General features: G+C 40.0%; 1 protein-coding gene across 1 annotated transcript; it reads left to right on the top strand.

The window, feature by feature from the left end:
- Positions 1–3,521: 3,521 nt before the first annotated feature.
- rnf152 (ring finger protein 152) lies at positions 3,522–57,876 on the top strand. Its single transcript, XM_042510383.1, has 3 exons — positions 3,522–3,794; positions 26,308–26,415; positions 55,582–57,876. The coding sequence occupies exon 3, from the start codon at positions 55,772–55,774 to the stop codon at positions 56,408–56,410; it is 639 nt and encodes a 212-aa protein (XP_042366317.1). The 5' UTR covers positions 3,522–3,794; positions 26,308–26,415; positions 55,582–55,771; the 3' UTR covers positions 56,411–57,876.
- Positions 57,877–72,089: the final 14,213 nt, after the last annotated feature.

Below are 72,089 nucleotides of genomic sequence, written 5' to 3' on the forward strand. Positions count from 1 at the left end.
TACTGTCAGCGAACTCCGGAGGGAGCGAGGCTCAGGCCTGCAGCCCAGGTGGCTTAGAACACACACACACACACACACACACACACACACACACACACACACACATATATAAATATAGCATCTCGTTAAATGCATCCTCAGGGTTCCCTTTAATAATTTAAACCCAAAACTGTGAGCCATCCTCGTGCTCTTCGCTCATCTGGTTCCTGCAAAACGTAATTGGATCTACTTTTAATTACACTCTGGCCAACACATTTAATTATAACAGGGAGACTCAACCTGCCCCGCTCGGGGGCCACTTTTGCAGAATGACAGGAGGTCAGGGGCCAGTAGCAGAAGCCTCATACATGTTTCCAGCATTTCAGGACACTTTCAGGTAATCTTGGACATCTGTAGGATTTTAGGACATTTCTCAGATTTGTAGACATTTTTAGGATTTGGGAAACATTTCTACAATTAAGGGCATTTTTAGCATTTTAGGACATTTTTTGAATTTTTGGACGTTTCTGGGATTTTAGGACATTTGTAGGATTTGAACACTTTTCTCTGATTTTATGACTTTTGTTTTTAGCATTTTAGGACATTTCTATGATTTTGGGATGCTCCTCAGATTTTAGGCCATTTGTAGGATTTTAGGACATTTCTAGGATTATAAGACATTTCTAGGATTTTAGGACATTTCTAGGACTGTGGGACATTTCTTGGATTTTAGGACATTTGCAGGATTTGAGCAATTTTATCTGACTTTATGATTTTTTTTCTAGGATTTAAGACCTTTCTTTGATTTTGGGATGTTCCTCAGATTTCAGGTCTTTTCTAGGATTTTGGGATGTTTTTTTGGATTTTAGGACATTCCTCAGATTTTAGAACATTTCTCAGATTTTAGGACATTTCTAGGATATGGGACTTTTCTCTGATTTTAGGACATTTGCAGAATTTGTACACTTTTCTTTGAGTTTATGACTTTTTGGGGACTTTAGGACGGTTTTCAGATTGTAGGACATTTCTAGGATTTTAGGAAATTTGAAATTTTGCTAGGACCTCTGTCAGGGGGTACGGGAGATAGACCACTGGCACTGTTTTTTTAGAAATGAGCTCTATTATGATGCTGTTTTATGCACTCTGGTACCTGATGTCTACTTAAACTACAAGGGCACCAAATTGATTATTGATTTAACCTCAAAACTGTGAGCCATTTCTGCGCTCTTCCCTCGTCTGTTCCCTGCAGAACGTAAGTGCTGCTGCTTTTAATTATACTCTGGCCACCACATTTAATTATAGTGTTCTCATTCTGACGGCGGTGAAATAATTTTTAGGGCAAATCAGCGACACAAAATCCTGAAATACTCTCTGAGGAACAGTGAGAGTCTGCGGTGCTCCGTGGAGAATTCATCCTGACATTATCATAATTTATGGCATTTTTCATCTCCTTAGAGCAATACAGCAACATACTACTCCTCTAGTCGATTATATTAAATAGCATCCTTTTATTTCACAAGTGCTTTATGCTTTAATGTGTTTATACACCTCGAGACTATAAAGCACAAAGCCTTTCTCCTTCAACGGTTGAGTGATAATCAGTCCAAATAAGGCAAATCTGTCCTCACTTGACTTTTCACAGAGGAAACTCTTTCACATTTCTTCAGAGAGCTGTCTGAGCAGCCACACACTGCAAGAAATATCAACTGTGAAAGGCCATTCAAGCTAAAATTTGACTTTTAGATTTGCCAAGGTGATGGTCCAAGGCACTGGGGTGTCATTTACTCTGATTTTTCTTTGGAGGAAGTTTAAAGTTTTCGGCTTTGAGTTTGAATTTTAGCTCCTTATTCTGCTTGTGATATTTATTCTAAAATGCATTACATCCTGTATATGAGGGGTAGGAAAATAGACTAAATCAACTTATTTCTTGTGTGTATCCTGATAAAGCAATCTCTTAAAGGGACAGTTCACCCTGAAATTGATGTACATATGTTTCCTGTAGTGCTGTTTTTCAGTGTAAAGTGTTGTGAGTTGCTGATTGTTGGTGATATCAGCCGTAGAGATGTCTGATTTCTCTCCAGTATCATTCAACTAGATGGCACTTGGCTTGTGGTGCTCAAAAGGGGAAAAAAAAAAAAAGAAAAAAAACAAACAATAAAAAATAAAAATAAATAAAATAAAATAAAAAACTCAACAGCTATCTCTCCAGAAATCATGACGTGGTTGCTCAAAATAATCTGCAGACTTTATTGTGAGCAGTTTCATGTAGGAAATGTTTCACATTGACTGTTATTCTTTATATATATCACAGTGACACACAAGCCTCCTTATGTACATGTATGCTATAAAAACACAGAGGAAGTAAAGCAGAAGGCTTCCTTTATATTGGTTTGGCCTTTAAAGGTGGATATTGAATTAAAAAGAGGTTCTCGCTGTGGTGAGGATTTGTGAAATGCTTGTGATAGACTTTGCCCTTTGCCCCTCTGTGAGGGCAGGGGGCGGTTTTTTATGATTCAGTAAAGGTTGTGTGTTAAGGTCACAGCAAAGCTAACGGGGGCATTTGGTTTGAGGTCGAGGGGTACTTGGGCAACAGGTTGGGGGACTTTGGCTGCCCCCCCCATGACACAGGTATTTCTCCAAACTCAAGGACAGTGATTTGGTTTCAGTTTTACTGCAATTTAAACCAGCTATAGAGTGACCATCACAAGCTGCTATGACCAGCTAAACCATCAAAAATGATGCAAAAACATACCTTAAACTGGTCAAACAAGCTGGTCGACCAGCTTAACCATTTTAAGGCTGGAGATATAGTTGCTGTCAATGACACATACGTGTATGATGGCTGTCATGCATCCCGTCAGTTTGGTGCATTGGTTTGGTGCATCAGCTGTGCACGTCCTAAAAAACTAAGTACATATATAGCCAGCAGGGGCAGTGTTGAGGCAGAGTGGATGTGACGGAGTAAACATGGCAGCTGGGATTACAAATGGCGAAAAGCACACAAGAAACGTAATCGACATTGTCCAACTGGCTTCATTTAGAGGCCTTATGTACCACCAATATTGTCACCGCTGTTGCCTTTTCTGCCGAGATAGCAACTTAGGGCAGAGATAGCAACAAAAAAAAGTACCAATATGAGCATTTGGGTCTAAAAACTGGACACTGGGCGATAGGAAGGTACTTTGGTAATCAGAGGGGCATTTTGGGCCACCACAGAGGAAACTGGGTAAACTCCAGGGGTAAATTAGGACATCTGGGCCTCCCGCGTGCAGCACAGACTGTGCCCCTGTGCGCGCGCCTCTGCCGCCACTTTAAAAAACTGTGTCACAGACTACAAAGCCATGTCAGGATGGACATTTTTTGCAGTGCAGTCAGAGCCACCAAAAAGGCAGCGGAGCGCAGCGGTGCAGCAGGACTCCCGGCTGCCGGCTCGGCTCTGCTCACCGCCGGACACACTCGCGTCACATCACGCCTCCGGCCCGCTGCGGTGACACGGTTTCCTCCTCAGCGTGTCACCTGAAGCCCGTTAACGTTCGTGTTTTTGCTGCTTCAGTGAGAGGGCGGATCCGCTCTCACAGAGAGGCAGTACAGCGGGAGTGGGAGGGCTCTTCAGTGTTTTCGCTGGTTTGAAACAGAGGAAGAAAACAGCGAGCAGCCACGCCGCCCACCAAACAAGGCGAAGCGCGCAACAACAATTTCGCAACCGCCGCCGCCGCTGCTGCCCCGATTAAACCCACAGAGGAGCGGAGGAGAGCAGACACACGCACAGGGGAGCTCTGCTGCAGCTGCTGTCCTGCACAGGAACTAACAAAAAGGTAAGATCTACGTTTCTCTCTAAAAATGATCATTTCTTGCGTGCATGGAGTCTGTCTGGCGGAGCACTGAGGAACTTGTGAGGTTTTTTTTTGCTTTGTTTGGTGCTGTAAGGTGGCAGCTGCATCCCTCCGGTTTGGCTTTGTCTGCACACTTCTGCATGAGCATTGTGTTCAGTCAGTCATGCAACGCGACAGGCATGATTGTGGCGTTGATTGATGAGAATAAGAAATCTTTCTTTTTTTTGAGTGTGGACTTTGTTAACCCCTTGAAACCAGAGCAAATTGGCTGGATTTCTTTCAAAAATACGTAGGGAGATGGCAGTGAGTAAAGAAAGAGAAAAATGACACAAAAAGTTCAAGAAAATTGCCTGAAAAAATTTGTTAAAAAATAAATAAAAAAAACGACAACAAAGAAATGGCCTTCGAAAAAGTGCTTAAAAATTCTATAACATAATTTTAAATACATAACTATGATAGTTATATCTATTTAAATCTAAAGCCACTAAGTTGTTATTGTAGGACGTTTCCTAACGAATTGCTCATTGCTTTTTTCTCCATGTTTTTGAAAGGAATCACATCAATACGCTCAGGTTTCAAAGGGTTAAATGCAGCTTTTAATGATGTTTAAAAGGCATTTTATTTAGATTATTCCCTCTTTTTCTTCATTTCTTCACAAAGCTCCGCCGTTTTTTAGTGCCTTTTTGGAATCAGTGAGTCCCTTTTGTTGTTTCTCAGTCAGGCTTTGTGTTGTTATGGGGGTTCCTGTACCTTCATCAGACTGCGTGCAGCAGGGGTCTAATGGCATTGTCACCCATTGTTATGCTGATTGGTTAAAGACAAATAAACGTGTAGATATACCCTACTTCTGCATACATATAAACAGGAATAACGGCTTTTATTTTATATTTTTATTTATTTTTAGACATTTAACTCTTTGAAACCTGGAGTGACATCACTTTGCATAGGTTGCTTTCAGTTGCCTCTCACCATTATTTCATAAATATGGAAAAAAAGTCAAAGAGCAACCTGGTATGACATGCTTGGCATTTTTGAATTGCAAGAAATTAGTAGATTTAGAAAATTATTGGAAAAGAAAAAGCTAAAAATGCCTTGGGGTAAAAACTATATTTATAATGAATTATAAAATGATTATATTTTATTCTCTTTATTTGTCTTAAATTTCATTTTATTTTTAATATAATTATAATAAATAAAATATTTACAGAATTATTGTATTTTATTTATTAATATTTTTAAATTTTATTTTATTTTTTGTTTCTTTTTTGTTTTGTCTTTTTAAAAAAAAAATTTTATTACAAATTTCTAGCTAATTTAGGGTAATTTTTCCTTGCTCATGGCCTTTCTCTCATGTTTTTGAGAGGAGTCAAGCCAATTGCCTCAGGTGTCAAAGGGTTTAAGAGCACCATCCGTGCAGCCTCTTCCTTCAATTATCATTTTTGTGCAAAAATTTGAAGTTTTAATTATCTGTCAGCCACCTCCTGGAGTTAAAAGTGTGAGGAAGTAATGAAATGTAAGTGGCTAGTTTCCTCTCGGTGTGTTTTCAGATGCAGAATTAGAGTTGATAAGCAGCAGAGCCACAGGCCATCTGTGTCTTACCTGCAGAGAAGAGCTTGTTGTTTCAGTTTTGTGGGAAAAAACTCATTTCCAGTTATCTGAATTTAAAGTTGGTCGTCATTATGTTTGTGTATTCTTCCTCCATGAATGTTAAAAAAGCTTGTAATCCCCCTGCTTTCTTTTTTATTTTATTTTTTAAAAGCCTCATTTGCTGCTGCTGGACTTCATCCAACATTTAGGATGTGTCAACTCTCTCACTTAATTCTTTGCTAACTTAATTGCCTGCAGGATTACTGTGTGAGAACGGGAGTTTACGTCTGTTGGATTTCTTCTTCTGCAACCTTGAGCTGTTTCCTCCTCTTTTAAACCATTTCCTGCTGTTTTGTGTGTGTGTGTGTGTGTGTGTGTGTGTGTGTGTGTGTGTGTGTGTGTGTGTGTGTGTGGTACACTGATGATGGCATGCAGTTATTTATGGGCGCTGCATGTGTGCCTACAGCTGTATAATTTGGGTTTGACGTGCGAGTTGTTTGGACAAAATATGGAATTTAAAGATTGTTATCAAGGCACAGGGGCATAAAGTCGCCTATTTCCCCCCCAATTTCTTTATCCTGCACAGCACGTTCTGTCTTTCTACACTTCCTGAGATGTGTTCAAAGACAATTATTTTCAACACATATTCAAGGTTATGCAACATGTGGGCAAAAAATGAAGGTTTAAGAGCAGATTTTGACACATTTTTAAGATTAAATTGAAAGTTCAGGACCCAATTTAACCCCTTTGAGTCCTGAATCGACATCAGTTTTCTTGTGCAGCATTCAGATGCTTTTCACAAGCATTGAAATCTTTGAAACATTGAGCAAACTGGTTTGATGTCTTTCAGAAACATGGAGGACAAAAAGGCAATCAGCAATTTTGCAACAAAATTCCCTGCAAATTGCAAAAAAAAAACAAAAACAAAGCAAAAGGTGACAAAAAATTACTAAAAAAATCTAAAAAAAAAAAGAAAGAGAGAATCATTATAAAAAAGAAAAGAAAGAAAAAAGAAAGAAAACCATATTTATAATTTTTCTGATGCTCACTAATTATTATTTATTTGTATATTTTTTTTGTTTTTAGCATTTCTTTCAAGTCACTTCCTGTTTTTGTCCTTTTACTTGTTTTTTGCTAATTTCAGATAATTTACTTGTAATTTATTTATTTATTTTTTTACTATTATTTTCTTATTTTTTGGGAGGCAATTTTTGAAAAAAAAAAAAAAAATCTCATTGTTTGCTTTCTGTGTTTTTGAGAGAAATTTGCTCAGGTTTGAAAGGGTTAAAGGCACCCTCCAGTTTAAACATACAGCCTTAATGTACTCATCACGTGCAGCTCTGCCCTCTGTGTGTATGTATCTTGGCTTCGGCTCGGAAACTTTTTAATGAAAGCCAGAGGGCGTTGAGTTTGAAGGGCGTGGACGTTCGCCAAACATGGAGGAGTCTAAGGAAGGATTCTGGTCAGTTGCATGATGGGAACTGTAGGATAAAGGGTTGTTATAGCTTGGCATGTACTCCTGATTAGAACTTAGTATGTTATTTTTTTCTTTAAACCTTTATTTTAGGATTTTCACTATAGATCAAACGCTCAGCACGACACTTAAACATCACAGCTGTGAAATTCTTTGAAAAGAGAAAACGTGGCTCTATATCCGCAGAGTGTCCTGCCGGCTGATACTGCAGACCTGCTGAGATTGTGCCTATTTTTTTTTTTTTTCCTTAATTTTGTGGAATCTTTTCTTGATTTTTGGGTGAATAGGATACATATATAGAGTTTATAAAAACTTTTCTTGTCTGTTTGAATAATGTTTATTAATGTAAAGGATAGACATGGATTGAAACTGGAGCTTGATCGGTGAGCAGAGGCATACAAGCATGAGCAAACTATTTTTTTTTCAATGATTAGATAATTATCCATATTACCTGATATGGATTGACCACGCCCAAATCAACCCACCTTCAATAAACGGCGAAAACATACAATGATAATATTTCAAATTTGGATTGAGGCTAATGTCTGATCATTTAAAAAAAAAAAAAAAATAATAATTAATTATTATATAAATTATTATTAACTTTTATTTTTTTATTTAACATATAAAATAAATGAACATTTGCATATGTAAAACACAAATGTTTCAAATAATCAACAAACAAACAACAAGAATATCGTCTCTGGCCACACAAAAAAGTGTAAATTCAAATTATTTATTGATTATTATAATAATGAATATTATTGAATAATAATAAATAATAATATCACAGGTAAGACAGTGCAGTAGAATAATTAAAAATGTGTCGACAGCAGAAAAGACTATAACAAAAACATATATAAAACGTGTAAATAAAAACAAATATATATCTAAAAGGATACTTATACTTACAATGATAAATATCTAATAGTTTTTGATGCTTTTTTATTATGCATGTGAGACTCTAAATGATACATTAAGTTAAGTTTTTGGTGATTTTGGTTCCCAGAGGCTTAAAGTTCAGTGTGCTTGGCTGTTACATTCCAGTCGAGTAACTGGACAGAGATCAGCGTTGGTGACTCACGAGGAAACAATGTAGTAACAAGCATTAACAGGCCCACATGTTGCAACAACAACAACAACAAGCATGCAGGAGGACAAATACTTCAGTCTGTGTACTTATTTCATTCAGTACTTGCATTACTGAGAGAACCAAACCGCAGCGCACACATATACTGTTTATATTTTTTGGATCAAACTGTTGCAGGGATGTTTACATTCCTGCATTTCTGCTTTGTTAAAGTTCACACCAGCTGATTTATATCCTGCAAACACCAGTCACATGAATTCATAAGTTGCTTGTTTATTGTACAGAGTTGCCAGGTTTGAGAATTTGGCAGCGGGAGACGGGCAGTCGAAACAAATCTGATCACACTCTGCGTTTTTAAGGGAAACGTGATGGATTTGACGGCTTGTTTATACACTTTGCGCACAAAGAAGAATTTCACCCGTAAAACCTGTTGTGTCTGTTGTCAATCCTGTTTCTTGGACTCATATTTGGCACCTCTCACAGATTTTGGGGCTCTCAGTAATTTAAAAGCTGCTGAGGCATTTCACCAAAAAAAAGCCCATTGTGCTCTTTGTTTAGAGACAAAATGTGGAACAATGTGAGAAAGAGCAAAGGTCCGGAGCTGCAAAGAAAACGGTTATCTCAGTTATTTAAAATGCATCAGTTAGTTCAATTTGCGCAAGTCAGAACAAGATAAGGAACTTGAGTTATGTAAAATTCTGAGCATTTTCGCTGGGGAATATAGAGCTGTGGTCGAAAAATCAGGAACACCTGTATGAGGTAATGCAAACAGTGACGGCCCTGCAGCAGATCAAACTTTTTCAATGTGAAAATGTTCCATTTTGTTCAAACTTTCATGTTTAAGAGTTATAACTGTGCTAGGATAAGCTCCAACAACCTCTTAACCCTCAGACAGAATGAGGAAAGATGGCCAAAAGTATGTGGACAGGGTTTGTTTCAGATCTAGGGCTGGTTTTCCCAGATAGTGTGCTTCCAACTTTTTGTGTTTGTGTTTGTCCCTTTCTGTTTGTACTTTTGAAATCAGAGTCGATTTGCCGATTTGCCTTTCCATTGTCAGTTAAGACACGCTGAGACGTGCTGAGCTGCACTCAGGATGTTTAGTCACGGGTTCTGGATTCTTGTGAACGTGATATCTCAAGAACATCTTGAGGGAATTTCCTCAAATTTAGCACGATTGTCCACTTAGATTCAACGATGAGCTGATTACAGTTTGGTGTTCAAAGGTCGAGGTAACCTTGGATTTGTCTCATTATGCAGGTTTCTATTAAGCCTCAAATTATATACATTAAAGTTGCTAATAGAAAATTTGTCTAATGGAAAAATGTCGATTTTGAAAAAAACTCCCATTTATTGCAAAATAGTTTTTACGCTTGCATGAAGTGGCCTTCCAGGAGATTCAAAAAAGCCATATTTTGCAAAACTGCAATAGAAACTCTTTACATTTTTGGCTTTTCTAGGTCACATGATGCTATGGCTATGTACTTGACAGCAGGAACTGGCTCCCTCATGATGCAGCAGGAGCTACAAGAGCTGTTGTTGCATCGCATAACTCCCTTTAAAAGTGGAGTGCATCATCCGAAGTTTTGAATTTCTCAGAGAAATTGTGGACGATCACCTCCCAGAAATTTAGAAGTATAAATTAAGAGTAAATATTAGCCACTTTTTCTTCCAGTTTAAGTCCAAAAGTGTTAAATTGCAATATATTTTATCCTCTCGGTACATTAAATCAACCTTTTCATTCACTACGTTTTTGTGAAAGTTACTTTTCTTTTCGCCCAGCAGAAGCAGAATTAATATGATTTCAAAGTCGTGAAATGTCCCTCTAGAAGAACTTGAGATTATGCAAATAAATCGGACTCAGCCGCTGCAGCCGGTGCGACTAAATGTCTGGGGAAATATGTCACCTTATATCACTTACCAATATTTACTTGGCTTTATCTAACAGCTACCTGATCGGCTGTGCGAGCAGTCAGAGGGAATGAAGGTAAACATCGCCTGTGAGTTTGTCGAGGCGGCGAGCTTCAGACACGTTCACAGCTTTGAATTTGTCCTTTAAGAGCTTAACTTGTCCTGGCATCTTATTCCAGATGCTTTTTTATTGTCCTTCTCTTACTTTGGAGGGGTGTGAGATGTTTGAAATGTGACTCTGGGAGTTTGGCATCAGAAAAAAAGGTCGCAGCTTTATTTTGTGTCAAATTGAAACAGGAACCATAGTTTTTAAGCCTCTTTCAGGTTGCAGATCATTCTTTGGAATCTTTGCATTAATTTTCCAGAGAAACATAGTAAAAGTTCCTCCCATGCTGACACTTTCTTTGCACTTTTTAAGTAATTAATTGTATCCGCGATCATTAAAATAAAGCGCATATACAGATAATCGGCAAAATGCCAAATATTGGCCCCGATAATCAGCCATGCTAATAATCTGTAGACCCCTGCTGTATACTAAGTATGACATAAAACTGAGTGTGTTGAGGTCAAACTGCATAGTTTGTTTCGGTAGTACTTTTACGTAAGTACAAGATCTGAGTACTTCCTCCAGCGCTGGCTCAGTGTTTTGGAGAGTGCTGCAGACTGTATTCTGACTGATTTTGTGGCGCACAGCCGAGTTAACCAGATTCTTCCTCTAAAATAGAGATTTAAAGTGTTGATGTTGTGCAGCGTTAGCAGCCTGTGGCCTCGTCGCTGCATCACTTAAATAAATATGACAAGATGTTCATTAACTAGATCAATGATTTCATGTGAGCCTCAGACTGAACGCGTCGAGCTGACGCCGATGTGGGCTGATGGAGGATCCACCGCCCGCAGGATGAGACCGTGTTCTCCGTCAGCAGATATTTCTGCCCTCGGCTCGTTGTTTCTGTAACCTCTCCGGGGCCCTTCGCTCCGGCTCTGCGGCCCCTCCATACATCATTTCCCACTTTATTCTACTCTCCATTTTCCAAAAACTGCAGCTCCTTCGTCTCCTCCATTAATTTCTCCTCTCCCAGGACAGTTGGCAGGTTGGCTCCCACCTTTCCCTCGGCTTCATTTGCATCTTGGCTCCACACGGCTGCCCAAGTGTTTTCTGGGAGTCAGGTGGCTAATTGGTTCCCATCTGTTGGGAGAAAGCGGCCTTTATGGGATCGTGGGTAATTTGTGTCAGGAGTTTTTACCATATTGATTCAGTTTTTTTCCCTCCCTGCCCAGAGTTCACACCCTGTTATCTCTTTGTTTTCTTCATATTGCTGCAGCAGGTGAGCTCTGGGAGTCCAGAGTTTGGGTAGTTTTGGGTTTCGAGTGCTGTTGGAATATATGTCAGCACAAAATGCATGATTTAGTTTTTTCTGTTAATCTGTCAGTTGTGAAGTTTTCTGATGCAAGAGGCAGAGCAGAGATGTTAAAATCTGTTTTATTTTGCACTGCTGGTGGAAGAAGTATTCAGGTCCTTCACTTCAGTAAAGTACCAATATTACAATATAGAAGTACTCCACTACAAGTGAAAGTCCTGCATTGAGGACCTTAAAAGATACTTTCTACGTAGAGTTGGTGTTTGGTTTGTCTGTTCTGGGCTACTGTAGAAACATGGCGGTGTAACATGGCGTTCTATGTAGACGAACCTGCTTCCTATGTAGATATAAACGCCTCATTCTAAGCTTAAAAAAACGCAATTGTCCTTATTTTCAGGTGATAGTACACTAAAGATATACTCATTATTTTGTATTGTCCCAAAAAAATCTCCCAAAATCCAAACTATTTCACCCTTTGAAACATCAGCAGATTTGTTGGATTTCTTTCAAAAAACATGGAGAAAAAAAGAAATCGCCATCTTTGCAAAAAATGGCCCTCAAATCGCAAAAAAAAGTAAAAGCTGACAAGCTAATTTTTTGGTAATTTAGCTTTACTAGAAAATACCCCCCCCCCCCCCAATTATAATTAAATTTTATAATAATTTTATATTTTAAAAATGATATACATATATATATAGATATATATATATATATATATATAAACATGTAATATAATTAAATTTAATTATTTATATTTATTTAGGTCATTTTCTTGTTTTTTTCCCTCTTATTTTCAGGTAATATTCATGGAACTGTTTACCAAATTTTTGGTTGCTCAGTGCCTTCTCCTTATGTTTCTGAAAGAAATCAAGTCGAATTGTTCATGTTTCAAAGGGTTAAAGTAAAAGACGTTATAGTGCACTGCTCTCAGCTTCTCTGCTCTGCTGTTTTGATCAGATTAAGTGAACTTCCTGCAGTGCATCCGAGGCTTTAATTTCACATCACTTATCTGCAGCGTGAGTTTGTGTGTGTGTGTACAGATATAAGTTCAGAGGAGGAAGCGGCCAGGTCCAACGACCCAAAAACAGGAAGTTACAGGAAACAGCGAGACGCTTGTTTCAGACAGTTTGTTGACTCGTGTGCTACCTGGAGAAAACAAATAATTTGAGTCAGCAGAGTGCCGAGCCAGCAGAGACTGTTGGCTCTCGTCCACACTGAACTTTTCTGCTCCTCTTTAACATTCAGCAGCGACAGAGAAAAACTGTGTTTGGTCTCTGAGGGCGAGCGTTTATAAAAAGTCTAGACTGCAAGATGAACCAAATCCAGCTTGTTGATGATATCTGAGTCTGCAGGGATTTTCTCATGCATCAGTGTGACCACTTTAATACACATTTTTTACAATCGACTTGACCTGATACTGAAGTTCTCATGATGTTTTGCAATAAATCTTGATTGTAAAACTTTCTCATTTTCTGCCTTTGGAGGTTTTATGCTCATGCTTTTCCTGGAAGTATTTATTTAATTTCATGCATTTGCTATTTTGGTAAAATTGTGCAGCAGAATGAATCTTTCATCCTTATTGAAAAGTATTTCAAAGTCATTAATTTCATTGCATAAGTTTCTGTTGTTTTTGCTATTTTGGTAACGGTTCTTGTGCCTGTGAAACAGTTAAGTGTCACTTAATCCTTTAAAAATCTCAGTTTTCAGTTTGTAACCATTTATTTTGAGCAAATTGGTTTAATCTTTTTTTTTTTTAAACCAAGAAAAAAAGAAATAACCAACTTGTTAAAAACGTCACCAAAAATTGCAAGAAATTTAAAAAAAAAAAAACTAAAAATTTGTTTTAAAATAGAGTAAAGGATTATTAGATTTTTTTTTTTTTAAGTTTTATAAATATCAAAACTTAGCAGTGATGTAACGATATAACGGTATGTCATTGTTTGTCAGAGAAGATGACTGATTAAAATTATGTAATAATTAATGATAAAATGTATATTATTTTGGGGTAAATTAGTTGTTTTATTAATCCAGTAATAAAAAATAATCTTTGGAATTGAATACTTTAATTAATCCAGAAAAATGAATCAATAGGTGCAGCTCTAATAAACGGCTCATTTTAAGGTCGCGAAAACACAACAATTCTTATTTTCAGGTGATTATACATAAAAAAACATGCTTATATTATATTATATTTCTGGAAATATATCCCCTGAAATCCTACACACGTAGCTTTTTAACTGTTCAGATATGTCCAGAAAATGTTGCTTTCAACACCAAGAACAAATAATGTTGTTTTCCATATAAAAAATAGATTGTCCTCTTCTGAAAGTTTCTTTCAGGAAGACGTGACAGTAAACTGTATTCCAAAAATGATTTGCATTAGTGTCATTATCATGATTTATATTGATGTATATTTTCTGAGTGTTTATATCCGAAGAAAAGCTCTCCTCTGTGACCTTCACCTCTCCTCCTCCTCCTCTTCATCACTGTGCATTTTTATTCATTATGTTTTGCCACACGCTTCCCTCCTGAGAGCGAGATGTCGCTGATGAATCAATTTCAAGCTCTTTCTGAGAGCTTCCTGACAATTGACGGGGTGCCGGCGTTGACCTTCTGTAATGAGGTAAGGTCTCGATATCTGCCGGCGGGGGGTTCCTCCTCTGCTGAAGGAGAGACTGAAAAACAGGGCTGCAGACTGGAGCTAAATTTAATTTGCCATAACAATAAAAAAAAAAACAGAAGAGAAGAGGAGGAGATGAGAAGCGGATGAGTTTTAAAGTGGCAATTGAGTGGAGATGATAGAAGTAACTGGCGGCGTCAGACCTCCAAGGTTATCCCACAAACTGAGACGCTGTGAGAGAATTGCACACATCCGTTTAATGCACTTATTGTGCTTTTAGTTTCCTGATATTTTGATGGTCTGCAGCCGGCTTGCGAGCTGATACCGCCGTGTTTCTCTGGCACTCCATTTGTTTAGCTGCTCTATCTAGAATGAGGCTTTCGTGAATACAAACAGGTGCATTGATACACCTGCTGACTCCTCCATCTATCCTTAATGACAGTATTTAATGCCGTTTTTTGGGGAAGCCGTGAACCTGTGGCTCCGCTCGCTTCCTCTCCCGCCCAGGATTCCTGAAAAGGATCCAATTGGAATCAATCACCGTCTGCCCGGCGTTCCTGTTGTTTTGTGGGTGTCTCCTGCGATGATAGATGCCGTTATTTCTGTTTGCAGGATGGATTGTAAACGGTGACGGATGGTGAAGGCTAATGCATCGTCTATTGTCAGAGGAAAATCATTTACCTTGCTTTCACAATCCATTAAGTCAATGAGAAGAAGAAAAGTTGGATCTGCAGAGGTGCTTTGAGTCCGCACATGACGCTGACGGATTATATCTGTGGATACTGCAGCTTAGACATCATACATGCAACTTTATGGACAATAATTCATGTTTCAGTGTGGGAAATCGCAACCGCTCAAGTCACAGAGAGTAATCACCCTCCAGGTGCCATTTTGGGTGCAGATTGTTTATTGTTGAGAAGCCAGTGAACTTCCAAATATTCCAGCCTCTGGTTTTTAATGCACTGGTTAACCTTTTGAAACCTGGATCGATATCAGGTTTCTTGGGCTGCATTCACTTTCTGAAGTTATTTGAATTTATGAGCGTTATTTGAATTTTTGAGCGAATAGGTTTGATTTCTTGGCAATGGCCAACATGGCAAGAAATGTCCCAAAAATTCCAAGAAATTACTAAAAGGTGACAAGAAAGTAATCAAAAAATTAGTTTAAAAAAAAGGGGAGGATGATGAGAAAATATTAAAAAATTCTAAAAAAAAAAGTACAAAAAGTGACAAATATATAATGCAATATAATTCAATTTACAACGATACCAAATAAAAGTGGGGAAAAAAATAAATTATTAAATATATGAAAACTTGAAAACCAGAGAATTTGGCATTTTCTTTCAGAAGAAAAAATGACAAAAAAAATGAATTGACAACAATTAAAAAACTAACTGACCAGTTTTTAAGCCTGCAAAATCTCAAGAAAAGTAGAAAAAAAAATAGGGCCATTAATATCTATCACTACCTATCCAAAGTGTGAAGTGAAAATGCTCTTTTGCTTAAAAAAATGAAAAAAAAAAAAATTTGGTTGTCAAAATATTTGCCATTTTCATGATATGATGGCTGAGTTTCCCACTGAAGTGAACAGTAAGTCATGCCAGGCTGCATGCACTACGGCCCTGAAACTAATTGGAATGCAGCTGTTATTAGTCTCAGTAGTTGCACTGGTTGCTGTCTTACTTTGACATGTCCAAATATCTGCTTTGTCTGCTTCAGTTTGTTCTTTAGTGCATTAGACTCTAATAGAAGTAGCTGGACCCGTAATCGTGAGAAAAGATATTGAGTAAAGGCCCCAGCATTGTTGCATGAGTGCGCAATTACATAAAAGACCTTGCTGCAGGCCTCTGGAAATCAGTACGATCTGTGGACGTGCCAGCTGTGTGTAGCACGTTATAGTGATGACATCATTGTGTGTTATTCCTTCAAAACACAGCTGCAGGAGGAAACTAGACCACAGACCAACAGCTGGGCGAGTTTTTCTTTATCATGAAATGTCCACGCATATCCCACAGATTCACGGTGGGAATTGTTTTTCCTAAAATCCCCAAAAAGTCCTAAAATCCTAGAAATGTCCTTAAATCCTAGAAATGGCCTAAAGTCCAGAACTGTCCCTAAAATCCTAGAAACATCCTAAAATCCTGGAAATGTCCCAACATCCCAGAAACTTCTTAAAATCCCAGAAAAGTGCTAAAATCTCAGAAATTACCTAAAATCACCCAAAAATCCTAACATCCCAGAAAAGTCCTAAAATCCCTGAAATGACCTAAAATCACCCAAAACAATCCTAAAATCCCAGAAACATCTTAAATCCCAGAAAAGTCCTAAAATCCCAGAATGTCCTAAAATCCCAGAAACTTCTTAAAAATGTCCTAAAATCCTTAAAAAGACCTAAAGTCTGATAAATATCCTTAAATTCTACAGTTGTCTTAAAGTCCTAGAAACATCCGAAGGTCTTAGAAATGTCCTAAAATCCCAGAAGCATGTATGGGTCTGCTGCGACTGGCCCCTGGCCTCCTGTCATTTTGCAAAATTGGCCCCCAAGCAAAGTAAGCTGAATATTCCTGCTGTAGATGATGGCAGCTCTCCATCTGCAGTAAATAAGTTCCTCAGTGGACGTCTTTGTGCACGTGTGCACGTGTGCAGGCGAGTGTGCACGGAGGTTGTTCAGCCCTCTGAGTCACCTGCGGTCTGGTGTCAGACATGCGTCATTGGGTCATACATCCTCCCCCCGAGGACGGACCTGCGAGGTGCCATCACACCTCAGAGTTTTTATTGTGTTTTTTATGTTACTGCAACACACCCGAAAATCCATCGACCTCGGTGAGAATGACTTCTGCTCCAGGGACGCAGAGGGATCAGAGCAGCGCACTGAGCTCTGCTTTATTGTTCAGTTTCAGTTCAGAGCTCACTCTGTGAGCAGCTGATGGATCCGTGTCGAAAAGTGATTTACAAGAACTATTAACACAAAATTCAGTCTGATTTAGACCTTCATTCTCTCCCATAGTTTATTCATGAAAGTTATCACTGATATCAAAGACAAAAATTTGTCTGATCAGAGCTACTTTCATTTCTTGAGTAGAATAAGCAACATTATGAATACAGCCTCCTCATTCATTTTAGTGGCGACTTTCAGATGCACTAAATTTTCTGTTTTTTTTTTTTACCCTTTATCCTGAAAAAGGATGAAGGATTATTCTTGCTGATTACATGGATAATAAAATTAAAAATTTTTTTAATTTTCCTGTTAATATGAGCCGTGCACACTTCAGTTATCGTGCGCTATCATGTTGTTTTTCATGTCAAAATATGGAAAATTAGAACAACTGGCGCCACTTTCTCCATGGTGCTTATTTGCTTAAAAACAGCAGTTTTTCCACCGGTGGTGGACTTTTTGGATCGAGTGACCACAGGTTTCCAGTCGCCAGAAAAAAATGCTGGCTGTATACTTTTCTGCAAAACATAGACAGTAGATATAAAATATTTGCACATTATTATGTAGCGCACATACTCTACTGCAGGAAATGGCACTTCAGAATAAAAGCTCTGTGCTGGTGATTCACTGTTTTTCAAAATTAGGTGTTTTTATCCATTTTGAATGGACCTTGGACCCACTTTATGACAGCGACCCACCAACTGGGAACCTACTTTACACTGCAGCAATGCTGTGGTTGATGTGTTGTTTTTATACACATAAATTACTTGGTTAAGGATGGTAAAAAGTCATATTTTTTCTAAAAATACCCCATTTGGGAAGTAATATCCCAGCAGAAAAAAGCAGTCTCTGTAAAAAAAAAAAAAAAAAAACAACCACTCATGCTTTTATGCCTAAAAAGCTGCTGAAAACGTCAGAATGGGTCCCTGCAAAACGCCCACATCTGGCACCTAAAAAGCCTCAAAAAAGCAGCAATGACTCTCAAAATCACAACTATTTTTGTTTTTTGTTTATCTTAAATAATGGTCTATAGTGATCTGCAGCTTGGAAAGCAGGTCGTCATAGTAACACGCCAACCAGCGATTGATGTGATAGGTATAAAACATACGAATGAAATTCATTTGTGGTTTGAAGAAACGCCATGGGTGCATATCCATATTTCCACCTTTCATGACGTTAAAATTAGGTGTGTTTCTACGTCTGACTTATTTGTGCATGCATCTCTACCCCAAATCCTTGCAGCCAAATCATACATGTCTTAATTGGAAAATGCTAAACTTGTAATATCAAAAAAGAATTTGCTGATTGCATGACCTGTATCTATTGAAATATTGTCATATTTGGAAGAATAGTTGAATAATAATGTGCATTTAAATGATATTTTTTATTCAAACTCGACCTCCTGGATCCTGTTTTTATCTACTTGTTGGGTTGTCTAAAGTAACTTGTAAAAATATCCTCCAGAATTTTGCATGTTTGTGTCATTTTTTTAGTCTGAATATGATTCCTGAAAAGAGCAAAGAAATTTGCCAGTGCAGGAAAAAACAGAAATATCCCCAAATAATTTATTGTAGTTTTTTTAAAAACATACAGTAAAGTTAAAGAATGCTTTAAGTACAAATCAAAGACACTAAACGTGTCAGGGTCACTGTGGCTGGAATACTAAACCTGAAGCCACAGACATGACGTCTTTGTCTTTCAGAGGCGTTAATAAATGTTTTTTTACTTCATAAACTTTGTGTGTAATTTGCTTTTATGAGAGAGCAAAGAGCAGAGGAGACTCTTTAACTTTGTCATTGTTGCCCAGAATAAGGAGCTTTTAATTTGACAGGGGCGTGGCGCCTGATTCGTTCAAACGACCCAGATATGATTGACGAGCCGGATTGTTTATGGTCGATTTACGACGCAAGTCATGAGCGGCGGGATTTGCATGATGATCCAGTGTTGACTGGCTGGAGGAGAGTTTCTGTCTTTTTTTTTTTCTTTTGAGGTGAATGTGTCACTTTTGATCAGATGGCAGCGGGATGCAGGACCTGAGGGGGGGTGCGCATCAGAAGCAGATATGCAGGGTGATGGATGTGTGGTATTTTAGATGGATGAGCTTGTGTAACATCATTGAGCTGTGAAGGTCCACAGTACATAACCCTCCCAGCAGCGAGCAGTGGGTGATGTATCGACAGAGCGACATACGACTCCAGGGAGTCATTTACAGGTGACGCCGCTCTGCACCTGACCTCCTGACCTTTAATGAAACAGACGATGAGCTACATTCAACACACACGGATTTATACTCCGCTCGCCTCAGGCTGAAGTGACACCTGTCGTGTGACCTCTTGTGCACATAAATTACTCTTGAAAAGTTTGTAATCTCCTGCCACAAAAGTACTCCTCTGCATGTTTGAACGGTCTTGGCTTGTAGAAAGTCGTCTTTACAAATAGATTTTGTTCCAGAGTTTGTTTTTGCACTTGGAGAACAAACTGCTGCAGCCAGACTGACAAATAAAAAAGCAGACAGAGACAAAGATCCCTCTGAGCAACATTTGAATAGGAATAGAAGATATCAGCAGTCAGTGGTAAAGAATGTGGAAGCAGAGCAGAGGAGATGTTTTGCAGTTTCACAGTAGAAACAGAAGGTAAGTCTGGGGTTAGCACTGTTGTACCCTTTTGCACACCAAAATTAGAGTGTGCATGCAAGTTTTTGAAACACAGACAAGCCTGCTACATATGGGCGATAGGCTGTATTCCCACTGCTAGTGAACTCAACGCTGGAGCATGAGTCGGCCTTTCTGTCAGCAGGCATTTGCGTGTATGTGTTTTTTTGTTGGTGTGTCCGTGTCACGGACAGGCAGGAGGACAGGTAAACAGCAGACAGCAGCATGGGTCTGTGAAAACTTTGCAGTGGTTGCTTCTCTTTATATATCTTTTACTTATGCTTTTTTTCCCCCAAACGCAGAGCAGACTAACGAGGAATAATGTTTTAGCGCTGTTTAGGAGGAGATGGACAGTAATTATTGATGGCCCATCATTGCATTTCGCCGGTTAAGTGGCTGAAATTAGCATTTTCACCTGGGTGTTGTAATGCTTGTCAAACTCAGGTGTTAGCAGGTTTTTTGTGCATTGGGTATGAGGCTCTCGAGTATCATTTTTGGCTAATAAATCTGTGCCAATGGGACATTTTACAAACTGTCAATATAACAGTGGAACTCTCCTCCAATAGTAGCTGATGGCTGCGCATCCTCCACCAGTCATGTGATAACGTAACTCACATCACAGACCAGAGCTGACGAGGGGAGTGCTAAATGATCTGTAGGTGCAGCTCCGGAGAAAGTAGTTCTGTGAGCTTTTTGCAATCTTCCACTCTGTGACATGGATCTGAATAAACTTCGGTGCGACGGCAAGTTTGATGCATGCAGACTATACGATGACATCACGTACTGAATCGTCAATATGTACATCCGTTGATGTCAATATGCAAGAGCAAAACGTCTTTTGGTAAACAGCATCAAACTACGCTGCTGTAGTGATGAGAGAAAAATGTAAACAAACAAATCGAGCCCTCGCTATAGTGGCATTTATGTGTGTCTTAACAAAGTCAGAAGAAGAGGAGGAGGAGAATGTGGATGTGGTGGGAATCATTTTCACCAGACTTTATGATTATAGAGATTTAAAAGTTGGGACTTAATCCATTTTTTTTGGTCAAAACTGGTCACTATGGGATAACAGGAACCCTGATTTAGATCCCTGTTGTATGTTATGGTCCAGTCATGATTGAGAGAGAGTCAAATCAAAATACAAGTTCACACAATATTCTCCATTGATGCAACAGTAAATGCACGTTTGAATCATTTTACTCATCTTCTTCTTTTGGGAAAAAAAATGTAAAAACATTTGGTGAATTATCCTTTTTTAATCTCTGTTAAGGGAGACATTACCAAAGAAAAGACGTAAAACATTAATATAACAGCCTATTCATAACTTTTGGATGGCAGTGTTGATTAAATCATGATGGATTACAACCATCCGTTTTCTGACTGCTGCTTTCCTGATTCGTCCGAATATTCAGCGCCCGTCTGCTCGCTCGTCATGTATCCGTGTGTGGTTAGCATCATCCAGACACCTGACCCACTTTTTCTTTTATTCCAACATCTGGGGCTGTCTGCCTCCGCCTGCTGGCACATGCCTTCATTATTTATCACCGGGACATGACGCGATCTGCGACAGCCGCTCTTCATGCGAGCATCATGAGAGAAGCAGCAGCATATGGCGACTCAGTGATTGTTCGGAGGCTGTGAAAGATATTAATATTAGTTATTTGTTTCCATCCCAGCCACAGGCATCTAATTTTACTTTCAGATTTGACTTGGGGATTGAATTTGCTTTAAAATGGTGTTGCAGTGGTCAAGCAGTATTGCGGGTGTATTTTTTTAAATTTCAGGATGTGGCAGGCTGGAAGCCCTCGAGAGGAGTGTTGTTAATATCCCAGGAGGGGAAGGTCTTTGTTAAAATGTATTTTTTCCAGGGTGACCTCCCCTCTTGAACCTGGCGGAGCTTGTTTGGGGACACTGTGTGGAAAAAGGCCGCCTGCTGTGTTGTGTCTGTAGGGTGGAGGAGTCACAACACATGCCTGCCTGCCGTGATTGAGATTGTTTTTTCTGCCTCGCCTTTTTTTCCTCTCTGATACACAAGGACACAGCCCCTAAAGGGATGTGGTTTTGATGGAACCTTGGCAACGAGCTGCGATGAGGAGGGAGAAGATAAAGGAGAGAAGAAAGATGAGTGATCAAGAAAGGAGGGCAGATAAAAGAGAGACAGCGTGGGGCTCTGAGGCAGATGAGCAGCAGGGGAGTTTATCTGATTTTTAACCATGCTGGAGGCACAGCGGTGCGTCTGACACTTTCTCCGGAGTAAAATATCTCAACAACTCTGGCTGCATTGAATTTTGGTTTTGTGGATCTCAGTAAAAAAAAACCCAATGACTTTATTTATCCTCTGAATGTATATTTAGTGCTTTAAACAGATAAACTTCACACTACAGGAAGCTGATCGTCTTTAATTTCCATGTCCTCCTGCACACACGTCCGCATCTGATAAGCAAAGTCAGGTAATAAAGAGAAACTGGTTTCCAGCTCTTTATTGGCTAAACACATTAAATCCAGCTAATGAGCAGAAGGTACAGCAGGGCATCCAGTCTATACTTCACACTGTAAACTTTTGCACATCTGTTGGTCAATATTTTGCACATTCATGCAAAAAACTGTTCAGCTCTTTCACTTAAAAATCTCTATTCTTATCTTTTATTGGCTTGTTGCAATGCTGATTCCTGCTGGAAATACTGAGTCAGGATTGTGCGAGTACTCAGGTGTATGCGCTGCTTCAATTCCACAAAGTACACATGCGAGTGAATGACAAAGAACAAAGCGAGCTGGCGTTCAACATCTTGCTATGCAGAAAAAGTCGAGGTAGCTGCAGCCACAGTCAGTCGCCGAGGACACATTCACGCTCTGCCAGTTAAACACTAGATTGGTTTTCATTAATACACAAATTGCTCAAATTGGAATCGCGGATATAAAATATGCCTAATCGAAACATCAATCTTGAAAAAAACGCAAAAAAAGTTTTTACGCTCGCATGAGGTGGTATTTCTGCAATCTGGAAAAGCCATATTTCGCAAAACTGCAATGGAAACACTTTTTTTTGGCTTTTCTAAGTCTGATTATGCTTTGGCTATGGGCTTATCGGCAGTAACTGGATTTCACAGGCGTGATGCAACTACATGAGGTGCTATTGCATCACGTAACTCTTCAAAAGTTGAGCGGATCACCTGGAAGTTTTGAATCTACAATTCCTCTGTGAAATTGTATCAGCTCCCAGAAATCCCTCATACGGGGTCACTCCGTTGATAAGGGGCTTGCCTTTCTGTTATCGCTCATATAACATGTCTACGTCGACTTCAGTTAGAAATAATGATGGCTAGTGTGGCGGCTGCAATAGAGATAAACCTGCTGATGTTAATGACAGTTAATGAAATATTTATAACAACTGCACATGGATAATTGCACGTTATGATAAAAAACAGGCTGTGGACAAAACAAGACACCTGAGCGCGTTATTTTGGGCTTTTGGAAACACTGACATTTTTTCCCCATTTTCTGACACTTAATAAACCCAACAATTATTGATTACTCAAGAAAATAAGCAACAGATGAATCAAAACTTCAAATAAACATTGGTTGCAGCTGTATTTTGTGACAGTTTGACATCCTTTCCTCTCTTTTTTATCACTCTTCTTTTTGTCCATTACTCCACATTAGGAATCAGATCTGTGTGTGTGTCGCTCCATCCATTCACGGCGTAATAAAGACGCACTGCCTCCAGGATTTACCACAGCTCGCTCTGTTTCAGCGCTGCCAATGAGCCCGTCCTCGTGGCCAAATTTATATGCTTGGCAGCCGCTGCTCAGATCATTGTTGGACGTAAAACAAGTCATGGGTGGCAGTGATAGAGGGGACAGAGAGAGAGGGGGGGGAGATCATTTTTATTTTCATCCAGAAAGGACACAGTTTGGAGTCGGCTTGCCGAAATTAGTTGTCATGTGTGATTTGCCTTTGATTGGGATGTCGTCGTCTGTCACACGTAACTCATTTCTTATGCAACCCACATCCTGGGAATGGTTTTCTGTATTATGTAGTAAAAGAGAATTTCACACATGCTCCTCAGAAGATAACTATACAAATCCTTGTATCATCGCGGCCACCAGGGAGTCTGCAGCAGCATCTCGTTTACTCCATCCACCACAAATCCTCCAACCGCTGCTCTGATGTGTCTTTACTGCCACAAAAAAAGCGCTCCACTGATTCCTTCCTCTTTTTATTTTAGCTTTACCTGTTTTTAAAGTCTGAATCAGCAGCACACGAACAGAAAGACAAACTGGGCCAGCCAGCCTTTTCCCTTCTGCTACATTAGGCGTCTCAGTGTCTCCATGGCAGCCGGCGAGGCTTCGCCCAGCACCTTGCCAGCGGGGAGGTTGATGGTCACATGTGGTGCAGCTGACCCCTTTTGACACACACAGTAACACACGAACACAAAGACACACACACAAACACAGAGGGCGGAGAGCAGTGATGGTAGTAAAGATTTCATATTTTTCTTTGATTTTTTAAAAATTATTTAACAGGCAGAAAGTCAGTTTATTCAATTTTATATGACACATAAATACATTTAAAATATAAGCAGTTAAGGTGGAAATACAGGTTATATTATATATATAGATAGATATTTAGGAAAATGAATAAAACCCTAAATTTAATTATTTAAGATTAAATACAAGCACAATTTTTCCTTAGCTTGCCCGTAGATTAATGGCTGACTTTCTCATTTGTTTTCAGAGAGACGTGCAGTTTTGTAGATAAAATGTGACTAAAACAAGGGATTGTGCTGCAACATTTGATGTTAATTTTTGATAAACACCGGGCATTATCAGGCTCTTTAAATATAACAAATACTCGGTGTAATGCATTTAAGTAGGGGAGGGTTTTAATCCCCTTAACAGCCTCCTGTATGGCTGTATTGACTGTGTACTGAAGCATCAAAAGAGGCATGTCAAACACATCAGGTAACCCCCCTCCCCTTTCTGCTCTAGACCCCCATTACGGGACAGCCGATTGTTTTCCTACTTGTGAGCATGTTTCCAAACAATTTGAATTAATTGGATTGTAAATTGATCCTACTTTGGAGCTGAAACCCTGGAAGCCGGAGCTTTGGCTGCATACAACAGTTTAATCTGAATACTAAATGTTATTAAAAGCCTCCCCTGCTTCGCCCGTGTAGGACAGTGTGTACCTGGTAATGAGAAAAAAGCCCCAAGGGCCTATTGCATTCATTGTGCACCAGCATGGTATAATTCAGTAATTAATTGCCTTAGTGCCTGGATGGCGCTGTAATGGTTTGAAGATAAACAGTATGACTTCATGGGGCGGCTGTAGTTGTCTTTCCATCTGAAAAGGTAAGCAGGAGAACGCTGAGTTCCAGCAGTAATGTTTTTATAATGAATTGATAAGCGCCTCGGGGTTATGCGGTCGCACATGTTCCTGTTCCATATATTCATTTTGGATTAAATCCTGAATGAAACGTGAACACTGCAGAAAAGAGAGAATTCACGGGGCTTTCAACTAATCATTATTTTTTATTGTCTGTGAATGTGTTGCTTTTCTGAGTATTAATCATTGAGTGTATAAAATATCGGAACATTGTGCTTATTGCAAGATGCACCAAATCGGCCTCAAAGAACTAGTGGAGATGAAGGTCGACTGTCGCGTGGCCTTATGTCTTCTGTGTGTCTGCAAAAAAGGTGAACACACAGCGAGGACTACAGATAATGGCCAGATGGATTGTATGTTCTGTGCCTGTGTGAGACGAAATAACTCCGATGCAACAGGCGGTGGTAAATCTGTTTTCGTCATCCAACAAGGGAAATAGATTTAAGGTGCCAGTTTGTAGGTTTAGGTGGTATAGCAGTATTTTGATATACCAGGGTACACAGAAATCATGAAGGTATGTTTTCCAATCCCTCCAAAAATACAGGTGCTCTTATCGAAGTCATTGTATGTAGTGCACAGCATGCACCACCAGAGCTCTGCAGTCTCTACTGATGGAACCACTGACATATATATATATATTATATTTACAGTAGAGCTCAAACAGATAATCTGATAATCAAAATTCTGATTCCAACTTCCTCAATATGAATATTTTCTCTTAATTTTATGACGGTTAACTGAATATTTTTGGGTTGTAGACAAAATGTGATATTTGAGGATGTCCTCTTGGGCTTTGGGATCGAGAAAATAATCAGGAGATTAATCGAGGATAAAAATAAGTATATGTTGCAACCCCAAAGGCAGCACATTTCGTCATTAAAGAAGTGGGAACCAGTATATGATTGCCATTTTTGGCTCAAATGATTAATGATTAATTACGAAATCATAATTATCAACATTTTATCTTACAGCCCTTTTAACCTAAGTAGTTCAAGAACTATTTAACTCACAAACTAAACAAACTTTCTTTTTATGCTCTTATTTGTGTTTCGACTGCATCTGGCAAATTAAACTGGTGACTGATGTTTGAGTTATCTTGTTTGTTTTTATTTTTTTGACTCGGGTGTTTGAATGGACGTAATGAATGAACAAGACGGAGACATGCAGAGATTGAAAAGTAGACCGGGAACTGCAGAAGGCATGGCTCCAACAATCCTCTGAGTGTTTGATGATTATTTGTTTCTTCTGCGATGAAGCAAATAACAAATTAAATTTTGTTTCTCGTGTTCACTCGCTTTGTTCTCTCATCTCGCTCGCCAACACTCTGTTTCTTTTTTCTCTCTTAACTAGCTGAGAAGAAAACAACATCATTTTGTTTTTAACACCAATAGCAATTAAAAGAAATGTCCACCGCCTGTTTGAATACTGATGTCACTGCCACACTAATATTTTTCTGTTTGACCCATGTTTTTTTTTATTTTTATATAGTTCCTGGGCCTTCAGAAAGTACTGCATCAAGACCAAGTACCTGTTTGACACCTGGAGTTATGGCATAGGAACTGAATTATGTCTCTGCATCTATCGTTCAAGACTCAGGTAAAGTTTCTAAATTCTTTAAAATGTTTTCTGGGCCTCTGGAGTAGTATCAAGGGTGGTTGTAGTAGTAGCTTCAGGGGTAGAAGAAGTAGAAGTTTCAAGGATAGTAGTAGTAGTGGTAGTAGTAGTAGTAGTAGTAGTAGTAGTAGTAGTAGTAGTAGTAGTAGTAGTAGTAGTAGTAGTAGTAGTAGTAGGGGTGATGGGAGTTTTATAGGAAGTTGTGGTTTTAGGGGTAATAGTAGTAATATGAACTAGTATTTTTAGCGGTAGTAGTAGTAGTTTTTGTTTTAGCTGTAGTAGAAGCTAAGGGGAAATAGTAGACTTAGGGGTATTAGTAATATTTTTGGGGTGATTGTACTAGTAGTTTTAGTAGTAAGCAGTTGAAGTGGTAGCAGTTGCAGTTTGGGGAAGTAGTTGTTTTAGAGGTAATAGTACTATTAGTTTCAGGCCTAGTAGTAGTTTTCAGGAAGCTTGTAGCCTATAAGGGGTCATAGTAAAAGAAGTAGTAGATTTAAGGGATTTAGTATGAGTTTCAGGGGTGGTAGTAGATCAGGAGTGGTAGTATTAGTAGTAATCGTAGGTTAAGAAGTCAAATGATTCAGTATTTTATAATAAAAGCAGAGATTAAAGAAAGGCAGAAAAATAATAATGAAACTTTCCTGCTAGAAATCATTTATCTTTCTCAGTTTTGTTGATCATCTTGTGACCTCTTGTTCGTGACACCTTGTGTAACCGACCTTCGTGTTAATTTACTTTGCTTTGATGCCGACAACCAGTTTTAGAGCGATATCTCATTTTGCTTCACCGGTGGCAGAATTTAAAATCACATCCAGCTTCACTATTCTGCGCGCAGCACCTCTGCTTCTCATCTCGCCCGCTCTGCTTACACAGCGAGGCTCGGAGGAAACCCGCAGACGCTCCTCACAATGTAGATGACAGGATAAAAAGAGAAAGAGACCGAGTGGCGGAGAATGAATGAGGAGCGGGGAGCGGGGAAGCAAAAAAAAGAATGGAGGGAGTGATAGAACGAGAAGCGAAAAGGCCAGGGAGGGAGGATAAGCCATGTCTCCCTTGTCTTGACATTTCTCTCTGTCTCTCCTGGGAATGAATATCCCGATATAAATGTTCCAGCTGATGATGGAGTGGGACAGGAGGAAGAGGAGGAGGAGGAGATGGAGGCGGGGAGTGTTTGATGTGCATTAGTTATTACGCGCAGCAGAGTCGGCCTATAATTCGGTTTCAGGTTGATGTAATTAAAGGGTCCGGGCCTCAGCAGTTTTCTCTGGGCTAATTTGTTTAGGAAGCGCTGATTTCCCCCCCGCCGCCGGCTGCTGGTGACGATAGCGCTACAGTGACTCTGCTGACTGCTGTTGCTGGTGGTCATGGCAACAGGAGGGCCCACAGGTGTCCATACTGGTATCTGTGTCGAGCTGGCTGCTCCCTCAGTGGGCTGGATTTACAATTCGGCACTCGGCACCAGGTGCTGCTCGCTGGAAAAGAAGCTCACCTGAGTTTTGAGCCAGATGAGACATCTTGCTCGGATAAAGAGGCACTGTAATCACATTTAGACCTTATGTTAACATGTGAGCTGTGTCTGGGTGAAGAAGTAAAATTTGATTGATGGATACCACTACAAAGCCAGGGGCCATTTGGTGTAGCTGTTCACAGATTAGTCAAGATGTGGTGTTAGGTGTATTTTTAAACTTGAACAGGCCAGCTGTTTCCTCATGCTTTTAGATGTTGGTGGTTAATATGAGTTATTCTTATTGCGCTTATGCTGAAATCATTCATGTTTTTATCCAAAGCTTTCTGATAAAGAAACTCAATTTTGCACCTTTTTATACACTATTGCAGTGATACTCATAGGGTGCCAGGTGGCACTCCAGTCCTTTGGGCCCTAATTTGACACATGTTGAAAAATAACAAATATACTTTCAACACCATCTGTAAATGATCATTTAACATATGTGTGAAAGATGCATTTTAATACCAAAAGAAAATATCTGGCTGCACAAAATACAATTCACTTTTACAACTGCGCAAGTCAATGGTTTAATGTGAAAATAGAGCCACTTTATCAGCTTAAATCACAAAATGAGGCTCCGCAGTGAGTGTCTCATTCATTCCCGCTAAATGAGTCAACATGGATTCCCTCCAAATGAAATCCTGGCATGTGTTACGAACACATCTGTGCTCACAGGAAAGGGCGAGTTGGAATTAAAGCAGTTGTGATCGTCTCCGTCCAGAGAAATCTGGACTCGCCAGCGTCAGATGTGTCGCCTGTGTGCTTCGCGGGGTTTTCTTTTTGCTTTAAAGCTTCACAGATTGGACATGAACATGCTGTGTTGATTTTGATGTCACCTTGCAGGATTTCTTCGTATTGATGTTTCTTTATGAAAGTTGCCTCTCGCCGGAGTTGGAGCTGGCAGTTTGTGAAGTTCGGGTTTAAAGGCGATGATGAGATGATGAACATTTTTTAAGGCCTAAATTCTTTTACTTTTTGGAAAATGAACCTGATTTCTTTTCTAAAGCTCTGCCAAAAGTCTGGGATTATACCAACACAATTTCCCAGTTCTTACCAAGGCATTTTTTTTTCCCGAAGAAAATCATCAGTTTTCTAAGGTGCCCTTTGAAATTGCTGCCATTACCTGTCTGATAATTTAACCACTTTGTAGCATTAAGTCTGACAGTTGTGCCATGCCACACTGCAGCTTTTTGGGATTGGTTTTCTCCCCGAGGCGTTTGATAAAAAGCAAACGCTTTATCTGCATCCAGAGGCCTAACCTCGGCGGGTCGGGGACTGATCCTGCAGCTCTGCTTCCTCCCAGACAGCCGATGATAATCTGTCCACTCCTCGGGTGGCCCGAGTGAAAGCACGAGCTGGCTGTCGCATCAAACAAACCTCTCTCCCTGCCTTTCCTCCCCCTCTTTTCTTGGAAAGGAAATAATTTTTCAGCTTTGTTGCCAAGAAATTGGCGGGTGGTGAACAGTGGGCGGCTGAGGTTTGCGAGCTGCAGGTTTTGGTGATCATGGAAATCAGTGAGTGGCATCGCTGGTTTTTTCTTGATCTCTAAGAGGAAATAATCTTTTTCAGTGAGTTTGGTTTTGGTTTTTTTAAATCCCACAGGCAGAAATTTAAGGAATGACATCTACAGTTTGTCCACACTTGGCCTCAAAAATGAGTGTTTGCATCTCCTGTGGCGGTGTTTACTTAATACCGGACTAGGCGGGCTTTTCATGAATAATTATGCCCATTAGATCAAACTAAATCCCACTCTAGGAAGCAAAGACGGTTCCAGCATTTTCTGATTGAGATGGATTTGTAATTTTCTGGAATGAAATTCAGGTGTCTGTTTGGACATCACTACAGGAAGTGGTGTTAATGGGTGAGCTGGACGTTAAACCATCAGTGATGCTTGGCAGTTATAGACTCTGCATTTGGCAAACAGGAGTTCGCTTATTGCAGTTTACTGATGTTTTTTTGTGATTTCATTTGCATGTTATTTCATGGCGGATATACTGAAGGTTAAAGTGATAGTTGTGGATTGTTGAAGTGGGGCTGCGTGAGATATTTATGTGTAGTCAGAATATTACACACAATAGCTGTCACAGTATTTTCACCACTTCATCTCGCCATAAAACAGCCTTTTCCTTTGGTACCACATTTCTCATCTGCTGACAGTCAGAAAAAAACATCGTTTGGTGCCTAAACACCATGACAACACGTTTGTTTAGAGCTAAAAAGCTGCTTAAAACACAGCTATGGGTTGCTACAAAACACCCACATTTGGTGCCTAAAACGTCCCAGTGAGCCAGTTGAAAGCTGCAGAACATCTGAGGTCTGTTTTCAAGGTCAAGAAGGATCTTCCATCTTCACTGATGTCTGTCTTTTTCTGTCTATCCTTTTTTTTTTGACTATCTTACGACAATGGCAATGAAATCTCCTTTTTTTCCCCCCTTTGATCAGATGAGACCACATGATAAAAGTTGCTTTGTTGCAGAGTTCAGATGTGAGCGGCAAAGGTTTTTTTTGAGGGGGATGGATGAGCTAAAGAGAAAGATGAAGGCACTGCATGAGAGAATAATCGTGTCCATGTGCCTCTGAACTGCATGTGTGACGTCGGCATAATAAAGCTGCCATCATTATCAGCCCTGCAGATATGTGACCCATATCCAGCATGACTTGATCTGCATAACGTTGCTTCTCAGAAGTTCATTCATGCTCTCTTTCTTTCTTGTATTTTTTAGCACGCTGGGAATAGCCGAGGCAGTTTGTTTTCTGGTTGTACGTCTTTCCATCCGCCCGTTCTTGCTTCGAATTTGGCACAAATATTCACTTAGACTCAAGGATGGACCTATTAGTTTTTGGTTATCAACAGTCAAAGGTCAAGGTCACTGCAACCTCGTCTGTCTTATTCTTGTGAATCAGAAATCTCAAGAACACCTTGAGGGAATCTCTTTAAATTTGGCATAAACATTCACTTTAACTCATGGATGAACTGATTAGATTTTGTTCAATGTTCAATGGTCAAAGGTCAAGGTCACTGCGACCATGTCTCTCTGAGTTTAAGGTCATGGTGACCTTGCATCCATCTCATTGTTGTGAATGCATTATCTGAAGATGGCTTTGAGGAAATTTACTTGAATTTGGCACAAAAGTCCATTTGGACTTATTGATTAGACTTTGGTGGTTGAAGATCAAAGGTCAGGGTAACGTTGACCTCATAAAACATGTTTTTGGCCATAACTCAAGATGTCTCATAGGATGTAATGATAAAGTTCTGAAATTTAATGACCAAAAGATCAATAATGTTATGGCCATAACACAATGTCATATCTCGGGAGCAGAAATGGAGACATTTGGTCACATCCTGAGTTGGTGACACTAAACGGTGCTGATTGTAGAGATCTTCTGTGCATTTGTTTTTATTTTTAAAGCTCGATATATGTCGCTCTTTTAGGGTCATATTTTTCGTGGAGCTGGTCATAGTCCTTGGGCGCTCTGAGTTTTGTGCGTCTCGTGCTGTCAGCTTGTCTGTTGGCTTGTTGATTGAAACATGCCCTGAGTCTGACTCTTGTTGCCCGACTGATGACACACGATGCCAAGCGGCAGATTTATGACCTCTGTAGCACACCGACGCTCCTGCTGTGAAACTCCTCTCCCATCTGCTTCCTTTTTTATTTAATCCACTGGGGAGTCTGTGTATTTCGTTCGACATTGACCCTGTAAAACAGGATTTTTTCTCCCCCTCTGATGCTGGAGGCTGTTCATCTTTCACTTGCTGAGTTTGCATTGTGCACTTCATTGACTGCCTCCCATTGACTCTGTCTTTGTGTGTTTGTCTGGCCTTTTTTTTTTTTTTTTTTTTTTTACGACCATCACATCCGATGTCACTGGCATTGATTAACTCGGCGGGCCTCATCAGAGCTTGTTATCCTGTCAATTTTCTCACCAACTGCTCGAGTCATTAACATTTAGGTTACCATGCAAAATGCGACGCCAGGTGTTACTGTAGCTCATCTTGCTCACCGGAGTCCATCCACACCTGTGCTGCTGTCAGAGAACAGAGAGTGATGTGGAAATTTGATGGAAACCAAAACACTGTCAAAGCTTGCGTTATTTCTTTGGCAGCTGTGAGAGAGAATTTATTCAAAATGAGATTGCAAGTATGTAAATAATTCTTAGACATTACATACCTTTCCACAAATATGGATGCAGTATCTGTGACGTGCCTCAGAGGACGAACACTTTTTGAAGCCTGCAGTTTGAGTTTACGCTCAATAACATAACATAACATTTTGTCAGCCGCTCCAGGCAGAAAAACTCAAAATTTGGCTTCTGTGTGGAGCTAAACAAGGCTGAGTAAGTGGCAAAGCACCGCGGCTGAGACTGATGGACAGAGACAGCTGTCAGTCAAGCCGACACAGCACCGAACATAACACTCTTTAATCTTTAATGTAATTCATGATGCTGTAATCGTCAAAGTCAATGCCAAGATGCTCATTAAAAAATGTAAATGTCACTTGATGTGTAAGCTGCGTAATCTTTAAACATATTTGATTAGCAGTGCACGGCATTTCTGTGTTCTTGCACAAGTAGAAACAGGTTAAATGTTTTCCTTGCAGTTGCAAGTAACAATAATTTCTACTATTGATGATTCTGATAATTATTTTCTTGAGGAATTAATTGACTTCACAGACCAACGTGCTGCATTAATGCTAAGCATGTAATATTGGTGGCATCCTAACATAAATATCTTAAGATTGCTAATATTTGCCATGTAGCATGAAGTACCCTGTGCTTTTGTATACAGCATAAATTACCAAGAAAATTAGTTAAAAAAAAAAAAAGTACAAAAAAATTAACCTGAGAGAAATAAAACTAAAAATAAATAAAAAATATAAAATAAAGGGTTTAAGTAATTGTAAAAAACACATGAAGGCAGCACCAGAAAGGTGATGTCAATCCAGGTTTCAAAGAGTTAATGCCATCAGTCCTGTTGGGGTTGAATTTGGCTATACAGACCAAAAATCTTGCAGAAATCTGACAAAGTAAATCTGCCTTTACTGGCTTTAACACTAATTGCGACTGCTGTTTGGTCTGTAATGAAATTTTTCTGACAGCCTCTGCAGTGAATTTATCTTAAACACAATGCCTCTGTGTCACAGTGTGTGGGAGGAAGTGCTGGATTAAAACTGTTTGCATAATATCAACATGTTTCCTAACTCCTGCAGAGGGAAAGACAGCGTGTCCTTTGTCTGGACTCAGGTTTGGATGTTTGGGGCTACATGTTGTTGACCACCACAACAACAGCTTTCACTGTCAGCTGCGAGTCTGACGGCTTTGTGGAAACCAATTGCTTTCTGTTTTTACCTCGGGGCTCTCCGTGCTCGGCAGCAGAATCGGCTCAGAAGGGAATACTTTGAGGCTTTTCATTAGAGGTGAGGTTTGCAAGCATGTGCAGAAGGCCGTTGGGGATCTTTGCTTGAACACAGGTAGCCTTTCACATGTCTGGCCTCAGGAGACGCTGCTGAAGGTCAGGCGTGCCCGATGTGTGTGTACAGTGTGTGCGTCTGTGTGTTTTATGTTTGACATTTGTCTGTTTTTTTTTCGTGTTCTCGTGGCCGCAGGGCTCTTGAATCAGGAGTCATGTGAGTGCGGAGGTTCAAAGAGAGAGAGAGATGATGCTACGAGAGGAGAGAGCAGTGTTGGAGATGAAGAGGGAGGTAATCGCAGGTTCGTCAGCGATGGTGCGCGGTTCAAGGGCATCATTCAGCTCATGTGGATATGGAGACAATCATGCGAGGCTCTCTGGGTCTGTTCTCATTATCTGTCTTTCCACCCACTACAATCCTGTTCGCACCAGAAACTGCAAAAGATATCCATAGTAACATCGTAAAATGGCCTTTTTTATGTGTAAAAAAGAAGGGAAAACGCCAAGAAAATGTCCCCACATGTCCAACAGACAGCTTTTCAATCTGAGAGCAATTTTCTTCTGGTCTATTTCACTCTGAAATTGGAAGAAGGGGCCCTAACAAAGGAGCAGAAAGTGACATATCTGTTCAACTGACGTCTTTTTTGGCGGAGATGTGGCGCTGGAGCTTTTGCTCGAAGGAGTTCAGCTTCACGTTTGTCATGTTGATCAAAGAAATATGTCAAGATAAAAGTTGTTATTCCTGTAAGTGAGCACAAACGAGCACAACACTGGAGCCGTTTGGGTTTCTGAATGGTCTGTGATTTATTCAGTAACCGGGATTTACACTCTAAGAAGAAAGCTACTGTTTAAATGTCTTTTTATTAAATGTTGTTTTTAATTGTCCATGCTGATGATAGTTTTGGTTGATTATGTTTTGGGGTTGTCCATGAGTCCCATTTTTGGCACAAATGTCCACTTGGACACATGAACTTAGATTTTGGTGGTCAAAGGTCAAAGTCACTGTGACCATGTCTGTTTCATTTGTGTAAAGGTGAAATCGCAAAAACACCTTGAAAGGATTTCCTTAACTTTGGCACAAATGTTCACCTGGACTCAACGATGATGATGACAGCGTCCTAATCGAGGCATGCGCTTCTGCAACAGGAATAATGGTGGAATATTAATTTTCATTCACCGTGTAAACAGCTTAGCCGGGATATTTCCTTTTTCACAATAAGGGCAAAAAACGGAATAATTTGATGTGCACGTGAATGTTGTCGCTGGTATCAACATGAGCTCATTTCACTACATGAGACTAAAGGACTTTCTAAAAATGTTATTGTCAGATCGAGTATAGAAACAATTAGGCAATTATTGAGTAAGTGTTTTGACAGAATATTAATCAATCACAACTTTTATATCTTTATAAATTGAGTATCTTTGGCTTTATTGTGGATATTGGACCTTTTTCTGTCACTTTTACAAAACCAACTGCATCTAATTGAAATTAATAACTGATAAAACAATGCAGTCAGATCTGTCCATGAGGATGTGCAGGGGAGTTAAAGCGCAGCCTCAGCTGACCTCAGCGCGCTTGCAGATCACCGCTCCGACTCCCCGACAACCTCGAGGTAATGAACAACACCTGACGCTGCGACAAACACACACCCACCCACCCACACACACACGCACACAAAATGACAGACACCATCCGGCTTTAATCCTGACAAATTGCCACCACGGTTACTGCAGAGTCTCTTTCTAAAGCCCTTTATCTGCCTCGTCCGCCCATTCACCGGCGCACACAGGCTCCGAGATTCATTCTCCAATCTATATCCTCCCCAACAGGGCCCATTATCTTAAGTGAGTGTCGATAGGATGCTGAGAGGCGCTCTTTTTTTTTCTTCATGTACAAATGAGCTGCGGGAGTTATTTCAGAGCTTCCCTGTGTGTGTATATGTGTTCTGGCGTGAAACCCAGCTCGTGTAAGTGCTGATGAATAAGTGGCCTCGGTAATCTGCTGCACATTTTCCTCCGTATGTGCATATGTGTGTCAGTGCCGCGGGGCTTTGATGTCGCAGCTTCTGTTGTCATCTCTCATGTCGTTACCGGCGTCGCAAGGTCCCGCTCAGCTGTCAGACGCACCAACGCCGCGCTCCCTTTAAAGACTGCGAGCTTGCCAGCCGTGGATAAGGCATGTAGGAATATCAAAGCCTATTTATTTTGGCAACATGTGGGGACATTTTCTGGAGGATGATTGGAAGAGAAACTATAGAAAGCTGTCCTTTAAAGTGAGAATTAGTCAGCCAAGCTTCTTTCGAAGGGAGTTTTTTTTTTCTTCATAAAGAGCTAAAAACTGATTTGCAGCCTCCTATACATCACTGAGGACTGGGTCCTCATTTCAAAACCACCTCAGTGTTTCCACTTTGCTTTCCTCTGGAGAAAGAGCAGAGGTTTTAAGGCTGTTTGTGTGTACAGAGACTATGGTGAGAATAATCATGTGTTCACATGCAGGGGACGCACCCAAACACAGCTGGGACACGCCTGTTGTCCCCCCAGAGCTGCTGATGTACCGCTGTCTTAATCAGTTTGTTTGTGTTGTTGTGTGGTTTGATGAATCTGAACTAACTCTTTAAAACACAAAAGTCCCACAAAAATGCAGACTAACTGATTGAGGAAGTGGGAGACCAGTAGATGCATTTTTAGCACGGTTGAGTTACTGTTTTAGTCAGTACAGTCTGACTTTGAAGATAAGTTTCAATTTTAGTTCAGTTCCCCACCAGAAAGGCCGGTACGGGAAGTTTTAAGCCTGCGAATGGATAATTGAGACTAGGATGATGCTGCTCGAGTTGTGTGAGAGTTTAAATGTTTTTTATATGACTGATGACTTCAGTTTACAGAGATTGTTGATTTTCCTCACAAATTCAAAGCAACTTTGGTTGAGTAACATATGCAAATGGTCATTTGAGGAGTGAGATTTTCCCTTTTTTCCTGTTTTGTCTATTTGCATTTGTTAAGTTGCAGTTATGGGTTCGCAATATATCGAATATACTCGATGTATAGCAGCTAGTTCCACGAGCAATATATAAAATGACTATACTGCGAGCATCAAGTATAAATTGTCATATCATTTTTATACGGCACTGGCATTTCAGTTTCCTTCCTGCTCTTCTGCTCTTCTGCAGCTCTCTGCCTCTCACAGACACACACAAAAAGCAGGGCTTTTGCAGAGCTTCAGACCGTAACTATTTAGTCTCATTTAGTGACCATGGAGCACTACAGCGATTTGCAAATATTATTGACGTGAACTGGAGAGCGGTTAATTTGTTTCCAGCCTACAGAGAAGAAATCAATATGTTTAATTGCACTGCTGTAACAGTCTAACTTAATGAGTGGCAGTGTGAGCAGGTGAGGCGTGTGTTGGTATCTGCAGAGCTCCGATTTCGACTATTTAGTCAAATTTTGCGAGCACACAGTATCAGAGCGACTTGCAATTATTAGTGATTTATGAATTAGAAAGCTGTTAGATGTCTGCTCACCACGCCAATTTTGTATTTTAGTAGTTAACATTAGTTTAGAGGTGATTTAAAAATACTGAGATATCGTGTATCATGGTATAGCCTTAAAATATTGTGATATTATTTTAAAGCCATATTGTCTAGCCCTAGTTGCAGTGCATTGAGCTCTTGGGGCCGCTATACTTGGCAAATGGCAGTCCACTGCCTGTGAGGTCACCGCTGTAGAAAAGTAAATTAGCACGAGGCTGACAGCCAGCGCCTATAGTATCAGTTTGTGGTCCGTCCTGATGGATTTGTCTCAGTCAGTCAGAAGAGGACCCGACCCGTGACTCGGGAGCTACGTGCCAATCAGAGTATCGACCCATTTGTGTTTTCACCGGCCGGAGGTGTCCACGCTGACATCAGTCTCTATGAAATATTCCTCTCCTTGGCTGAGCGTCAAACGTGTCCTCAGCCTCGCCGCTGTCCGTCTCACTAAAAGAGATGAGGAGGGAGGGAGGGTGTGAAAATAGCCGGTGGAAGACATCACGGCCATTTCTCAAACTCAAAAGTGTAGTAGCAGGTGGCCCGGCAGCTGTCAACCTCACTCCTCGCTCCTGAAACACATACAGAAAGTACTTTACAGGCTTTTAACATTAATGTCGTCAGTTAGTTCTTAATTGTTCCTATATAATGTGTATATTTACATATGTATTTTACAACACAGCGAGCTTTTCTGTCCTTCCTCTGAAACTACAGCTGTTCCTTGGTGATGTCTGCTATCTACTTTCCTCAGTTTTCCTTCTTTAAAAAATTCAATTAAATAGAGGGATTAAATATTCTTAATTAGTTTATATACTCAAATGATTTGGGATTATAATAAAGTATTTTATCTTGTTTAAAAGATGGAATTAATAGAAAAAAATGAAGCTTTCTTATAAGGACACAAACACAAGACGAACTCCTCTCGCTGCTAAGAAGCACCAAAGATTGAAAATTATGGTGCAGTCTGAGGAGCAAAGTCGCTAGTTGATTATTAGGGACTGAAAATAATCATTCTTAGATAATATTGTAATTCTCTCTTGAACAAATCAGCATTAATGTTCGAAACTGTGTAATCTGAAGTGAGAGGGACATTTTATAGGCTACATTTGGAGTCAAACAAGGTAACAAGATTATTGGCTGATCTTAACTCGACTGTAATCCACCTGAGCCCTTTTGCAGCTTGATCTTTACTTAACCGAGTTAATTAACAGTTAACAAGTGTGCTATATGCTCCACCTAAAAGTCTGCTGAAAGTTTTATTCTGTGCACCATCAAGGCAGGTCGACAGAGTATTTTCCAAATTTTCTTTTTGACTTAAAAGATGTTACTTTCACTGCTGAAATGTCTCAGGGTAGCTAGTGCAATGCTATATATTTTGTTGCATAGTTGCATTATCGCAGCGTTTCCAACAACGCTCAAACTCGGAGACGAATTTCAGAGACAAACCAAATTTTTACAGAAAATCTTTTAGATTTTGTTTGAATTTTAGCTGTATACGTGATTGTAGGTAATCAGACAACAGGAAATTAAGTAATCTGAAAAACAAGCTGAGCAAATGTTAGCTCATCTTGGAGGAGACCTCTGTGGATAATTCGGCTCCGGGTAAAGACCTCCTGAACATCTGGATCTCAAGTAATCAGAGGAACAAGCCGAGTAAACATTAGCTGCAACTCAACTCCAGCCCAGTGCCAAACAGCACAGGAGATTTTTAAAGTGAAACTTCTTTATTCAGGATTTTACTGGTTTAAATCATCTGGTTTGTGTGTTTTTGAAAGGAAGCGATCCCCGTGGATAATTCTGCTCCCGCTAAAACCCTGCTGAACAATGAGTACTGAAGGAATCCTTTCCAGGAGAAAACGGACTTGACTGCATTTCTTATCTTTTTTCTTATTGTTTTGGTTGAGAGACCCATAGCATCATAATATTACATATTATTAAATGTCAGTGTCAGTTTCTCCCCCGATAGATGGCCAATATGGTCAAAAATCATCTATGACAATACATGTGATTTGATGTTGCAGTATTGATAATATATGAGATATAGCACATATTCTGAAAAATTAATTGAGAGTGGATTAAATAACCGAACAGGATTGCCTGTGTGGTTAATCCAGCAAAATAATTAACTGGAAAATCAAAGTTCTTCATGTCGGTGATGCAAAAAATAGAAAAACATTTTTCATTGACCCAAAGAGGTAAATGTTTTATGTTTGGTTGTAAAATCTGAAATTTTCTGTCTGTAGTCATATCGCCCAACCATAAAATGAATCAAAGCAGAGTCCAGAGCACATGTTTTTTTTTTTTCTCTCTTTCTGACTGAGACCGAGCTGTCTCTTTTTTGGATTTTCCATCCGTCCAAATTGACAGATTTTGGATTTTGCAGAATGGAGCAAAAAAAAAAGGAGATGAGCCAGAAATCACATTACATGTTTCTGTGAGGAGCTGAAGGACAAAAACAAACCTGTTGTTGTTGTTGTTGTTGTTGTTGTTATCGATGCCAAACAGAGAGCGTCAAAGCAGCAGGCATGTCCTCTGTGGGAAGACATCCCAAGTTGTCAACTCAAATTACCAGTTATGTGAATAAAAAGAAAGTGGAAGTAAGTTCACTTCTTTTTTCATGACGCGACAGAAAAAGCATGGAAATCAACAGAGATTAATTAGGAATCAGTTTTTGAGCGAATTATAGCACCGTAAACCAAAATCTAATTGAATTATGAGGCGATAAGGTATTTACAGCCTTGAAAGACGTCTTTCGCATCCTCAGATTGAGCGTCTGCTCTACATACTAATCATGTATTGTGTGAGTGTGCTCAGATAAAGACTGCTTACATCCTCTTACTGCGGCTGATCTCTGATGGAAAAGTAAGCGGGCTAATTGTTTATTCTCTCTGCTGATTCCTGTGTCCTTTTAATGACTGCAGGCAGACTGTTGACACAGTATGGATTACTGGACACACAGCCTGTCATTGATAGAGGATACTGCAGCTTGTTGCGGCCGTGCATTTCGAAAATCTCATTTTAAATGTGACTATTATTTGGAGGTGAGACTTTCCATCAGCCTCCAGCTCTGTTGGACCACTTGAACCTCCTCAGTCCTTTTCATGTTGCTCTGAATGATATTCCTGTGTGTAATTGGCCTTTTAAACATAATTGTATTCAGTGAAAAGTAGCTGTAATGCATCGGGCTTAGCGGGGTTTCAACATGATCGGAGCTAATGGCAATAACATCAGTCCTAAATTAAAATAATCCACCGTTTAAATATGACTTATGAAAGGGAGGAAATGAATGCATGAAGGTTAAACCCGCTATTGCATCATATGTGCCTCTTATGTGAAAGCTCTGGGACATTTTATACTGTATAATTTTTGAGTGTGAGGCATTTAAGAGTGTATAACAACGTGTCATTCTTGATTTAAAGATAACTTCACAGTTAGCAAAGTATTTTATAGAAAAATTACAAGTTTCCATTTTTTATGGGGGCCCAACTAACATTTTTCTCAGAATTGATTACTCTCTCAGTCTAAAAAAAATCACAAAATTGTGGAAAATACGTCTTTAAGCTGTCTAACCAACAGAAGGTGAGGTTAGGGTTAACCAATTATAGAAACGCTTCTGTAATTTAAAATAAAAATAAATAAAACAAAATAATTATTGACATATTGTTTCAGCTCTAGACTAAATACTTTATAAATGAATGTTGGTGGCATTATGTTTTGGGGTTGTCCGTCTGTCTCATTTTCAAGAACATCATGAGGACATTTCCTCAAATTTGGCACAAACGTCCACTTACTTAACGGTAATGCAGTCTTTTAAAACCAGGAAAAATTCAATTAGAAAATCCAAAATCTAGGAAGATATTGATATATTGATGTATTGCCAAACCCAAACCACAGTATGTTTTCAACTAATTTGACCTGTTTTCGCTGGGGAAATGCACTTTGCAGCAGGATGTGAAACATTGACAGAGTCTTAAGTCGTGTAAACAGGTGAAGAGACTGATGTCACAGGAGGAGTGACAGCCTGAGATGACCCACATTCACCCGGCGCAGACCTCGAGCTGCTGTGTGAAGACTGTCTGTTAAGAACAAAGGCTGAAGTACTAAAGTAGCACGTTGTTGCAATGGAGCCGCGGGGTGGAGGTCGGCTGGGCGGACGGATGAGTCAACAAAGACTGTGACTTTGATACGTTGGACCATTGGACTTCCTTTGTTTCCGACAGACAGAAAACATTTTGTTTTCACCATAAACTCAATCCTCTCATAACCTTAATCAAGTTGTTTTTGTGCCTAAACACAACGTTTGGATTTTAGACAGAGTCGTTCTGATACAGATGTCAGTATCCACTAAATGGTCATTGATGTCATGTTGTGAAACAGTGAATATAATGTCTAATAATGTCTTTAATATAATGTCTATAATGCCTTTAGGTAACTATATATATATATATATATATTATATATAATATATATATATATATATATATATATATATATATATATATATATATATATATTACCATCCAGCCAGTGGGAGCATTAAATCCGAAAATGGATAATTATTTGTATATTTTTTTAAATTGATATATATTAGCACTTTCTTAAATTAATTTTTTTTTTTTTTTACTTTTTTTGTGCTTTTTTCTGGTAATTTTGTTTTTACTTATTTCTCACTAATATTGGGGCCATTTATTGTTCAGTTTGCTCATCACCTTCTTCCCATGTTTTTGAAAGAAATGAAGTCAGTTCACACTGGTTTCAAAGGGTTAAACAGTAGCTTGAGTTTAACTGTGACCCACACACCAACAACAGTGGTGAGTTTTGTAACCTGCACTAAGACAACAGACTGTAGGTGTGTCTGACCCCGAGAGACGCTTCAGGTTGAGTGAATTATCAGTGTGACCCAGAGAAAACAGGTCTGAACACTTTTTCACCGCCTCCGGCCGCCGATATAAACAGAGAGGAGGACAGCTGTGCGTGTTTGCAGTGGACGCTGACGTGTTGTTGCCAGAGCTTGTCATGTTTTCTATCTAAAAGCAGGAATCTGTTGTTAACACATTGTTGGAAAAGAAAGCGTGTTTATGATTTTGGCGTCACAGCGAGTTTGTTCCAGTCTGGGTGAGTTGGTTTCAACCGTAAAAAAATCATAGTTTGTGGTCCAAAGCTTAGCAAAGTGTCAGTAATTATCATCGAACTACTGGAATTTGTGCAGTTTGTTGCAGCCTTTAAAACAGCCTTTAAAACACATTGAGATGTATTTTATTTTTTAAAAAAAAAAAAAAAAAAAGTCTGATTTGTGTTCAAATGTACAGTAAAGATTAAAGAGGTACACTGTAAAATCTGACAAGTTGATTTAACAGAACGCACAGATGAAGTTTAGTCAGACTAACTTGGTTTACTGAAGTTGCTAATACTTAAAAAGAACAAGGTGATTTCACTCATTTTTAAGTTGCAACAACTTAACAAAATCAAGTAAATACGGATAATCTTTAAGTCATTGTAACAATTAGATATAAAGTAAACATAAATTAAGATAATAGTTATGTTTACTTTCTTTTCCAAGATTATTTTCTTTTCAGCTGACGAAGGTATGAAATGGGGTTTTAAAACTTCGACAAACTGAAATACAGATATGTAATTAGCCTTCAAACTTTAAACTGTTTCTTGTCACTGTTTTCAGTATTTACTGCTGTCTGCATTTGTGAGGCAGTTTATTGCAGCAATAAATGTTTAGACCTCATTTGGATGGTATTCCAAGTAGCTCTGCGGTACACGCTCGAACGCAAATTGCTCCATAATTAAGACTTTAAATAAAATCAAGTTGTCAGAAAGCGTTAAAAGACACCAAAATAGGCAGTTTATTAAAAAAAAAAAAAAACTTCCTTGAGGGAGGCTTATCCTCGCTTTCCTCCAGCTTGTTACTGATTCTCTTCGCCTGACAACTTAGTTTTCCTCCTGGAAACACAGATGTGTGTGTGTGTGTGTGTGTGTGTGTGTGCGTGTGTGTGTGTGTGTGTGTGTGTGACAGAGATTGCTTTGTGGAGTCGCTGATGTCGCCCGCCTCATTTGTTTGGGTTCGCCCGTAATTAACGTGTCAAAGCGCCGCAGAAAGACACGGAGGTGTTAAGGGTGACGAGGTGACATGAAACGGTTTGAGGGCAACTCTAAAAACGCGCCGCGCCGTCACCGCGTCACTCCTACCACCTCTGGTCTCTTTCCCCGAGTACCTCGGAGCGAGGGTTTGACAAAACAGCGGAGATATGACAACGTCTGTCTCCTAGCAACATGCCAGATCTCCTGTCTGTGGTTCAAATTGACTGAGAGACTCTTGAAAGCGTTAGCTCGCAGCGTTGCCACCAGTGCGATAGATAGTCGAGGTTGAACAGAAGACGTGTGATGATGAATCTCTAATCGGGCTGTTTCTCAGCATCCAGGGAAAGTGTTTTTTATTTCTTTTTCCCACAACGTTTACCTGCTGAGCTTCTTCAAAACTCAAGCTGGGTCTTTGTCTCTGCGTAGCACGGTACCTGAACATGCACACAGACATCCGTGCACGCCCACACACACACACACACACACACACACACACACACACACACACACACACACCATGCTGCTCGCTGATGTGCGTATGATCTCATACTCAGTCGGGGGAGTACGGGTCGGGGTGCGTTCGCCGCCTGCTGAGTCACTTCGTGCCGAATAGACTCGAGCAGCTGCAAAAAGATGCACAATGTTAAAACCTGTCTTCTCCAGGAGTGATTCTTATTTACCGCCTCCCATCGGACTTAAAAAACACAAACGCAGACGCCGAGGCAGGCGAGCCTCGAGAAAACACATTTCACTGCTCCCGCTCTTTTCCAGAAAAGTCTGCGATTTTCAGACGTCTCTTTAGAGCAGAAATACTCCACATGCTTCGCCTGGGGGCCACTTTTGGCAGGAGGCCGCGGGCCAGTCGCAGCAGCCCCATACGCGTTTCTGAGATTTTAGGACATTTCTAGGATTTTAGGTTGTTGCTCTGTTTTTAAGACATTTCAGGGTTTAAGGATGTTTCAGGGATTTTGTTGGACAGTTCTAGGACTTTAAACATTTCTAAGATTTTAGGAGATTTCTAGCAATTTTTGGGGACATTTCTAGGTTTTTGGGACATAACTGGGATTGTAGGACATTTTAGGACATTTCAAGGATTTTAGAACATTTCAGGATATAAGTACATTTCTAGGATATTAGGAGATTTTTTAAATTTTTGGGTGTTTCTAAGATTTTAGGAGGTATATAGGATTTAAGGACATTGCTTGGATTTAGGACATCTCAAGGTTGAAATGACGTTTGTAGGATTTTTAGGACATTTTCAGGACGTTTCTCAGATTTTGGGACATTTCTAGGACATTTCTTGGATTTTAAGAATGTTTCCAGGATTTTAGTGCATTTCTGGGATTTAAGGACATTTCTGGGATTTTAGGACATTAGGGGCTTAGCTAGGACCTCTGTCAGGGATGTGGGGGATCCTCTGCTGGCACTTTCTTGATAATTAAGCTCTATTTTGATGCTGCTTTATATGCACTCTGGCACCTTCTGTACACTAAAAGTACAAAAACAAGTCCCAATGTGAATCACTTTATTTTTATTGGGAATTAGAAAATGGTTTGGGGGCCATAAGTTGAGTTTCACTGCTTTGGAGCCTCGGAGGATCTGAGCCCCGAGGTCTGTCCTTAGCAGCGACTTTTATCACCGTCTCTGTGGTGAACTCTTTATTTAATAAGAGAATCGAAGTCTTTCATTCCACAGCGGGATGTACTCCACTTGAAGAAATGAGACCTGCTCTTACAAAATGATTGCTGGCATGCGAGGGAAAAGCACATTATGGCCTGCAGTTAAAGTTATGAGTCATCTAAAGACCACTCTCACTTATGAGATGTTTTCAGGGGAGTCGCTTTTGTTTTTGTTGGAATTGGTTGAACTTTTCAGGGTTTTTATTGTCGAAACGGAGTGTTGACAGCGACATTGTCCCGCAGTTATTAATAGTTTTGAACTAATCCTCATTTACATAGTTTCCATAAGCAGCCTCGTAGCTTAATTAAAAGTGTCGGTGTTTGAAGTTTGGGCAGAGCCGCTGTGCTCGCCTTTATCTCAGGTCTTCAGGATCTTTATTTGAATCTGTAGATGGAGATCAGGCCTCCGGCTGCAGAAATCACGGCGTTCACCTCTTTTCATCTGCTTTGAAAATTGCACATTTTCTCCGTGTAGAAGATGCCTTTCATCAAAGAGCGCAGAGGGCCGGTGATTTGTTTTGCTGATGAGAGTTTTTGGACTCTGCGTGACCTCGCTGAGGGATGATGGGATCGTGTGTGGGAGCATCTGCAGAATGCGCTCACATGCATACAGGTGTGTGAGTCCACATGTACACACACACACACACACACACACACACACAGTACACTCATGCATATAAATCTCTAAAACAATTTAGATAGTGCAACTGTAAAGATGTAAAATATGATAAGAATATAGTTTCTGTATATTTGAAAACATTTGCAAGACAGATGTTGCAGGACTGTTGTTAGGTTTTTGCGCACCTCAAATTTAGTGGAAAAAAAGCCCAAATTTCACCTTTAAGGTCAAGATTTTGTTTTTCATAACTTTGAGAATTGGCAGATGAAAATTTAAAATGACTCTCTTCCCCTTCAGTTTTCATGGCAGAGCATTAAAAAAATACTCAAAGCTGACATTATTCTGATTTAAATTTTCATTGCATTGTTTTTTTAATGACAGACATGAAAGAACTGCATAAAATTTAAGATGAATTTGAAGATGGAAAATATGATAAAAAATATAGTTTTTGTATATCTGAATACATTTTTAAGCAAGAAGATGTAGGACTGTGGTGAGGTTTTTGGTACCTCAAATTTAATGAAAGTTCATGGATTTTTCATGTAAGGTTAAGATTTTATATTTAATAACGTTATATTTATATTTAATAATCAGAATTAAATAATAATTAAAAATGCATTTCTTCATCTATCAAAGCCTCTCTTCCCCTTCAGTTTTCATGGCAGAGTGTCAAAAAAAAAGAAACAAAACTCAGCTGAAATTACTGTGATTTAAATTTCCATTACATTTAATAACAGATGTTAAAGAAAATTTAGGGCAACTTTAAAGATGGAAAATGATGATGTGTGAGTTTGAGAACACTCGGACCAAAGATAATTCGATCAGCGCTGCCTCTGCTCTCTATTTTCTCAGGTGAATTTATTGTTGTTAACTCCAAAAAAGTCTCCTGTTGTCAAATATTGACTTTAGAGAATGAAACCAAACACCTGGAGCGATGCTCCGAACAAACACCGCTGTCCCCCGCTCACCTCCTCCCTCTGGGCGACATCTCAGTGGCGCAGGAGTCGGTGTCACACTCGGGCAGATCTGCGGGGCCTCGCTCATCCAGCAGCCTCGCCAGCTCTGACGCTCACTGGCTCCTCAAGCTGGAAATTGCCATAATGTGTCCTGCAGTGGTCGGCTGCACAGGCCTCTATCAGGGGCTCCATCTGTGCTGAGCACGAACACACACACACACATGCACACACTCACACACAATGCAGCACACATCAAAAAACAACAATTCACCATGAAAAGCATTCAGTTTAAGGTCACAGGAACTCATAAGTGATAAGTGAGCTTCTCATTCCTGAACCGTGAGCATTAATCTGCTGCTAGAACAGCCTCTACTCCAGATGTTCAAGTCCAGAACTGCAGAGATTTCATCCTGTTAGGCCACAAGAGCATTTGTGAGGTCCAACACCTGGCAGGTTTCCATTAACCCTCAAACTGAAATTGCAAATACAAAATACGTTTAGTGCAAACATGTTAATTTTGGAAAAAACTCCCCATTTTTAGCAAAAAGGTTTTTATGCATGCATGAGGTGGAATTGCAGGCTGTGCTTGTCAGTAGGAACTGGCTCCCATGATGCAGCAGGAGCTACAAGAGCTGTTATTGCATCACATAACTCTTCAAAAGTTGAGCGCATCATCATAAAGTTTTGAATCCACAAATCCTCTGTGAAATCGTGGACTACAGCTCCCAGAATTCCCTCATACGCATCCGCTCCCACGTATAAGGAGCGGTGGCCGGATGTAATCATCTCGCAAATGTGTTTTATCGACATTTTGAAAATATGGCTTCAGTTTTGCACAAATCTGTAATAAGTGACCTACAGATTGATGCAGAGATGTTTTTTGTGATAATTTTTGTCAAATTACTTGAAACTGGTTATAGTATAATTTTCTTGCTTTCTGTAGACCTCAGCTTACAGCTAAATGCCTAAAATCTCTCTTTTCTCTAAACTTTACTCTAATCTTAACTGTAACATTGAGACGTTTTTCTCAAGCAGACCTTTTGAAGCAGTGAGGAGCAGCGTATTTTTAACACATCCCTACCATAGGCTGTGACCTTAGTCAAGGACAGACGTCTCTGTCCTTCTCGCCTGTGCAGTTAACATGAAACGTATATGAAAAATGGGCTTTAGTTTAAGTTAATTGAGTTCTGGCTTTACAGACATAGATGGACTAAGGGGCATAAAAAGCAGCTGCTGTTGCCCTTTAGCCTCCGCAGCTCCTGCGCGACGACTTAAATGCACTCCACAAGAAATTTTGACTCCTGTCCAAAACGTGTGTTTGAGAAAATCGACAAACCAACTGCATGCAAATGCTGGCTCAGACGAGAACAAATTTCATTTGGCATGTTTTTTTTGTTCTGTAATATTTACGTCCTTGCAAAAATCCCATGCCTGAAACATGTAGAGATTAATCGACCAATCTGGTACCGTCTCAGCTTTTACTCGCTGGTGACAAACAAGAATATTGAGATTAATTTCATACTTTAGCGTGCGTAAGTGACAAGGCATTAGCATAAAATCTACATGCAGCACCTGCATGACAGCACGTTGCATTTATCTGTCATTTTGAAATGAGTGAATGTCGATTTGGGCGTAATGGAAAGAGCCACAAATGGCATGGACCGACGCCAAACGGAGCTGTTGAGTTTTATGGTTTCTGGCTTGTTGGAAAATGATAGGAAATGTGTTTGCTCCAATCAGTTTCTCTGCTGCTGTGATTGTTATTTGAGGAAGGAAAGAGTGTTAAACAATGTTTGGGAAATAAAGAAAGGTAGATTGGACGAGTGTTAACCCTTTGAAAGCTAGAGCAACATCACTTTGTACTGCTCTCAGATGCCTTAAACCAGTATTTAAACTTCTGAACCCCGAGCTCATTGCCTTCTTCCTATGTTTTTGAAGGAAATGAAGCCAATTCGCTCAGGTTTCAGAGGGTTAAATAATGGCTTTATGGACTCTGAATATCTGTTAAAATCTCACTCGGGTGAATTTTGGGCATTCGCCAAACATGATTTTTGCTGCTACAGAGTTCTCGGTCCTTTTTTTATTTGTTCGGTGGTTACAGACTTCTAAAAAGCTTGCCAACAGTGAAATTTTGTTGAATGTTCGGTCATAAGCCAAGGACCACTGAGTGTCACTCCATCAGTTTCTTCAAAGATTTTATTTTTATGACCAGATAAGGGCTGCGTCTTAAAAGTCCTCCAGCAAAGCGATAATCTGTGATGACTTGGGATGAGAATGTGTTGGCCATTTATGATTATGAAAGTATAGCAGTCTTAGTCCTCTTACTTTTTTCCAGAGCTTTCAACCACATCCTGAAAAACAAAGGATGGGATCTCTAAGCTATTAGTGGACTTAATTCCTATTTATTTAGTCAAAATACACTTCATAAAGTCAATTATAAACTTAAATGCTTAATAGTTAAATCATGTTTTTCTGGCGTATTTGTTAAAATGTAAATTTTCTGTTCAGCCGTAAAAAAGAAAACAGTATTGGCTATTAAATTGCGTGAAAAATCCTTTACATCCGAGGTAACTGCTTTGCACCTGCACCGACGTGAACACACTTCCCATAATGAAGCAGCATGCACATGCATTACATGAGCAGTTACATCACACTGTGCATCATCATCTCGCTGACATTTCGCTGGTTTAAACCTCCTAAGGGTTTGCAGATTAACAAGTTTCTCCTCTGCGCTGCTCTCACAGCCCACCTCCCCCCTGCTGCTTCCAGGTAGTTTATTATATCGAGCTGGGGGGAGCTGTGTGTGTGTAGTGTGTATATAAGAGTGTGTTTGTGCAATTCTGGCAGTGGCGGTTATTTTTAACTTCTGTCTGCGAGGACGAGTGCACTTTCTCCTCGGCTGATTGTGTGCGGAGGCCCTGAGGGATCGTGTGTGTGTGTGTGTGTGTGTATTTGTGTATTTTAGCTCAGTCCTGTGTGTGTCTTTTTCTGTTTGGTCACTCCCAGTGGACCACAGGCATGTCGGGGTGGTGGAGGCCATCGCGCGGTCACTCTGCATCATTACTAAGTCATACGTCCTTTCCCTTCTCCCCCTGATGACGCCACAAAAACACTCAGAATTATTAAAGAGTCACGCTTTCACATAAATAGAGCAGACTGAGAGGCGAAATCAAATCCTGAACTTAAAATGTTTCACCTGATTTGTGTCCAGATTTGTCTTCGAGTTAAGAATCTGAACCGGCTTGTTCAGGACGAATACATGCCCCTGGACCATTTTTTTTAGGAGGTTTTGATTTTGTTTCTATGTAGGTGTGATAGAAAATGGGTCACAAACTGAGCACTTGCTGGAAAGCCGGGTTGCCCTGGTTACAGCTCAGTTGAACCGATAAATCATATCGTTAAGTTGCAGCCGGGGTCGCTTCTCGAGCTCCTCAAGAGCAGATGTGCTATTTTCTCTGCAGTCAGGGAAAAGTTGACACTGGATTGTCGAGCTTTCATTGTTACTTCAGATGATCTCTTCCGTCTGAGTGACGACTGTGTCATCGTCCGGGCTGCGGCGAGCAGAAAACTGAAAACTAAATCCTCAGATATGACAGATCATGATACTTAATGACACTGAGTTTGTGCTGCATCAAGTCAATTAATTTGTTTGGCAGAAAATTAATCACCAGCTATTTCCATAAAGAATTAACTTATTTTCAAAGGAAAATTGCCAAAATTTTGATTTCTAAAGTGAATATTTGCTTGTTTAATTGATATTCGGTAATATTGAAAATTTTGGTTGAACAAAGCAGGCAATCGGTTCACTTTAACTTGAGCTTTTGGAAATTATAAGTTTTACTATATTCTGATATTCTTTGGACCAAACAATCATCTATAGATCAAAAAAAAATAATCAAAAGATACAAAAGAGAAAGTCACTCTCATTTACGGAGCTGTATGTAAACGGTTTGAAGTCAGTGCAGTTTTCATTGACAGCTGAAAGTTTAGATCAAAGCACCAACTCTGTGAGAGGACCCGAGTTTCAACATGCAGACCAATATATTGCAAATTCGGGTTGAAATTAAGTTATTTTTTTGCTTCTTCACAGTGTGATCAATAGGTCAGAGTTTACATTGAACCTGCGTACAAATCCCAGTTGTCTCAAATTAGTTATTTGTGGTATTTTAGACTATAAATAGAAAGATTTTCAACTTTCAAATGAAATATTAGACCCATTATTTCAAAATTGTCTCAACATTATTATTATTTTTTTATTTTATTTTTTTGATTGTTATTTCATGGGCCAGCATTAGCCTAATCGGATTACCATAAAATGAAAAAAAAAAAAACAAAAAAAAAAAAAAAAAAAATTTTTTGCTAAAATTTCTTTTTTTTTAGTCGTTTAAAAAAAAATAGATACCGTCCGAGCCTAATTGGTATCATCATTTTAAAAATAAAGAAGAAAAAAGATCTCTAAGAATTACATGTAAACAGCTCATTTTAATAAAAAAAACACTATTTCATTTAAAATACAACTTAATTTCTGGGGTTTTGATTTTTTCACAAAACGAACTTGTTGGAAATGCCGCCTCTTGTGATTTGATAATTACTGAGGCTAATATTGCCATTTACATTTTTTGTGGTTATTGTGCAGCTTTGTTCTGGTATTTCACGTGCAGAAGACAAGTGAAAAAGTGTTTGTGAAAAGTAAAGTCTGAGCGGGGAAAAGGGGAAGAAATTACTCAGTGAAAAGTATGAAGAATTGATGTAAAGCAGAGGAGGAAAAGCTTTTATAGTCAGAACGTAAGAAGGAAGAAGGAGGAAGGAGAGAGAGCGACTCGGTGTATGGGAATATTGAGCCACAAAGCATTTATGTCAGATCAAAGCTAATCCTTATCTTTGGGAAAAGGAGTCAGTAATACCCGGGGCTGTCTCGCCCCCTCAAGGGCAGCTCTCTTTCTCTGCTTCCCTCTCCCGTGTGCTCGTATTCCTCTCTCCTCACTTCTCCATAAAACTGCCAGGATTTTTCTGCACTTCTTTTTCCTCGACTTTGACTAGGTGACGGTGTGGAGAAACTAGGTCAGCAGGGGAGTGCAGAGCGAGGAGGCAGGAGGGGCGGGGAGGGGTCTGGCCTCCGGACCCTGGCTGGAGAGGGGTCTAGCTGGTGCTGCTGCTGCAGAGGAACATGAGGCTGAAGCAGACGATGCTGACGCCCACAGTGCCTGTAATTTAAGTGATAGTTTACCCAAAAATTAGAATTCAGTCATTATCTACTCACCCTAATGCTGATGGAAAGTCATGTGAAGTTTTATCGTCCACAAAACACTGCGGGAGGTTCACGGGGAAATGGCATTTCCCAAACAATTAAAGCAAATGGTACCAAGGATTCAAACATTAAAAAAAATACATAATAAAACCACAAAATGTCTATACCGCTCATTTGAAGTAATCAAAGTCCTGAAGCCCCAATGTGCCAAGTTGTTTTGAAAAACATCACTGGCAGCATGTTTTAAGTCTCGTTGTAGCCTGTAGTTCCTAGTGTGGGAGCTACGTTCATGTATGGCAGGAGCAACAATAGCTTGCAGTATCTGCAGGCCAGTGTTTACATGCTACCCAGAAGCCTCCCCCACACACAGTAGCTTTAAATCCAACAAAGGGACTTGTTGCTTGCTGCTAACTCCACAAGTCTCGCTCTTTGTGTGGGGGAGGCTTCTGGGTAGCATGTAAACACTTGCATGCAGATACTGCAAGCTCTTGTTGGTCTTGGACGAGCGAGCATATGTGAAAACTTCACATGGCTTTCCATGGGTATGAAGGTGAGTGTAAACTATCCCTTTAAGTATTTAAGGGTGTGAGAATACCTGGTTTTCTTTACAGCCTGAGGAATGCTTCTCCAACATGTTTAAACAGCAGTTTTAAAGCTATGCACAGGATATTTAGGTAGCCACTCAAGTAAATACTCAGGAGAATACAATCTTTCAGTTTTTTCTTTTTTTTTCTTTGCACGAGTTTAAGTTTTTTAATGTCAGTCTTTGCATTTTAGTTGTTAAAGGTTTTGGCACTCCTGCTTTCATATCTGCAAGAACTAGTGAAAGCTGTAGCAATGAAGGTCCTCCAGATTTTGCAGACTCTTTCTGTGATTGTTATGGCCTAAATTGCCTGATTTCTACAGCACCTATTTGAAAAATTTGCTATGCACGTTGCAGTGTTTTTAGGCATTTGTTTGTTTATAAGAAAAATTGAAGGCATCTTGTTCCACTGAGAATAAAACTGCACTGTTATGAGTCTGTGATTTATACTACACGAACATCATCACTAATCGTGCATGTTCAATCTGACTCACATTAAGTCTTTCAGTATTTGCAATAGATGTGGATGCAACAGCCTTTGTGATGGTGTTCATTTGTTGTGTTTCAGCCATTCTCAAAATGTGTTTTGTGGTAGAAACGTTTTTGTAAATTGAGGTTCTTTGTGTTCTACTGCAACAATTCACACGTAGCAAAAAGATGTTTACCTTCATTTTTGTGCTGAACATCAGACAATAGCTGTGCAAGGTCCTTAGCAGTAATTTTTGTTGGTAAATGTTTTGGTCGCACATATCTGATTCTCCACAAAATGAAATAAAGATGTGAGGTTGGTGAATTGTGCAGGGGGCTGCAATAACTGGTGAAACTTGGGGGAAACTACAATTATTGGTAAAATTTGTGAAAAAGTTGTGGTTATTGAACAAAATTGTAAGGTCACACAGAACTTGAATTTGCCTTAATTGTTGCAATTGCGACATGGTGGAGGGTGTAAATGTAACAAGAGATGGTACTCTCAACAGAAAAACTCTCCTATCGTTCCCTGTGGTCCTTTTTGAAAAGAATTTAAACCTTACAAGACAAAGAGTCTGCTACAACCATCTGTTTTCTGTCTTGTTACAGATTTCAATACCTCAATGCAGGAATACCAATTACCAGATCGATACCAGTGTTGTGTTTTCCCAAATTTAAAATCTCTCCACCGCACTACGTGGAACTCATTAGAGTCGAAATGCTAAAACTGAGCTGGCAGCCCATCCTGACTTTAGAAATGTGCTAACCGACAATGAATTCAGATGACAAAACTGTATTTCAGCCTTTAAGTCACCAAGAAAAATACAATAAGATTTTTTTTCTTTGTATTTTTGTGTCCTTGGGGCTTTAAGAACAAAAATCAATATTTATTTATTTCACAGACCGTTCATGGTAATGGTGAAACAGAAGGACATCTAGTAACATCCAGTGCTTTTTTGTGTGTAAAATATCAACCAACAGAACGGTTGAGATGGCTCGACGAGGCTGAGTTAAGTTTGACACAGTTTCCATTAAAACACAGGGACTCATAATGCACTCAGCAGTAGTTTAAATCTGACAAAGGGACTTGTTTCTTGCTGCTTACTCTACAAATCTCTGTCTGTGTGAGGGGGAGGCCTCCTGGTAGCATGTAAACACTGGCGTGCAGATACCGCAAGATCTCATTGGTGTTACGCAAGCGTGCATACGTGAACGTGGCGCCCACACTCTCAGCTACAGGCTACGACAGGGCTAAAAACATGATGCCAGCCACGTTTTTCAAAATAACTTGGCACGTCAGGGCTTCAGGACACTGAGATTAGATTCCATCGACATGAGGGTGAGTACATAATTACTGACTTCTTATATTTGGGTGAACTATCCTTTCAAGGATCATATTGATGCATCTATAGAAACTTAATCTAAGTAGAGTTAGTTGTAGTTTGGACGCTTACCAAGGAGATATTCTGGTCAAGGTAACATGGAGGAAACCCCAGGGCAGACCCAGGACACACAGGTGGGATTATTTATCCCATGAGGCCTGGGAATGCCTCAGGATCCCGCAGGTAGAGCTGGAAGACATGGCTACAGAGGGCAACTTGGCTACCTTGTTTAGTCTGCTGCAATGACGTCCTGGCCCTAGATATTGATGTATCAATCGATGAAATGTTCTCAGAAGGATTCGGGTTTTGATAAGCAGAATCTATGTGGGATTTCAGTTCGATAAAATGTTATCAAATCCCCGTCTCGTTGCAGTTATTTACCACCGCCCAAGGTCGAATGTGATCATCCGCTCTTGTCCAAATGAACCAAACGAAAGGACTCCAGACTGAATGAATCGCTCCCAGCGTGCCGGGTGTGAGCACACTCTTATCTGTCATTGCCGCGTCGGTGTCCCCACAGGGCGCCATGACGACTTTAATTGCCTGAGATCTTGTTTTTGATAAAGGACTGAGATGTACGGCCTTGCAGTGCAATCAGTGGTCACCTTTTCCCCACTTCTATCACCACTTCTCTCTCCAACTCTCGCCCTCCATCTGTCTCGCTCTTCACTCGAGCTGTCTACCCACAGTCATGCCCGCAGGGACACCGGCTCTGTTGAGATGGCAGCGAGGAGAAAGATAGAAAAATCTAGTCATCTTCCCTCCTCAGCAGTTTTCACACTTGACAATTTGGGCGAAAAATAAAAGGAGAAGTCGGCAGGGCCCTGTTTGGTATTCATTGTTTCCTCTGTGCTATTTTGACAGGGTTTAATCATCTGTAAAAGAAAACTATCACGGCTTCCGCATGGATTAACACGGTAGACATGATTATGCAAGAGGAGTAGGAGGAGGAAGAAAATGTTTGTGGAGTCTGAGGCCTGAAGGAGACAGTCGGAAAAGAATTAGCCACACTTAACACAGATACTGAGGCCAATGGTCTCATGAACTCTCATGAACTCGTCCCTTCTGCAGTCCGCTGCCAGCGGACATGTACGATGTTAGCCGCGCTTAATAAGAAGCCCGTCATTCATGATGTAGTTTTTGCTGCGTCTTCCCCAATCAGGGCAACATTTACAAGTGTTAAACAACTAACATGTTTGCAAGCTTTTACTTCTTAAAAACAAATCATGGTTGAATACTTTCAAATGCCAGAGAGGCTGCCAGACTTAAATATTAGAACGTAGGTTAATGAAACACCAACAAAAGTAGAATCACATTTCTAAAAGGTCTTTTCAGATACAGTTTAAACATGCATCTTTGTGTAGACTGTTTTTTTTTTTTTCATGTCTCTATGACAGCAATAGCTATTGCCGGAGGGATTGTGTTTTCGGGTTGTCCGTCCGTCCATTTGTCCCATTCTCACTCACGCAATATCTCACGAGTAACTTGAAGGAATTTCTTGAAATTTGGCACAAATGTCCACATGGACTCAAAGATAACAAAAAACAAAACATCTATGTGGCGCCTCAGTGGCTCTGTTGGTAGAGCGGCCCTCACTGCAGCGGCCACGGGTTCAATTTCAACCTCGGCCCTTTGCTTAATATCCACAAAAAAACAATGCTTTCTCTTCTCTTGTGTTGCAGACGGATGACCATGTTGCCACCAAACAGCTGTGACGTCACCGTGAAGTCGTGGACCGAGGTGGACGTTGTGCTTTCTTAACTTGGATTTGTGCAACTTTTCCACAAGACCTGTTTGGCTCACCTTCTTCAAAATAAATCGCTGTTTTCTGCCAATAAATATTACAAAGGACTACTCATCCATCTTTAAAATATGGAGACTCTTTCCCAAGATTCAATTCTGGAGTGCCAGATCTGCTTTAACTACTACAGCCCTCGCCGGCGGCCCAAACTCCTGGACTGCCGACACACGTGCTGCTCGGTGTGTTTGACCCAGATGCGCAGTAGCCAGAAGGAGATCCGTTGTCCCTGGTGCCGTGGCGTCACTAAGCTCCCGCCTGGGCTGTCCGTGTCCCAGCTCCCGGACGACCCGGACATCATCACCGTCATCGCCATTCCTCACGCCTCGGAGCACACGCCCGTCTTCATCCGCCTCCCCAGCAACGGCTGCTACATGCTGCCGCTGCCTGTCGCCAAGGAGCGGGCGCTGGGCCTGCCGGGGGAGCTGGGGTGTCGTTTCCTGCCGGGCAGCCAGCAGAAGGGGGTGACGGTGGTGACGGTGCCCGAGCAGCAGCCTCTGGGCCTTGCTATGGGGCTGGAGGGGGTGGGGATGGAGGGAGGCGAGGGCGAGAGGAGAGTTACCGGCCCAGTTGGAGGAGGAGGTAAGGGGTCCACGTGGTCTGGAGTGTGCACGGTGATCCTGGTGGCGTGCGTGCTGCTCTTCCTCCTGGGCATCGTGCTGCACAACATGTCCTGCATCTCCAAACGCTTCACCGTCATCTCCTGCGGCTGAGGGCGGGGGGAGGCTGCTCGGACTGCCGCGGACCCCCCCTGGATTAGCCCTGCCTCTCCTCGGGGCGGGACTCTGCTGAGGAGAGGGGACTAAACTCACATCATGGGCATCCAAGGAAACTTCAGAGCAAAGTTTGGAGAAACGGGTGAAGATGAGGAGGATCCACGAACCGTCTGCCATTGTGTCCCCATTTGTTTTTGTTTTTTTGGGAGACTGAAATTAAAATGGAAATACAGAAACAAACCCTCACTTTTCTTTCTGGCCCGTCCTTTTCCGGTCCTATTTTCTCTGAAAGAACACTTTGGGAATTACTCCAGAAATGTTTTGGGCCAGCTGATTTGTTTTTTGGCCAGCTGATATGTTTTCTGGCGAGGGGCCGATCTGACACTCACTCGCACTCACAGCCGTCGGATTGCCCGTTTAGTCTGTGGTTTGTAGAAGTACATCAGTTATCATAGTGTTGTTTAGCTGAGTGTAGGCTCCAACTGCGGCGTCTCCAGCTGGTGCCGCAGTACAAAGAGTTCGGACTTGGCTGCTCTCTGTCCTCTGATGCTGCAGGAATTAATTGTGCAGGATCCACGCCTGGCCCCGCCTGGTTCATCTGGGAAACTCAAAATCAACAGTTTTCTTTTTTTTTTTTTGCATCCCTTCTCCTACAACCTGTTCCTGTTCAGAACGAACTGTTGCTATGGTGGCTCCATGTAGTTAGTTAAAGGGATTGTTGTCAAAGAAAAAGGACAGAATTTGGATTGTGGTTTAATTCATCTTGTTACAGGGGAGTAGGGAGTGGTGCAATTAAGTCTTAAAATTTGCAATCAGTGCTGAAACGATTCGGCATGGAGAGATTTCTCAGTAAATATATTACTGTTTGACATGTTTCAAGCAAAAAATAACAAACATTTATTGTTTTTAGTTCATTTTACAGTTTTGTTTTTCTATTTGCATCATTGTAAATTCTGTATCATTTGGTTAACATATTTGAAGACATCATTTGTGCACTCAGAAGTTGTGACGGTCACTTTTTTCCTAAGAATTTCACATCAAAATGTTTTTGAAGTTGTAATGTTTTGAAATGTTTCTGCAATTGAAGAAAATACTTGGTTCTGAAAATGACCGCTAGTTTCTATCATGTTTGAAATATGGTGGAAAAATGTCGTGGAGCCCTCTTCCAGGATGCTAGCTACCAAAAAAAAAAAAAAGCTCAAAATACTCTACTAAAAACAGAAAAATCTTAAAAGGAATAGTTTGATCATTTGGGAAATACTTTCATTTGCATTCTGTCTGAGAGTTAGATTAAAAAAAAAAGATCGATACCACTGACCATGTGTTACATACAGCTCCAGAGCCAGGAGGTAATTAGCTTATCCTAGCATCAGATTAAACAAACACGATGAAACATATTTCAGTAATTTGTGAGTTTTAGCAGTATTTCTAAAAGTTTTTGAACTTTTCAAACAGCTAGGCTAGCTGTTTCTTGCATATTTACGGGTAGCTACATGCTAACTGAGTTAGTTAGCGTATAGCAGGTAACTCCCCTTACATTTTTTTTTATTATTTTAATTTTAAGGATTATACATAGAGAAAAGATATGTTGCAGTAATTTGTGAGATTTAGATACATTTTTTTAACAATGAAGATAGCAAAGCAAACAGTTTCCATGTGTTTCCAGACTTTATGCTAAAATAAACTCATTTGCTCCTGCCTCTGCTGTATCTGAGAGTGGTATTGATCGCCTCTAACTCTCGGAAAGAAAGCCAATAAGCCTATAGTCAAACTATTTCTTTAAAAAACAGAATATTGGACATCTTTAGGCAACTGTCTTGTTTCTGGGTTTTCGTCATTTCTCTTTCACGGTGCTTCATTTTTCTGTTTTCCCGCGGATGCTTCGTGTGTTATCGTTCATCGATTAGTTGACCTCCAAATACGGACTCTCCAGCTTTGACCGAGCCTTCACCGGCAGCCCACGCACCATCGACTCCCCTCATCTTCATTCTTAATTTAGAAAAGCGGTGGATATGGGCTTCAACGGTGCGATGGTGTGTGTTTATGTGTGTGAGTGATGGGTCAGTAACGGGTCAGGAGTGGGCGGGCGCCGCAGGGTTCCAGTTAATGACGGCTGTATCGATTTATCTGCTTTTGAATATCTCTCACATCTGCAGAGATGGATGTTTCTCTTTTTTTCACTTTTATATGTTGAGGCAAGCGATTTGTCTGTTAACTGTATCGTTAAAGCAGCGGAGTGTACAGTGCACACATACAGGGTGAACTCTTTTGTACAGCAGCCTCGTCATGTACAGAATGATTGTAATTTGTCTTTTTTTCTGATTGTTTTATTTGGTTAGTATTCAGATTTGAGATGATGGAGATCTCCGTGTGTGTGTGTGTGTGTTTGCCAAAAAGAAACAAGTAATTCAGTTACACTTCAGGGCACTGAGAGATGGCACGACACAACTGCGACACAATATAAGGAAAGAAAGTGTTTGGTGTTTTTGGTATTTAGTATATAAATACTGTACCATTGTTGTGAAAAAAATGAGTATATCCACTTAAAAATAATTCTAATATCATAAATCTAAACCACTGATGACTACAGAGCTCCTAAAACAAATATGGGAGAGGACAAAAATATATAGATGAGAAAATGAAGGTAAAGACTTTTTCATTCTACCAAAAAACATTTGTGTTCTCGTGAGAAACTTTTGTAGTCTCCCAAAAAAGTTTTCATGTTCTTGCAAAACTTTTGCATCCTCCTGAGAACATTCGCATTCTCTCACAAACCGTTTTCTTTCTTCTGAGAAACTTTTGCACCCTTTTGGGAAACTCGTCCATTTTCGGGAGAAAACAAAACGTTTGCGTTCTCTTGCAAAATGTTTGTGTTCTCCTGAGAAAATGTAACCTCCTGCAAAAATTTTTGTTCTCCCCAGAAACTTTTGCATTCTTCCAAAAAACTTTTGCTTTCTTTCACAAAACTTTTGCATCCTCTTGAGAAAAGTACTTACAGTAAGCCGGCAAGAAAACTGTACTTACTAATTGCGTCCACTAAAAGTAACATTACTATGATGCAAAACCTAGTTACTTTTGCTGGGCATACAGATTACTAATGTATGAGTCTATATACTGATTTTTAGGGAAATCCTGCATATAATAATATAAAACAACTAGAGTAGTAAAAGTACTTTTCTCTGGAGAAGGAAAAAGTTCTGCCAGGAAACACAAAAGTTGTTTATGAGAAAGCAAAAGAATTCATTTTTTTTTCTTCCCCATGTCCGTTTAGGAGCTCTGTAGATGATCCAGTCACTGAAGGTCAAAAAATAAAGTTTTTCTTAAAATGATGTTTAAACTATTTTGATTTCCCACATGAACACGATTTTACTACCTTAAACCAAAGTCTGAGATTTCCATTTTATGCTACAGGAAATAACTTTTTTTTTGACTGATTTGGCGTCTGATACAAACATAATTTCACTCACTTTCACCAAAGCAAAGAAAAGACTTCAGACATTATATCAGCGATAAATGGAATAAATCAAAACATACGCATGTGCTCTCTGCACAGGTATATTCGGTTATGAAAGCATTTCGGGCCACCATAGGGCAGCTATTTGTTTCACAGACGCAGTGAGAGACGGAGTTAAGTTCAGCTGAACTGGTTCTTCTGGGAAATGCGCGCTGGTTGCAGCTCCTGCTGTTGCTATGAGACTACACTGAAAGTCCTTTTGAAGTGCGGCGCCGCTTTGCTGAAAGTTGAAATATTTTTAGCTCCGAGCACTCGGCACTCTGTGGGCTCTAAAAAAACTTGCTAATTTCTCAGCACTTGAGGTTGAAGTGGTTTTCTGGCGCCGCCCGAGATAACGCTGAGATAAAGGAAATCCCAGTTAAAACAACAAAGTGCATGAATCATTTTGGGGGAAGTCACGAGGAAGGCTATGGGACATGTCAGGGTTTGTTTTTTTAATAGGGCGTACTTAATTCTGGGGTTTTAAGTTGTGAATGATGGCTTAATTATCGTTTAATGCTTTATAAATCGGTATTTTACCATTGTAGGAACAACTTCTATGTTGAGAATAATGAGTTTGGCTGTTGTTTCATTTCTTGCACTGTGATTTCCTATCAAATACTTCAAATCATCAATAGACAGTTAATGAGTTATTACCGATCCACAAAGCATTAATAACCTCGAAAACACAATTGCGAGATGACTGTGTTTCCACTGAGTGATGTTTCATGAGCCTTATTTAACAAAAAATGACAGACACATGCAGTTGGTTTTGTTTCAGTGATTTCATAGGAATTTACCCTTTGAAAGTTGAGCAAATTGGCTTGATTTCTTTCAAAAACATGGGGAGAAATTAGTAAAAAAGTACAAAAATTTACCTGAAAAATAATAAGTGAACAGAATTTTTTTAAAAAGTGCTTTAAGAATTGTAATAATTTTGTATCACAACTTTAAAAAATGTAATTATGCTTACATTTCCCTAGCTTTTTCTTTTTTTTAAATAATTTTCTAAATCTATTACTTTCTTGCAGTTTATGAATGGCTTGTTGTCTTTTTCCCATGTTTTTGTAAGAAATCATACCAGTTTCCAGCCAGGTTTGAAGGTTTAAATAAATTAAGCAGCACAAGAAACTGATGAGTTCAATTGTAGTTTTCTTGCAGGAAACACAAACCAGTATAAATATTACTGAGAGGCTCTTGGTTCACTCCGTTGATGATAAATGAAGCTGTCTTTAGTCTCTTCGCCGATCCATCATGAATGAGGCGCTGCGCGTGATGTAACGGGGGGATGGAGAAACAAAGCACCTCGTTTCTTCACCCTTACAGTGTCTGCACAATGCTGATGTATGAGATTATTGATCCGAAGGCGGTAAAATCCCATCAAACGCTGTAAAATGCTGTCTTGCACAAAACCAAGGACGTGTACTTTGGCTTTTGGCAACATCGCTTTTCATATTTTTCCCTGTTAAATTAAAGATTCTCCAGTAAAAGATCACAAAGGATAAGACAGGATATTTTAAAGGTCTGTTCCTGTCATAATTTAACCTTTTCTCATGACATTTTCCTGTGATTTGAGAGAATATCGCACCTTTGAATCTCACTTTCTGTCGTCTGTAATTTTTTTTTTTAATTTCTAATCAAAAGCTGCCCTGTACAAGACTTTTACAGAAACTAAAAGCGTGAGAGAAGAAAGGAAAGGAGGCTTGTTATTTCTGTGCCCGTGTGTTTGTAAAAAAGAAAAAAAAAAATGCCATGAAGTTCCTGTTGTAGTTTCCTGTTTGTGTCAGGTCGAATGACGGCTGATAGCTGTTTTTGGTGAACTATTAAAGCAAACGCTCTGAATCTGAACAGACTCTGGTAGTCTTCATTTTAATCCGCCTGATTATTTTTCAGCTTTGAACCTTCGAACCTTTGAAATCTGAACAAACTGATGTGATTGTTTTTTCAAAAACAAATGAAGTTACAAATTACAAGAAATTTAGCCAAACAAAAGAAAAAAAAGACAAGAAAAAAATTATTGAGCAAAAACAAATTAAAAACAAAAAAGTTGAATAAATAAAATAAAAAAAAGAATAAATTAAAGAAAAAAGAAAAAAATAAATATGAAATTATATATTTTATTATTTATTATATGATTTGAATATGCTACACAATAAATAATATTAATAAAAAATAAAATAATACAATTAAATATATAGATAATACAGTTAATAATAATCATAAATATAGTTTTCTGAATTTTTTCCCCATTGTCTTAATATTTTCTTCTAATAATTTCTCTCTCTCACTCTACACAAATTTTTGAGGTTTAAATGCATTGGTAAGTCATTAACACAAGGGTTAACACAAATGTTCATTTACTGCTTCAACAACACAGATAACCTTGAAAATGTTTCTTTTTTTTAAAGAAATGGACTCCACTAAAAGATGAAAAAGAGCTAATTTCTTGCAGTGTTATTTATCGAGGTCCCATATTTTCACGGCCGAGTGAACTCGGAGGAGAGCAGGCTCTCTTTGTTTACCCTCCGGAACCTCTTTTCTCCTCAAATATTTATTGATATAGTGTCAGGGAGGTAATTAACGCTCCCCAGGGACCAATTTCAGCCGGCTTTGCTGCAGCAAAACACCTCTATTCCTCACGGGCGGCGGTGGCAGAAACACTCATCATGGAGCAGCCATCTCTGTTCACTCTGAATGACGAGTTTGTTACGTTAATGACCGCAGAGTAAGGTTTTATTTCAAGTGCATCAGTGACGAAATGTGGACTATTTTACCCTCAGTTTTCAGGTTACTTCATTACAACATTCATTATTCTCCAGCATTTAAAGAAGGTTTTTTGGAGCTTGGTACTTATAGTTTCATGTATATTTAGTAGCTTTTTTTTTTTTCAAAAACACACATATTTATAGATGTATTAATCAATTTTAGGATTCGATCTTTAAGTATTTTGGGTTCAGGAGTCATTACATAAAACAATCTATCAGCAGTGACAATTTCGAAGCCTTTCTGGAGCTTTCGGTTGGGTTACATGTTCTTCCTCACGATGAAGTCGACATGAGTGTTTGGGACATGTCAACAAGCGAGTGTTTTTTTTGAGTTGTTGAGTTAGAGTATTTCTATCCGTGTTTGTTGTGACAAAGCGGGTATCCTTAAATAAGAGTTTGGAACATTTCTAGACTCATTTCTAACAACAAAGGAGGATATTTTTTTAAACTAGAGTTTGGGACGTAACCTGCCTGTTTTGAAGTGACAAAGGCGGTCATTTTTTAATGAGAGTTCAGGCAATTTTAGGCGTGTCTGTACAACAAAATCACGTGTTTTACAAGAGATTTTGACATTTCCAGCTGCGTTTGTGCGGCTTAAGTGGGTATTCTTAAATTACAGTTTGGAACATTTCCAGGCTCATTTGTAACGACAAAAGAGGATTTTTTTTAATGAGAGTTTTTGGCATTTCCTGCCATGTTTGTAGTGACAAAAGAAGGCATTTATTAACGAGACCTCAGGCGATTTCAGGTGTGTTTGTAGCAACAACACTGTGGTTTTTTTTTTAAAGTGTTTGGGACATTTACAGCTGTATTTGTTGCAACAAAAGCAGGTATTTTTTTGAAGAGAGTTAAGGACATTTCCAGAAATGTTTGTAGCAACAACAGCGGGCATTTTTACCAAAAGTTTGGGTACTTTTCTGCTGTGTAGCAACATAAGTGGGTATTATTAAGTGAAGCTATATAGCAGAGTTTCAGGAGCAGGACCACACCTCTACGCACCTCAACCGCGCCTCTTCCGGCTTAAATATCCTCCTAACCCGATCTCCCCCTTTCCTTCTCGTTATTCTGCACGAGCGCGTACCGACACACCACGTAGCGTTTCGCTCTCGGTCGACTGCAGTTCGCTCTCTCGAAGTCGAAGTCGTGATGATGGCCCTCGCCGTCTCCATCTGGCCGTGCAGGCGTCCTCAGGGTCCGACGCCGACAACTTCTCTGTCGCGTCCGTGCCGGAGACGCCGACCTCGGCAGTGCAACCGGCCGCCGGCCCCTCGGTTCCCTTCTTGGTCCGTGTTCCACCCGGCTCCTCTCTGCTCACCATCCAGGTGTACGGCTCGGCCGATGGTTCCTCTGCGTCTCCTGGTCCGCCACCCTCAGCGGAAAGAAGAGGACGCGGTCGCCCCCGTGCAGCCCTGCGCTGCCGCGGTTCTCCTACTCCATCGCCGCGGAGGACGGTGGCGGCCTCCCGCCGTTGTCTCGACTCTGCCGGCTCGGCGGCTCGCCGTCGAGCGATGTGCGCTGGAGCGCGGCGTCACCACGCTCCAGCGAGGTCTCCCGATTGCCGGCCGCCTTTGCAGACCGGGGAATACCGTTTCGCACAACTGACAACAAGCTTTTCGACATCCTGACATCTGAGCGCTGCTCTGTCAACATCGGCGCGCTTCCAGGTGACGTCATCGCGGCGGCTCCCGTCGTGCGCCATGACGTCAGCACCTCTGTTAAAGGGCCGGTTCGTCTTCAACCACTTCCGGCGGCCTGTGCTGAATAGGAAGCAGGGACATGCTGCCTCGGGCGAGTCAAGTCAAGTCTAGTCAAGTCAATTTTATTCGTTGAGCCCATTACCACAAAACATGGTTCGCCTCAGTGGGCTGTACAGTTTATGACATCCCTCTGCCCTTAGACCCTCACATCACCCAAGGGAAAACTCCCAAAAAACAAACAAAGAAAAAAAAAAAGTCGCTTCACCTCGGTCTCACTTCACGGAGGTCAGGTTTGCCTGAGGCGTCTGATGTGTCGTGGCACCCTCCCACTCCCGCCAGCTCAGTTCAGAAGCTTGGCTCCTCATGTAGACGCACACCCGACTCCGGTTCCTCCATATTCGACCTTGCCTTTCAACATCTAAACCCAGCTTTCATGCCCCTGATCTGGAATCTCAGAACACCATCATCAATAGCCTGTCCCCATGCAACTCTCTCTCCATATCCGTCGGCTTGGAATTGTTTCCACAACTTTCAGGACATGCATAACATCACTTTTCCTTCATTTGATCTCATCACCTTAACCTGCTTCATCACCACACCCCTCTGTCTTGGGAAATTAAAATCCAGACAATCAAAGTCTACCTCAGCGGCATTTCGTTCATCTCTAAACTCCTAACCGGTAGTCATGGCCAGCTCATGGTCATCCCAGATCACCTCACTGCTCAGAGGCCTCTCACGCTAAGAACCAGCCCAAAATCCTCGTAGACTCACATTAACCACGGATCTGCTGTCACGCTGTATCCACACCATCGGCTCCAGATATAGCATACCTCACGTCAACCAAACTCTGGAGGCAATGTTCATCCTCGCCTTCTTCCGTTTCCTCAGATGCTCAGAATTCACTGCTTCGACCCTTCGATACGATCCACGTCGGCACGCCTGCCTCTCGGACCTTTTTTCTCTAACGACACCATAGTTTATTTTTATAAAGAACCAAAAAACCAACTAATCTAGCCAACCCACTCCCGTCTTCTACTTTAACATTCAATCAGTTCTAAACCCCTTCCTTATTCTCTCCAACTACTTACATTTCCGGAAATCACAAAGCAAATCCCAAGATGACCCTCTGTTTGCATCTGAATCCGGCCAGGTGGTTACCGACTTCTGGTTCCACCAACGCTTCCGTCAGGTCCCGTCATTGTCAGGCATCTCTCCCATGCATCACTCCGGACATCCTTTCAGAATCGGAGCTGCCACCTCGGCTTCCCGCAGCGGTATACAGGAACACTTTATTCAGATCATGGACAGATGGTCGTCCCAAGCTTATCACCGTTACGTCCGTTCCGACCTAAGAGATCTCAAATCGGTTTTTTCCTCTCTTATATAATGCACGCTTTTGGGGGTCTGTCGTGCCGGGGAGCCACGGCAGATTCCCACCAAAGCTTCCCCACACCGCACTCAACCATCAATGTTTATACCAAATCTACATTCATGTCAATAAATTGTTAAAATTAATTCCGATAGAGTTGTGGTCCTTGCTAGTGAATGACCGTTTTAGGGAGACATGCTCAGCTGTGTTTGCAGTGACAAAAGCAGGTATTTATATATTTGACACGCTGGTAGTTGTCTTGTTTTTGTTGCCACTAATGTTTGTGCCTGTTTCCGCAGTATTCTCTGGATGGATGAGGAGATCAATAACTTGATTTTTACTCATGCACAGTTTCAGAATAATGTACGTGGGAGAGGGTAATTCACTGACTCGCTACACAAACTCTTCCCACACAACAAAAACACTCTCAAAACTCTTCAGATTTCCATATTGTTTTCATTTTCTTTAAATAAGAATTTATGCAGCCGAGGAAAAAAAAAAAAAAAAAAAGTGTTATAGATGTAAAGAATCCCACAAATTCTCCTGCAGCTTGTTTTGTGCGAAAGCTGCAGCTTTGATTGGAGTTTCTTTTTGATAAAACGCTACCAGCTCCTCTATAAACACAACAGCTACTTCCTGCAAAAACATTTTGATCTGAGTGCAACTTAACCCTCCTGATGTATCCACCGAGCAGATAACTTCAAAGAAACAAACTCATGAAATGCTGAAAATCAAAATGTAAGTAACTCGCTAAAGTTTTTCTCATTCTCACCTCTATGGCTGATTATTTTCATGTTTTATTCAAGTCAAGAAGTCAGAGATTCACATCTTATTAAATGCCAGGTTTGTCACAGGAACTACTTTCTCGTATCAGCGTATTATGTGAGCGCTCTCGAGGATGTATCATGGATTCTTGGCATACGCTCGGGCGACCGTCGTCTTTTTAAGCCTGGCAGCAGATGAGACTTCTTTTCCTCATGCTGCGAAAAGAAGGAAAAAAAAAAGTATATGGTCCCTATTTGTAGGAGGCAGTGTTGGGTGACAGTGTGCAACGGAGTGAATAAAAGCAATATCAATTTTTCAGAGAACACTCCTACAGTATGTCAGGCGGCTGAAAACTTAAATATTTGAAAGGAATTAGAGGACAAAGTTCTGTGTTGCCCAAAAATGCAGAGAGAGGAACGATTCGCAGAGATGGAGAGAGAGAGGAGTGCGACCCGGAACATTATTTTATAAGACATGCAGAAGATGAAGCGAATAATTTTCAGCACTAAAGTTACGCTGAAAAACCAGAGAGAGCCAGTGGTAGAAAGTACATCTCAAGAGTTTCATACTTGAGTATTTTTATTTTATGCTACTTTATACCTCTACTCTAATACAGTTTGGAAGCCAGTATTTGACTCTCTGCTGCTCTAACCTTAGCTCCACTCCCCCAGATATGTTTGACAAGAAATAACTCCCTAACCCTTCTTTACTTTGCAGATTCAGATTTTAATTTTAATTTGTACTGCCAGGTGGATTAATCCACAAAGATGCATCATCATTTATTTTTTTTTCATATATTTCTTTCATTCTTTTGAAACTTGAGCAAATTGGCTTTATTTCTTTCAAAAACCTGGAAGAAGGCAATTAGTAATAAAAAAAGAAATCACCCAAAAATCATAGAGAAATTAATATTAAAATACAAGAAAATCTGAAATCTGAATCCAAATGTATGTGCATTTTGTTGTGTTTCTTGCAACGTTTTAGTCATCAAATGTGGGTGTAATGTTGTGACCTTACATTGTGTTTCAGGGACTTTTTAGCCAACAAATGTGGGTGTTTTGTAGCAACCTATTACTGTTTCTAGCAATTTTGTAGCCACCATATGTGGGTGTTTTGTTATGACCCCCAAAAACTGGGTATTTCCCTCTTATCATAAGCAGTGGTTTTTGTGCCTAAACTGCAACACCGCTGCAATATAAAGTTTCAACTTAAAGTTTCAATGTAACTACATAATAACGTGTAAATGTAACATCTGTGGTTTGCAAAAAATGTACAATTCCAACATTTTTCTGGTTATTGAGTTGTCTAATGTTAATCAAATCGTGGCCTTTGATGTTGAAATCCTCCTCATTGTCTGCACTGGAGCCGACATGAAAGCTAATTCAGCCAGAAAATGATCCCCAACAATTTGCATGTCCATGAGTGTGAGTGTGTGACTGAGTGTGTGTATGTGTGTGTGTGTGTGTGTGTGTGTGTGAGAGCTCTGCTTCCAGGACAAGAAGCTGCAGTCGGGACCTGAGATGATCAAACAAATTGAAATATGACAGCCGGAGAAAATGACCTTCAGCGTATGGACGAGGAGGAAAATCAATTTCTGTTACTCGTGCGATTGTTCCTTTGGTGCAGGTAATGACAGGTTAATTAGTGTGTGTGTGTGTGGGGGGGGGATGCGTTTGCATACATGCGACCCTCACTCTGAACAGATGGCTGGTGGGTTTTCAGGGTACCAAGGCCCTCATTAGCATTTTGACAGCGTCCAACACGCAGGAGAACATTACCGATCAATCCCACGCTCATGAAATTCAGGAGATAATCTTTTTCTTTTTTTTAAATTCATTTTGTGGAGGCCGACTTCTTATTGAGAATTCAGATTTTTTTTTAAACTTGTAACTCCAAAACTTGCCATTTAAAACACTAAAGTTGGAAAAAAACAGTAAAAATAAATGTTTTAAAGCAGAGTTTGGAGAATTAGACCTCAAAGGTCACTTTATCATGTTGATTTTTAGTAATAAATGGTCAGGGCAAAATTAATGAAGGGATTTCTTTCCAAACAGCACCCACTCTGAAGAAATAAGTGCTGGCATTCAAGTAAAAAACATTTCTTTTTAGGTAATGAGTCATTTTCGGACCTTTGCTTGCATAATAATGATTTTAATGACAGAAAATGTAATAATAATTTGACCCATGATCCGCACACTTTTAAACTTTTCTCCTTCCAGAAAGGACAGGACATTAAATCAATAGAAGGACTCATCTGATTATGAAGAAATGGAAGAAACCTGGGGACAAATGTCCATCTTATGGACACTGGATGTGAATCGGATCGTTGTACAATTATTATTTAACTTTATTATATTGTGCCTCTTATTATGCAAGTGCAATGCCTCCCCCTTTATTTATTTAGTTTTGTGTTATTTCATGTAATGTTATGCAATATTATGGTTTATATGCTTGCTGCTTGAAAAAAAATGAAAAAGTAAGAGTTTTTAAAAAAAAGTCCAAATTGGATACGAAGTTTAACATTTTAAAACAAATCAATTAAATTACTTTAAATTTCTGTTATGAACTACATAGCAGTTTAATTTAAACAGATACAAGAATTAAACTTTTGTAAGAAATTACATGAAATTAGGCCAAAAGAAACAAGCCTTCTGCTCATTGCCTTTTTCTCCATTGGTCAGGTTTCAAAGATTTACGTGCTTGTGAAAGGCATCTGAACGCCCAGCACAAGAAAACTTATTTCAAATCCAGGTTTCAAAGGGTAACAAAGAGAGGAGACTTAACCCAGATGCAACCAAAGCAAACAAACTCAGCTGAGAAGCTGGTGAGGAGAGACAGATCAGCTGATTGGTGCGTCAGTCTCACCAGGTGCTGAATTCTCTCTAATGACCATCAACACCTGCAGGATTCAGCAGGGAGACGCAGAGGAGTCTGCTCCACATTAACAGGATTTTTTGGATATTTTGAAGGGGAGCTGAGAGAGTTTTTTTATCCCATCATCAGTCTTGTATCAGCAGTAGATGTCTGGAGAAGCAGACAGTGAGGAAGGTTAAGAGCAAAACATATTTTAGCTGCTTAAAAAGGCCAATATCAGTGTGTGTGGATGTTATCTGAGGATATCACCCTTCACGTGGAGACAAAAGGATGCCTTTGTGGACCAGAGTATACAGAAGAAAAAAAATGCAGAAGGACACTAAACGGGCTAAAAAACTGAAGTTTGAACTATCAACCCACAGAGCTGCTGCTGCCAAAAGTTTGTCACAGAAAACTTCAGGATCTTTCTGAACCAGCAGATGCCAGCACGTCACACCTTCCTGGATGTATTGTAAGTTGTTTTATTTATTTGTTGGTTTTTAGTGTGATTTTACATGATGGTTTGGTACAGTGTCTTTCTCTTACTTTGAGAGAAATGTTCTCTGCAAACTCTTGAGTGGTCTCAGTCTTGCTGCAGAGGTGTTAATGTCTATAATCAGTGTGACTGTCTGGACACAGCAATTTCCAAAAACACGAAAAACACGAGCACGCACCAGATTAGATATCTTTAGAAACGTTTTGTTTCAGTCAGATTTTCTGACAGTTGGGCATTTTTGCGTTGGAATAAAGAATTTATGCATTTGAAAAAATGTAATGCCATAAAAGGGGCTGTCTGACAGAAAGGTAAAGCAGTAAAATATTGTAAATGTAGCAGCCACTTTGATCAGGAACATGCAAACTTTTTTGGGAGGTAGCCAGACTAGATCATGTGACAATACCTGCGGGTCCTGAGGCTGAGGCTGAGATTTTTCACCTAAACTATCTTTAGTTAATCATATCATCATCGTCACATGATGAAATAAAGAAAAAGACAAACTACAGTAGATGAAATTATAAAAGATGTCATCACATAAGCGTGAGTCTATAAAAACAGGTTTTAGTCCCTAGTATGGGTCCTATTTTCCCACAATGCCTCTTAATAGCATCTTTTATTTGACAAAACTACCCCCGAAATGTTAACTTATTTCAACCCCCTCATCTCACATTTGTAATGCAGGATTTCTGCTAAAAAAATTATTTTAAAAAAGCTTAAAACATCTAGATTTTTCTCTCTCTCTGACTGGATTTAGCTCCTCCATTAAAAATTGACGCACCTGTTGTCAGTTGTTCTCCTTGTGTCGAGTAAACTGATCTGATTTTTTTTGTCTGTACCAAAATGTTTTCAAAACACTGAGCTCGCACTGAAGGTGAAATATGTTTCCACACCAGAGAAAGTTTTTCCTCGCCAGGTTGCTATAAAGTATTCATGATGTTTTGATGCAGTGAACTAAAAGTGGGTTACTCAGTAACGGGGTCAAAAACGAAATTCACTGCGCACTTAAATAGTATATGCATGAACAGATAAAAGTGCTGTCAAGCATCTGAGATACTCTGAGTACACACGAATCAGAGCTGATATCTATCTGGTTTAGTTCAGCTCAGGAAATGACGAACCTCACGTCACTCCTGCTTTTTAACCCTTTGAATCCTGGTACAACATCAGTTTCCTTGTGCTGCCTTCATGAGCTTCTTACATGGATTTAAATGTTTAAAACTCAAGCAAATGGATGTGATTTATCTTAAACACAAAGCTATAATTAAAAAAGAAGGAAAAATGTTCAGAAAAAATTATTTATAATTATTATTATTACAATGACTACCAACATTTTATTAATATATTCGTTATTTATTATTTTATTATGTTTTCATTTATATTATTATTTATTTATTTATTTTATTATTTTGTTTTTTCTTTTTTGTTTAACATTTTTCTTGTCTTTTTTTTATTTATTTATTTATTCAAACTAAATTCAAGGTCATTTTCTTGTAACTTCTAACTTTTTCCTGTTTTTGAGAGAAATCAAGTAAATTTCCTTAAGTTTAATAATAATAGTAATATGAAAAATGTCCACTAAAGTTTTGTAATTTATCATCATTATTAACAATTTATCTATACATTTATATATATGTTTGTTTGTTTTACTTTTTAACCTTTTTTATAATGCAAAAGTTTAGGTAACTTTCTCATAACTCATAACTTGTAACTTCTTCCAGTGTTTTTTGAAAGAAAACCAGTCAATTTACTCAGATTTCAAAGGCCTGATTTCCTGCACGTCCACCACAGAAACACTCGGGCCCGACTCGAGGCCCGACTCGCTCTAATCAGCAGCGGACCTTTTGCTCAGACATATTCTCGCTGTAGCCTTTGCCATGATCAGGGCAGATGGCCAAAAAAGATCCTGAACCACTTCCAGCTCCCGGCTTACTCTCGGCAGGCCACATCTGGCGCAGAGAAAACAAGTGTGAGAAGTCGAGATTTTGTTTGCAGCGCTGCTAACCGCACAATAGAATTCACGAGCGCGCACGAAAGTTCGAGAGGTAACCAAGAGCTCATCGGGGGACGGTAAAAGAAGAAAAAACAGGGCTTGCAATTTGAGTGGATGTAGCTGCTCCCATGTGTTTGACTCATTTTCTTCACAGAGGATGCCCACGAGGTAGCGATGGGGTATAAACAACAGATGGTACGCTTTATCAACGGCGAGCACTCGGCTCCTCCGCTCAGCCCTCGTGCTAT

This window comes from Plectropomus leopardus, chromosome 21 (assembly GCF_008729295.1).
Source record: "Plectropomus leopardus isolate mb chromosome 21, YSFRI_Pleo_2.0, whole genome shotgun sequence".
Lineage (NCBI taxonomy): Eukaryota > Metazoa > Chordata > Actinopteri > Perciformes > Serranidae > Plectropomus > Plectropomus leopardus.

Excerpts from the sequence above, each read along its gene's own strand:
- rnf152 (XM_042510383.1), top strand. The coding sequence starts at position 55,772 with ATGGAGACTCTTTCCCAAGATTCAATTCTGGAGTGCCAGATCTGCTTT.